Source organism: Emydura macquarii, unplaced genomic scaffold (assembly GCF_026122565.2).
Source record: "Emydura macquarii macquarii isolate MOO-44397 ecotype Brisbane River unplaced genomic scaffold, CSIRO-AGI_Emac_v2 contig_2297, whole genome shotgun sequence".
In the NCBI taxonomy this organism is placed as follows: domain Eukaryota; kingdom Metazoa; phylum Chordata; order Testudines; family Chelidae; genus Emydura; species Emydura macquarii.
This window is the reverse complement of record NW_027132434.1, coordinates 653129-725217: the sequence shown is the minus strand read 5'-3', so window position 1 is coordinate 725217 and position 72089 is coordinate 653129.

Genomic DNA, 72089 nt, shown 5'->3' with positions numbered 1-72089 from the left:
CATCTATTAGATGCAGCTACCTAGTACTCTAGATGCCCTATTTAATAAAAACACAGACAAGAATTAAGTTAGGTGACTCAGTAGGCACAAAAGCAATTTCCATCATAAATAAAATTCTGTCCCTGCACATGCTGAAGCCAGCAGACATGGGATCTGTAAGACCAAAATGGAGAAGGAATTCCAGAAACTAGACCCTCATTCCTCATAATTCCTTGGGCTACCCCTCTCCTCCTAAACCAGAGAGCTGTTAGCTTGAGCACCTTGGCTGTTCAACTGCCACAGCAAAACATAGGATGAGAAACACCTTTAAGGTAATGAATCTTTGGATATTCTGTTTTTTATCAACAATCGATCAAACAGACAAGGATGGTCCTGTGGTCTAGACACTGGACTGGGACTGACACTATCTGAATTCAACTCTGGGCTGCGTCCCAGACTTCTTGTGTGACCTTGAGGAAGTCATTCATAGCCCTATTTTCAGAGCTGTTGAGAACCCACAACTCTCGCTGACTTAAAAGGGAATACCAGGTGCTCAGCACCTCTGAAAATCAGGTCATTAACCAATCTGTGCCTCAGTTTCCCATCTATAAAATGAGGATGATAACACTTCCTTTCTGTCACCCTTGGTTTGTGTGGTCTACTTAAATTGTAAGGTCTTCAGCACAGGAACTGGCTCGTACTAATAATTTGCCTAGCACAATGGAGCCAACCCTACTTAGAGCCTCTAGGCACTAGAACATTACAAATAATAACAATAAAAATCCAATCAAAACTGTTATTGTCCAGACGTCGTTTTATTGCCATCGAGTGAATAAAAACCCCTAGAATGACAGAATCCCTGAATGTGAATTAGTTATCCAGAAACTCCCTTGATTAGCTAGCTGCATGTTTATCCAAATGGTTTTGAAATATTTATGGTAAAATTTTGTAGTGATCACAAAAAAGTGGTAAGTAAGGGATCTTTCAGTTGTATGAGTAATGCTATTTTCTCCTTTCCTTTAAATGCTATGTTAATTTAATCCTTGTGAACAATGCAGGATCGGCAGCTCTTGTCAGCTGATAGTTACCAGCCACATCATTGGTACAGGCATGGGCAATGGCATTGAAAGCTCCCTCACATCATCCCAACCCACCAATATGCCTCAGTCCTGATCTGCAGGTGAGATGGCAGATCAGCCTGCATACCTAGACTGTTCTTGGCCTCTCAACCCAGATGGCCAACAAGGATGCTAATTATGCTGGTGATGTTTATAATGTAGATATATGTCTATTAGGGCAAGACTGAGAACGACAACTCATTTCACACAGGAGAACAAACAGCTATCACATCTTAATGACTTTCTGTAACTACTGACCTGAACCAAACCAGTGATGCAAGCATTAAAGTTGTCTAGCCTATCATTAACTACCCCCTGAAGCTATCCAGTTTCCTGAATGTCATTCTCTCCAGTTTCTCCCTGCTTGGTCTATTTAGATTGGAGCTGAGTGATGATGAACCAGTTTAGCCACTGTTCTATGCAATTTAGGTTATGCACTCTGTGAAATTAAGAAGATGAGAGAACCATGGGTTCAACACAGTTACCACTGAATATTCTTTTAAGAAAAATTTCAATTTCTCCCTGACAGGAGTGTTAACAACAATGCTGGATAGAATGTGTTTGGGATTAATTTTCTGCCCTTTTGATATATTTAGATGTTTTGACTATTCTGTTGTGGGTGGCACTGTAGGATGCTAACAAGGTTTCTTCTTTTGCTTAGAGAGGGAGGTGATATTGTGCCTTGTCACCTTCCTTTCCTCCATCTCCCACCGAAGGCTACAGAAAAGAGAAGAGCTAGTAGAGTGGTGAGAGGTTGGGAGGGGAGAACTCCACTTTTAAAACAAAACCTTGCCAATGTTCTGGGACTAGGAATAGCTTAATTGAAGTTCTTAGGGAAGAACTCTTAGTCTGTCTCTGATGCTCAAGTCTCAGCTCAAACACACTGACAAAAACTGTGTTCAGGATGAAATGGTGACACAGTGATCCCATTCTGAGCATTACCTTCTGGTTTCAGCAGCTCTAATTGGCTCTGGGCTTTGAACCTTTTTGCATAGTCTACTTGCTCAATGTGGCTCGGTATTGACTTATTCTTCAACACAAGTCTAAGGGCAGTAATCTCCTGAGCTGAAGCTCACAATTTTGGAGTAGCTTGTTCTCCAGAGTTTGAATCTTTGAGCAGACTACTTCAGTTCTAGCAATGAGTTCATGAGCTATTCCATTAATGATGCATGTAGCTTAGAGCACTCCATGCAGCATTTTTGCATGTTCCTTAGGAGCTAACGGTTGGTTAAGGCAAATGAGATTTCTTTTCACTCAGCCATCAGAAAATTAAAGCCCCTGAAAGGCTGCTCAAAGTGGAAAATGATGGTTACCATAGAGGGGAGTGAGTGTTCTTTGTTATCGAGGCGGGGCCTATTTGACCTTGGGGATGCTGCTTTTGAACCTTATTTTTACATTTTTCTCACACAAAGGAAATCACTGCAGCTCCTAAGTGATCTTTCAATACAGAGGAACACCCTCATTAGTTTTTTTCACCTTCTCACCTTCTTTCCTTAAACCATACTCTTTACCATCCTAGCTAAGCAGCAGGGAACATTATGATCTGACTGAAAAGCATCTTCCTTTGTTAACATGTTTTTTTCATCATTGAGCACTAGAACAGTAATGAGGATGTAGATCATCTTTTCATCTTAAATATGCCCAGAAAAGTATAAAAGAAAGGAGATTTTCAAAAAATAAATACATAAACAAAAATACTGTGTAGTGAAGGGAAGGGATTGGGAAAACAGGATGACAAAGCTTTTTCCTGATTCGATAAACCATGCTTAGTGTACAGAGGCATCGAAGTCAGGAATATCTCCAAATGACTGTCAGTGCTATGAATGTTTCATTTAATGGATAGGCACATGATCATATCTCAGACTTCAGTGCAACACACATATATGTCATTCATCAGTATGGAAAAAAAAAAAGTACACAGCTAAGGCAACCCTAAAGTAGATTGGTTCTGTTCTTGAAATATACAGATTTGTTTTCTCTCTTGATTTTTGTTCACATGTTCCTTCTTATTATACATAAAAACAACCCTCCATGTCAATTTTTAAATAGGAACAATATATATCTCAATATCTATCTCCGTAGTTTACATATGCAGTGCCAACCAAGGAAAACAGTTATGGTTTTGAATGAGAATTACATTTTCTTACCTCAAGCCACTCATATGGCTGTTTACAGAAGGGACCTTCTTTTCATATGTGTTTGTACAGCACCTAGCACAATGAGCCCTCCGTTGTGATTGGGGGCTACTGTAATATCAATAGTAAACAAGAACAATAATTATTATAAAATAAAAAACATATTACTTATGTGCTAAGTCAATTTGCCCAGAGTAAGGAGCAGTGCCTTGTTGTGCTGCCCCTGGAGCAACCTAGGAGGGAGACAGTGACTCCTCAAGTGTCAATCTGCCTCCCAGTCTTCCTGCTGCTCTGGGGAGGGAGTAAACTGTAACAGGTACAGGTCTAATCCCACTGCAATGTGCCATCCCTGGTGCACTGGCATAGCTATGCAGTTGTGTGCATTGGGTTGGTGTCATCAAGGCTCTGCCCAATATCCACCTCCTTCAACCTCTTCCCACCAGGAATGGGGGTGGGAGCTGTAGCGGCTCTGCGGAGTGTGCTGCCTCCTGCATGCAGGAGGTGTTGGTGTGCACCGGCACAAAGGATTAAGGAACACCTGCTGCTCCCTCTATTCCCTTGTGCCAGCACACAGACTGGACCACAATTTGGCCCTAAAGATTCAGAGTCAAGATATTTCTCTTACTTCAGCTGATGTTTCTCTGCCACATATGTCTTTCTTACAATTGCAGTCATTTACTTTACTTGGATGGTCAAAGCAGGCTAATGCTTTCAGATATACATAACCATTTCTCTTTCTGTTCCCCCCCACCACCACACATTTATTTAGTTAATTTCAGTTCCACTAGTTCTGCATAAAGTGCAGCTCCCTTTAAAATTGTGTGTACGTTTTCATTTAATATGAAGTCACTTTCTTTGCTTGAGTATTTATTAATTCACCTGCTTTGAAATGGAAATTGAATTGCACCTGCAGGCTTGGAAATTTGTCTAGCTTTAGAGCAGCTGAAAGTGTGCTAGGTACTTTGCAAAAGCATGTTAAAAAAATCTGGATTCCTGTCACAAAAAGCTTACAATTTACGGTTCCAGTCCTGAAATTGGATCCAACTGGACAAACCCCTCTACCTTGGCAGCACTCCATTAATTTCAGTGGGGTTCTGCACAGGCACTGGAGTCTGCCCAATCAGTCCTGATTGCAGGATTGGGACCTAACATCAGACTTCCTATAATGAGAGAATGACAGACAATAGGCGGGGAAACAGTTACTATAATAAAATCACACAGTGACTGTTTTGGCATGTGATCATATATTGAGATTCTATTTTAAAAAAAATGAGCTTTGCTGGGTTGCTTTGTTTGTTTTATGAATTCACTTCATGTAGGGGACACTGCAAAATATGTATTTGAAAATAGATTTTATTTTACATTTAGAAAAAGCAACGAGAAAAAACTACATTAAAGGGTCCATGGGAGAGCACAATGCTCTCAAGGCTCCTCTGTAACAGGCTAAAAGCAACTCTGAGAACAAAATGTCAGATGAACTCTGCACCTGAACACAGAGTTTTTAGAAATCAAAGGTGCAGTACACAGAAACAAACAAACAAACACATTATAATCTCATAATTGCCTATATTATACCACAATATTTAGATTTAGCAGTTATGTTATATTAAAAATCAATGGAGTTACATCACAGATGAAGTTGGGCCAAAATGTTTTAGTTATACTTTCAAATGTCCTGTCCCTCTAAATCTGCTGCCCCTTAAGTTACTTTCTACTCCTATGTCTCGGCTTTAGCTCACAGGGTCATGTAATCTTCTCACTCAATAGCGATTTCAGCCATCTTGGATAAATGTAATGTTGGTTTAAATTTGTCTCCATTTTTAATGTTTCGTTCCCTCACAGTCACTTTTAAAAGTCATTTTTGCTAAAACCTTTCTGGGCACATCTCATGTTCTATTGAATAATAAAATAAGGAAGCAGAAGGCTTTTATTTACTTCAGTTTTTGCTACAATTTCCTTCCACAGTTCTTGTTTTCTACAATGTAGCTGAGAAGCCTAAAAAGCTGCAGAAAAGTCCCTAAAGTGCTTCAGCATCAAAATGACTCTGTATTAGACTTCTCTGTTTTGTAAGATCCTGTGTCAGGAAATTGTTAATTGGTCAGTCATTGTTAGGATTTAAAAGGTTTGACCATTAGGGTGTTTCATGGTATTAAGATATTTCATGACCCAGTCTCAGCCAATTGGACCATATCTGGCAACCTATTGGTATAAAAAAATTTAGACTACATGAGGATGTGGGGTGGAACCAAAGTTCTATTGCCACAATTTTGGGGTGACTTCTCCTATTACCACTGATGGAGTCATGAATGAATTAGACAGGTCCGCCCTAACAAGTGACAAAATAAATGCTTTATAGAACTCCCACACTGTTATATTTTCTTTATGCACTTAAGAGGCCTAGTCTGCATTCCTGGCGCAGGTGAGGCTTCCACTGAACTCAATAAACAGACAATGAACCATCCTAGCAACGAGTGCAGGAGCAGACCCTATCAGGTTTGAGCTTAGTTCTTTGTATAACTCTGCAGACCCTCTGCATCCCCACCCCCTTTTGAAATCTTTATTCCCGTGGAAACAATTATGACATTGGTCTGAGCAAGCTGAGTAACATCCACAAGTTCCATATAGAAGTAGAAAATTGCAATGGCAAAGGGTCTGATTATCATTCTCAGGCATCCTCTCATGTAAGATGAGGTCCTTTCTGTAAAGGGTGATATATGATAAACCTGAGTTCTGATAGAAATTTATGGCCATGCAGCTAAAGCACTGGGCTAGGGTTAAAAATATAGAGTAAATCCTTATCTCTTGTATAAGCTCTGTGTATCTTAGTTTCCTCATCTTTAAAATGTGGATAATCCTTCTCTCCTTTGCAGAGGTGCTGCAGAGACAAATGAATTTATGTTTATAAAGTACTCTGAGATCCGTGGGTGGAAAGTACCATAGAAGAGCAAAGTATTGTTCTTTATCAGTATTGTGATTTCCTTTCTGTAAGCCTCTTGTGCACTGTGAGGAATCCTAGTCAAGGCCAAATTCATTTAGAGCATGTTCTTTGAATACACACATTTTGCAAATAAAAGTAACTAGAAAATAAATACTTTGATATAAAAATTTCTATGTTCATTATATTAGAAAAAAAGACCTTCGATATTCATCTTCAGTATTCTTCTGCATTATTCACTTCCTGATCCGTTCATTTTAGCTGCATGTAGAGATAGTATGAGGTTTAGGATTAAACAGGAAACTTCACCTGCAGTGGCTGTGGCAAAATCACCTGCAATAATAGGAGCTGTGCCATGCAGACAGGCAGATCATTTGGAGTCATTGTATTTTGCAGAGACACAGATTTTTTTAGAAAAACACTACTTTCTTGTATTATTGTGGGTTGTAAATGCTGGAAAACCTGGCTCAGGCTGGAGGCAGGGAGGTATTATTTTCCTGAAATGTGACATTTTAAAATAAGATTCCTCTCCCTAACAGCTCCAACTTCAAACAATCTGCCCATTGATTTGGCATAGTTTAGGCTGAAGCAGATGAAAGTCTACAAATTTGAGGCTTGTAAATTATCCAAAACTCTATTCTGAATATATGGGCACTTAATATAAAAAAATACATGCAAAAACAACATAAAGATTTTTGAGTACTACATTTTCCCCTTTCTTGTGCATATTGCAATGAGAGGTGGTGAAATGATACATTAGTACCCACCCCAGGGGTCATAATAGGATATGTCCACCAATGGTGTTAGCTTTGATTCCTCTTTCGACTTGTAGTCCCGCAAATCTCTGTGATGTCCAGTATGCTTCAAATGACCTTGCAATTGCTAGCCATCAAGTGTCCACCCTTCCTTCATTCAAATAAATCCCCCCAAACTCTTGCAGAATTGCCTATGGAAATATTAGTGTTTTATTATTATTTATTACTTATACTGCAGTAGCACCTGGAAGTCCCAACCCTATTGCACTAGGCATGGAATAAATTTGTAACAAAAGACGGTTCCCACGCCAAAGAGTTTATAGTCTAAAATGAGAAGCAACAGGTGGATTTTATAAACAGATGGGGGGAAGCACAATGAGATGATTATAGTAAGCATGATAAGCAGCTGTCACAGCACACCAGCTGCCTAACATTTCGTTTTATACTTAAAAAAAAAAGTCGAGCCACGTAGACAAGCGTATGTCTAATGGGAGTAACTGCGTCATATTTCTGTAACTTGGGTCCTCCTTCAGCCTTTCTCACTTCCTGATGGATGCCATGCCCTCAGGACTTGTCTGTCATCTCCATTATTTAGGGATAGATCATGCCTTCAAGTGACTGTTCTGTGCAGAGCATTTTGCAAAGCTGCATTGACATGGGGGGGGAGGGGAATCAAGCTCTGGGACATAATCTCTTCCCAAGTTCCATGGTGCATATCAGAAACTGCCCAGGTTGCACTGTTCTTGGGGATAATGCAGTCTCGTCCCCTCATGACAGCGAGTCAGCTCCCTGGAACAGTGTCAAGGTGAGACAGGGCCACAGTCCTGCTGCCTGTGGAGTGTTTTATGCCCTTTGCATCCCCAAACTGCGGGTCTTTCTTTGCTGTATAGACATACCCTTTGTGTTTTCTGTGTAGTACCTCACAGTCTTGGCGGAGCGGGAGGGGGTTGAGATTGGTAAAGTCCTTTGGGATTTGGTGAGAAGACAAAAGTTTTTTCAAACAATTAACAAAATCATACAACGCACTGGACTTGGTGGTGATGCAGGACTTCAACTGCTCAGACTTCTGTAGGGAAAATAACACAGCAGGGCACAGATTATCCAAGGAGTTCATGGAATGCATTAGAGACAGATTTTTATTAATGTATTTAATTTAATTTAATTAAAGTAATGGGAGAAAGCAACTAGGTGGGAGGCTGTTATAGATTTGATTCCGATAAACAGGGGCTGGTTGAGAATTGGAAGCTGGAAGAAGCTTGCATGAAAGTGACCATGAAATGATAGGGTTCATGATTCTAAGGAATGGTAGGAGGGATAATAGCAGAATAAAGACAACACACTTCAAGAAGATAGACTTTAGCAAACTCAGAGAATTGGTAGGTAAGACCCCATGGGAAGCAAGTCTAAGGGAAAAAAGAATTCAGGAGAGTTGGCAGTTTTTAAACAGTGATTACTAAGGGCACAAAAGCAAAGTATACCAGTGCATAGGGAAGATAGGAAGTATGGTAAGACATCACCCTGGCTTAACCAGGAAATCTTCAATGACTTGAAACTAAAAAAAAAAATTCATACAAAACCTGGAAACTAGATCAAATGACTAAGGTTAAATATACATATATAATAAAACCAACACAAGCATGTAGGGACAAAATTAGACAGGCCAATGCATAAAATGACATTAAACTAGCTGGGGGATGTAAAGGTTAACAAGAAAATAGTTTACAAATGCATTAGAAGCAAGAGGATGACCAAGGACCAGGTACGCCCGTTACTCAGTGAGGAAGGAAAGATAATAACAATAACAATAACAGAAAACCCTGCAATAGCCAATATGTTGAATGCCTTTTTTGTTTCAGTTTTCACCAAAAAGGTTAGCCATGATCAGACAACGAACATCAGTGTCAATGCGGTAGGAGCTGAAGCTGAAATAGGGAAAAAACAAGTTAAGAATTATTTAGACAAGTTAGGTGTCTTCATATTGGCAAAGCCTGATGAAATACATCCTGGAATACTTAAGGAACTGGCTGAGAAGATCTCTGAGCCATTAGCAGCTATCTTTGAGAACTTGTGGAGGATGGGAGAGATTCCAGATGACTGGAAAAGGGCAAATACAGTACCTATCTATACAATGGGGAATAAGGACAACCCAGGGAATTATAGATCAGTCAGTGTAACTTTAGTACCCAGAAAGATAATGGAGCAAATAATCAAACAATCAATTTGTAAGCACCTAGAAGATAATAAGGAGATAATAATAGTCAAAATAGATTTGTCAAGAACAAATCAAGTCAAACCAACCTAACATTCTTCTTTGACAGGATCACAAGATTTGTGGTTGGATGGAAGCTGTAGATGTGGTCTATCTCTACTTTAGTAAGGCTTATGATACTGTCTCACATGACCTTGTCATCAGCAAACTAGGCAATTATAGCCTAGACGAGACTACTAGAAGGTGGGTGCACAACTGGTTGGAAAACTGTACTCAGAGAGTAGTTATCAATGGTTCACAGTCAGTACAGAAGGGCATATTGAGTGGAGTCCCACAGGGAATCTGTCATGGGTCTGGTTCTATTCAATATTTTCATAAATGGTTTAGATAATGGCATAGAAAGTACACTTACAAAGTTTGCGGCCGATACCAATCTGTAAGGGGTTGCAAGCGCTTTGGAGGACAGGATTAGAATTCAAAATGATCTTGATAAACTTGAGAAATGGTCTGAAATAAATAGAATGAAATTCAATAAGGACAAATGCTAAATACTGCACTTAGGAAGAAATAATTAATTGCACAACTACAAAATGGGAAATGACAGCCTAGGGAGGAGTACAGCAGAAAAGGATCTGGGGATTATAGTGGATCACAAACTAAATATGACAAAAACAACTATTGATGAATAGGCCTAATCTACCCTAACTGAATTGACTTTGTTAACACTTGCCCTCCCCAGTGTTATGTTTCTCACCCTTGGATGTATATATATACCTCCTATCTGTGGTTTCCACTTCATGCATCTGATGAAGTGGGTTGCAGCCCATGAAAGCTTATGCCTGCAGAAATTTGTTAGTCTTTAAGGTCCTACAAGACTCTCGTTGTTTTTGCTGTATACAGACTAACATGGCTACCCGTCTGGAACTAAATATTAGTTAACAATGTAATACTGTTGCAAAATGAGCAAAAATCATTCTGGAATGTATTGCCAGGAGTGTTGCAAGTAAGACATGAGAAGTAATTCCCCATCTCAGCACTGATAAGGCCTCAACTGGAGTATTGTGTCCAATTCTGGGCACCACACTTTTGGAAAGATGTGATTAAATTGGAGAAAGTTCAGAGGAGAGCAACAAAAATTAGTAAAGGTCTAGAAAACATTAGGAAAGATTGGAAAAACTGGGCTTGTTTAGTCTGAAGAAGAGAAGACTGAGGGGGGACATGGTACTAGTCTTCTAATACGTAAAGGTTTGTTATAAAGTTTGTTCTCTCATCCACTGAGGACAGGATAAAAAGTAATGGGCTTAAATTGCAGCAATGGAGATTTAAATTAGACATTAAGAAAACCTTCCAACATAAGGGTAGTTAAGCACAGGAACAAATTATCTAGGAAGATTGTGGAATCTCCATCAATGAAGGTTTTTAAGAACAGGTTAGCCAAACTCCTGTCAGGGATAGTCTAGATAATTCTCGGTCCTGCCTCAGTGCAGGGGACTGGTCTAGATGACCTATCAAAGTCCCTTCCAGTCTTACTATTCTATGATTCGATGATACTTTGGGGAGCAATAAAGAGAGGCTGTGTGCATTAAGATGGAAAATTCAGATGTGTTACACCTTTAAAACAATATATGATCCCACTGGATCATCATACACAGTGACCACAAATACCAGAATACCTTATTTTTAACTATCAAACTATATATATTGGGTGGACAGACTCCAGCCTTCTTTATAATCATATTCAGTTCAAAGAAAAAATATGGCACTATATAATTCTTGTTTGGACAAACAGCATACTGATGGCAATCTTTCAACAGAGAGTCCATGTGCTGCCAGTTATGTAACTAACACTAGACACAGTGCAGTCAAAACCTCCTTGGTCATGATCAGGAAGTTATTGCAATCGGAGGAAAGTGCAAAGCTTACTGTACTGCTGAAACATCATACTTACTACTGAGAACATGAATGTATGAAGTCACTTATAAAACAAAATGTTCTGTGATTTCCATACAGTGCCTTCTCCAAATGTGAGACTGTTGTAGCCTACAGCTGTGGATCACTGAAAAAAGAAAAGAAACAGAAAATGAGAAGTTAGTAATGGTAGCATCACTGTACCAGTACTATTAGTCACCAGCCATGGAGGAGAGGGGTGTCTTCTTAAGGCCATTAGAAAAAAGTCTTTCTCTAAACATAACCCAGCGTCAAAAGTTTGTACCAAAGGCACAAAGCAGGAAAGATGAGAGATTGATGGTGCTCCAGGGGCAGAGTTAAGATTATTTAGATGAATTTAACTGTGCAGTTGTACGTTTTTTTGGAAGGTGGCAACTTAACATTGATTTTCCAGTCTCTTCAATGTTTATGGGTTTTGATGAGAGTACAATGTTATCTAACTTTCTTTTGGTAAAAAGTGAGTGATGGATTCCTTCAATGCTGGATAGATTCCTTCAATGTATTCCTTCTATGCAGGTTAACAAAGTTTTGCCTAGGAATAATACATGTACAGCACATTCCGTACTGAACAACAGCAATACGTTATGTTCATCTGATGTATCACAAAGTGTACACATAACACATAATCAATCACATAAGGACATGGGTAAATACGGTTTCTAAATATCCATCACAACAGGAAATAATGAAGATCGCAGACTGCAAGAGCATTAATGATTTGCAAATGTCAGCCACGATTTATTTGTATTAACTACTTTCAAATCAGGAATAAATGGATTTTTTATTTGCTAAATTAAACAAGACACTTAAAAGGAATAAAAAGGAGAGGGGAGGATTTGAAAAATTTAATTGCACACTACAGAATCCAGGCACTTTATACAAAGGTTTACGACTTAATCTGAACTTTCTGGCAAGTGGAGACAAAAGATCTTGAATTGTTTTTGAAGCACTTCTAGAGTTTGAAAATGATGTAAGAGGGATAAAGTTTTTCTCAAAAATTGTGTTATAAATGCACCCTTATATTTCAATATCAGAGGAGCCTTAAAAAAATTGCTTCCCCAAATCATCCTCATTATTATAATTTGGAGGTTAGGAGAAAAAAAGCCACCCTTCCAAACTTCAACCAATGGAAATAGAAGCTGACCTTCTCTGCTGAAGACCAGGCACTCAACACTTACATGTTTTAGTAACCGAGAATTTGTTAAGGATGCCAGATACCAGATGAAAGCAATTTAGTTAACAAAATAAAGTATAGGGACTTTTTATTTTGTATTTAAAGCTTGGCTTTGCGTTCTGGTTATTTGGAATGGATGCATTCTTGAAAACTATATTCTCTTATAGAGTGTTAGGTCTTTTACACTGAAGCACAGCCCCTTTGTAATCAGTTCAATGGCTTTTCCTTGGTTGCTCTTTTCCACTCCTTTTGTGCATATTTACATTAAAATCTTCCTTCCCATGGCTTGAAATAATTCCAACACTGGTTTGTCCTAACCATGGCCACTCATGGTGAATACTCTTCCTGGACAAGGCCCATCATTTGAGGCATTTATAACAAGGCTGGACAAAATACTAGAGAATGCGTTGTAGGAAACAATTCTGCACCAGCCTAGGAATGAATTGGATGACCTAACAGATCTTTTCTATCTTTCTATGTTTATCATAGAAGAATGCAAAATAATGAGCCACATATACAAAAATTTGCCAGCAAATCATTTTGGCCAGCTAGAATTTGTACGGATATTGCAACTTTGTGCATCTGAAAAAGAAATGTTTTCCCCCCAAAGGATATAACAAGCATGAAATGATGTTTGACAATCTGTGTATCCGTCCATGAAAATTTGTGCTATCTGTTATACAAGAAACCAGGTATTTTCTGCATTGCTAGTTTTCCAGGGTATCATCAAAGGCTGTGAAGTGAGCAATTTTAGTCACACATCCCTTCAGACCTTCATTTCACTCTCTTTATATAGAAGTCATTAGCATGTCTCTAAATGCCCATTCTTTTTTCTTTTCACTCTCCTTCCCCCTCTCCAAAATATATTAAAGTGGGTGTTCAGTGTATTGCAGTATTCAAGCTTAATACTCCCCCCCCAAAAAATACAATCAACATGTATATATAAGTATTTAGGAAAAACCTGTCTGACATGCTTAACTAGACTCTTTTAGCTTGTCTGTCTTCAAACAGCATCTAAATTACAAATAATAAGACAATCTAGGGCAAAATATTGCCCTCTTTGGTGGGAGCTATGCAGGGACAGTTGATAGCGCTGTCTGTGCATATATGCCAACAGCTAATCTGATAGTGGGGGGCAAGATGATTCAAGGCAGGCATGGAAGTAGAGACATTAAGAGCTGCTAGTGCATATTACACATTGCCCCCTTGAAGCTGTGGTGTAAGAGTGGGTGCAATAGCAGAGGCTTTCTCTTAACGCTTCCTTCAGTACTAGCTAAAATTCCTTGCTGTACAGATATCACAGGGATGGGTGTGACATAAATATCCAGATAGATACTACAGTCTTGCTCTGTTACTGTATGGATACATGGAAGGATGACAGAAAGGCTCTGGTCAGGGCAGGGTTTGGGTCCTGATTCAGAAAAGTGCTTAAGTAGAGCAGGTCACAAAGTCTCTCAGCAAATATCTTTCCATTGGTAAATGCCAGTTCATCGATTTTGAAATGTTCTGTGAGATCAGTTGATTTCAATGAATTTTTGTTTAAAACAACAACAAAATCAAAACAAGCCATTTCAGTGAGGTCATGATAGGAATGGAAAGTTTTGATTTTTTTGTTTCAGAATAAGTTTTCATTTCAAAACTTACTTTATATTAATATTTTATGCCAAATACAATACCAATTACAAACGACCAGTTAGAATACTAATTACCAATGAACAAACCAAGTACCAATTAGCATATCAATTTAAATACTAATTACTAACTACCATTTAAAATCACCCCAAAGACCATTTAGAATACCAATTAACAATTACAATACCAATGACCAAAGTAATTATGAGTTAGGATATCAATCAACAAAGATTTTATATGATAATTTAAAAATCATTGTTAAACCCTAATTTTAAAACTTTAAAATAAAATACAATTTAAAAACATAAAATAAAATTTAGCAGCATAAGAAAACCAAAATAGAAATGTAATATTTCAGTTGACACAAAACCTTTCCTCCCCGACCCTCAGAAATTTCATTTCTTGAAATTTCCCATCTCTTTGTTCCATTTCAGAATGAAAAAAATAATAAAAATTTGGAATTTCCCCCAGATGCACACAGATATTTAGACATTGGTTTCAATGGAAGTTGAGAGCCTAAATACCTTTCTGCACCTGGGCCTAAGTGCTGAATAGGGATGGATTTAAGCAGGTGTTTTGTGTTTGGTTAATTCGGGCCTTAGGATCCCAAAATAACATTTTTTGCTCGGATTCTGGTACGCTTTCTAACATTAAGTAGTATCTTACTGTGTGAGGCATCATTATCATCATGGGGTTGAGCTAGTTGCCTTATTTATATGGCACACTCTAGAGCTGCTTAAATTGATAGATTATCATGTCACACAAAACTCATGCATAACTTACTCCCATAGTTGTATTATACCATGAGGAAAGCAATTATGGAAAATATTTCTCATTATATATAATCTATGAGTTGTTATATTCAAACCCTGATGCATAATACATAATTTACCATCCATCACGGTTACATTAAAATTACATGTGTTGGACTTGTCAAATCATCATAGAGAGATACTATTAGTTTGTGTGTCATATACTTATCTCAAAGGTCCAAAGTGTTATAGCTAATGTTTGCTTGCATGTCTGATTGCTCCCTTAGGATATTCAGGACAGAACCTGAGCTTTGTAAGGAACCTACTCTTAATTCAAATCTCAGGAGGTCCCTTAGCAGATGGTAATATGAATGATTAGAGACATCCATAGCATAATTTATGAAATTACAGAAAATTTAGCTTTTCTGACTCATTTTAGTTTTCTAAACTTGCACTGCCGAGTGAAGTCGGCTTACTTTAAGTCGACTTTCTGCAGCCGATTTTTAGAAGTTGCAGCAGCATGTCTACACTATGCTGTTTGCGCAGGTCTCCTGCATTTATGCTGAGCACTCTTAATTCGAATTGCAAAGCAGTGCAATGTGGGTAGCTATCCCACACTGCAACTAACCGCGGTGGCTGTTGGGACGAGTGTCATTATCCCATGATGCAACGCTGCTTTCCCCTCTTTTCTCCCCCCCCCCCGCCCCCCCCCAACAAACAGGAAAAGTATTTTCGAGCCGTTTTTTTACTTCCCATGCTCGCCATTGCTGCAGAGCCAGCTCAACCCTGCACTATTATTGTGAGCGTTACAAATACATCGCGGCTTATCATCGAGTATTTTCAAAGTAGAGCAAGAAGCCGAAGCACACGCAACAGCGATGCCACCGAGGCTGCCCTGCTACAAGCCATCGAGCAGAACAATTCCCGATTGCTGCAGGCTGTAACGAATCATCTGCATTCCATGGAGTGAAGGTTCTGGTGCAGGGAAACAAGCACAGACTGGTGGGACTGCATCGTTATACAGCTGTGGGATGATGATCAGTGGCTGCAAAACTTTCGTTTGCGAAAGGCAACTTTCCTGGAACTGTGCTTGGAGCTGGCACCGTCCCTGAAGTGCGTGAATACTCGCTTGAGACAAGCTCTGACGATGGAGAAGAGAGTCGCCATCGCTCTGTGGAAGCTGGCAACCCCAGACTGTTACCACTTGGTTGGGAATCAATTCGGAGTCTGTAAATCTACAGTGGGCACCGCCATGATTCAAGTATGCAGGGCCATCAATAGACTTCTTCTATGAAGGATAGTGACTTTGGGAAATGTGCAGGACATAGTGGAGGGGTTTGCCACGATGGGCTTCCCAAACTGCAGGGGGGCCATTGATGGGATGCACATCTCTATTTTAGCGCCTGCCCACCTAGCAACCGAGTACATAAACCACAAGGGGTACTTTTCCATGGTCCTGCAGGGCCTTGTGGATCACTGGGGTCGTTTCACCAACATCAGTGTGGAGTGGTCTGGGAATGTGCATGACGCGCGCATATTTCGTAATTCTAATATGCAGGCGGACACTTTCTTCCCAGACCAAAAAATTCAAATTGGGGGTGTGGAAATGCGCACCTGGCTTTCTGATATAATTGACGCAGCTCCTTGATCTTCGGGCGGCACTGCTGAGTGTCCCTCTTGTGTCCCTTCTCCAGCATGCCCTGGAATATCTTCCAATAAATATACCGATTCCTTTTGCTGGCTCTGAGCTGAGCCAAAATGGACTCCTTGTCCCACAGCCCGATGAGATCTAAGACCTCTGGTCGACTCCATGCTGGAGCACATTTGGGCTTTGCAGTATGCATGTGGAGAACAGTGACAAAGCTCTCTCCATGCTGGCTGCACAGGAAATGAAAATTCAAATCTTCTCAGGTCTCAAGGGGAGGGGACATTTCCTGGTAGCGTGACCACAGAGAAGCACAGAGCCACTGTCCAGAGCGGTCAAAACGGGGCATTGTGGGATACCTCCCGGAGGCCAATAAATTCGATTTAAGTGAAGTTGTGTTTACACTGACACTAAATCGAATTAACAAATTCGATTTAGGCGCTTCGGCACTTGCAGAGGTGGTCTTATTAAGTTGATTTTCGAGGCGACTTAATTCGAATTAACAGTGGTGCCAGTGTAGACGCAGGTGTACATAGATCAACGTAAGTGACTTTACGTCGACCTAAGTTGCCAGTGTAGACCAGGCATGACTGATGATGTGCCAATTGTCTCAGATTTGGTTCTGGACTTAACTGAAACCCAAAAAGAGTCTGTTTGGGCTCCGGAAAATGTTTTTTTAAAGCAACCTCTAGCTAAAGAGGGAAAGGACATTTCTGTGGAAAATGGATTTTTGCCTAAAACTGCTCCTGAAGGAATAAAACTTCCTAGTAGCTTTTGCAAGCAGTTCACAAAAGGTGAAAGGCATGAAACCGAATTGATTAAGTTAACTCAGGATGAATCCCTGACTGTAGCAAAAAGCAACAGTTTTAGATGTTGAAAGACTTGGGTCAGTTTCTAACTGCCAAAGCTTTTCACATGTGGATGGATTTGCTGACTTTGTTTTAGAAAAATCTGGGGTGAATACCTTGGAAAAGGTTCCAGATAAAGTGAAAATTATTAGGAAGTTTAAACAGCCCTGTAACCAAGTGGCTGTGCTTGGTCAGTATATTGGGGAGACAATGATGTTGAAACATGACCATCTCCATGCTGAGTCAAATAAACAGATAGTGTCTCAGGCTCAGAGAGAAGACTGGGCAGCTGGAGCTACACAGCAGGACAGACGTGCAGTTGATCTCTTGGGAAAACAGGAGGTTGCAGGCAAACTCGCACCTCTGAATGCTTTGGCTATATCTTGTAGTCTCTCAGTGAACTCAGGTACATCTGATGCTATGTGAAGTCAGTGACTGGCAATGGGAGAACATCAGAACCCAGTTTATGAGATGCTAGTGAAAATAATTGATATCTCCTTAAAACAGAGTCCAGCCTTGAAATGGGTAATGGTTAAAAATTTAAAAATTAGTGAACTAGCTAAAGTGTGTGGTAGTGCAAGTTACCTGCCTGACAGAGGGGAGAAAGATCTACCCATAGCTGTTAGCATGGAGGACATAGTTGGCAAGATCACATACAAGGAGCAGAGATTATGCATCAAAAGCAAATTCAACCCACTATTAAGATAACTGAACCCTTACAAATGTTTGTAAAAATTGAATAACATTGTTACCTCCATAGTGAACCGTACCAAAAAAAAAAAAAAAAGCCTGTTTTAACTAAACATGATTTTGCTGTTAATATTAAAGCCAATATTAAGTCTTGTAGTTAATTTGTTGCTAATGCCAGAAACTGTAAATGTACCATGTGCCTGATATTATGTAAAACCCTTGAAACATGTTAAAAATTGTATTAATACAAAAGCAAAAATGAAAAGTTCCAGTGATGCATTCAGCAGAGTCTATGGACACCCTTTTCTGCATCAATTTTGCGTGGGGGGTGTGATGGTGGCTGGATTAGGGGGGCCCTTAAGGTGTATTCAGGAGCTCTAATTACTCCCTTCTACACCAATCTTGTGTTGGGGGTGTCACGCTGGCTGGATTGGGGCGGGGGGGGCATTTATTAAATTTTTTAACATCAATACATCAGAATCATAATAATTCATGTGAGATATGCCATGTCAGGTACCGTTAGAAAGGCTATAGTGTGCTAAGTAAAATGATAATGTTTATGTTCATGAGTTATGTGGGTAATGGAAGCTATGGATATGTTTGATATATCTGTATTTCAAATTGTGCTGTGTCTGGGCGACACCCCAAACAGGATGGCTGCAGCACTAGCCTGCTTAATGGCCCAGTAAGAAATTCACAGGTACAGAGGGCCCAGGGGGAGAAGCCAGGGATATACCTGATGAGTCACCAGGATTTACTCATGTGACCCTGGACTCCATCTTATTCCTGTAAAATTCCACAAGCAGCATGGCAAAGCCCAAAGGACATAAAAGGCAGCTGCACCACATCCATTTTGTCTTCAGTGGTCTTCAGTCTTCAGCCTACCTCTGGATCAACTCATCTACAACTAAACTGAAGCTGTAAAACAAAGGATTAAAACCCATCCGGGTACTGGAAGTATACCAGAGGGACTATACAAGCCTGCAAACTCCACAAGTCTATTAGAAACCTGATATATATGGACTTTCAAATCTATTATATGTGTCTGATTGCTTTAATCCTTTAACATTTCTCTTATAGTTTGTTTCTTTCTTTTTTTTTTTTTTTTTTTTTATAATATACCTTTAGTTTTAGTTACTAAAGGATTGGCTGGCAGTGTGGTATTTTGGGTAAGATCTAAACTTATGTTGATCTGGTACTGTGGCTGACACTTTGGGGTCAGGAGAAACCTTTTTGGTAAAGAGCATAGAGTTTAAATAACTGGTCTCTTTACTGGACCTAGTGGCTGATTGGGAGTCAGAGACTGAAATGCAGTGAAGGGGGCTGTGTATATTTTATTTTGGCTCCTTGATAACCAGTGTGGGGAATCAGAAGCACTGTTTGTGGCTGGTTGGGAAGTCAGACTTCAGTGTCACCCACCTGTGTTGGGAGAATCCGCTCTCCTTTTGCAGCCTGCCCTGACCTTAGCATTTTCAGGTGGCTACCCGAGGCACGGACGGGTCACATTTTCAGTACTTAGTAGTTAACCCTAACCCCTTTCTAATCCCAGATGCTATTCTCCTGCTCCCAAAAAGTCCCTCTTTGTTATACTGGTATTTCTGGATGTATCATTTCTTTGCTAGGGTTTGTGTAGATTAACTTTATTGTTTCTTGTGTACTGGGTTTTATAGTCCTTGCCAACAGTGCTTGCATTATTCATTTCCCAAAAGGGCAGCACCCTCTGTGTCTTGGGCATGGTGAGGAATCAAGCTGGGTAAAGGCACAAACCATCACAAAAACAAACAGGACCCAGCGCATATGAAGAGAGGGGAGAAGCCTTGCCAATAGCAAGCAATGGGAAGGAGGCTATGTAGGTATTCTTCTTTTACAGACAAGGAAACAAAGGAAAAGAGAATAAATGTCTAGTTGAGTGGCACACAGCAAGTGTATGGCAGACTCAGGAATAGAACTAAAGCCTTCCTAAGCCCTGTTCTCTTACCCAAAAAGGCATCTTTCTTCTCGTGAGGGAAGAATCCTACTCAGAGTCTGACCATGCTTCCTTGTGCGACACAAATTTCCACTGAAGTCACTGGGAGTGTTGGGAAGGCGAGGAAAGCAGATAAGTCTGTTTGCATTCAATAGTCTAAAAAAATGCAGATCACAGGAATGAAAAATCATGAGTAAAAAGCTACATCAAAGCAAAAGTGTGGGTGAAAACATGACCATATTTGCTATGACTAGCAAAATGCATGGAGAGAAAAAGTCCACCCACCCTCTGATTCCTCACTGTAGAGCATTGTTCAAAAAGTAATTATTAGAACTGGTATTTTTGGTTAAAACCCAAAGTGAAATGTTTTTTGTTTTTAAAATCCACTTTTTTGTATGCTTTTGGTTTTTTTAAAAAAATCAACAATTAAAAAAACCCTCACTTTTTCTTGGAAAAATACCATTTTCCAAATAGCTCTTGTAGCAATACACTGGGCCAAAAATCTTTGCAGTGTCCAGTATGCTTTCAGCACAGACATAGTTGAAGCAACAACAAAATCAGTTGCAGCTTCCTTTCTCACTGGCTGATTCAAGGCTGGCCATGGTATTGATCACAGTAACTTCACTGCTGCTGTAATCTAAGACCCTGTCTACACTTACCTCCGAGATTCGGCGGCAGTCGATGGGAGTTATGCAAGCTACGCAAAAAACTTGCATAACTCCCATTGACTTCTCTGCTCCTCTTCTGCGCGCCGTCATCACTGCACTGTGCCAATGGGAACCACATTCCTGTCAATGCAGCACTACGCCACTTGTGAAGGTGGTCTTAGTACATCGATTTCTGGATTGACTGAGCAGGTCTTCACTGACCACTCAGTCGATCAAGAGAAATCGATCTGACGGCGGCGAATTTGCCGCCGTCTGTGTAGCCGTAGCCTGAGACTGCTATCTATGGCCCCAAAGGGGCAGTTCTTCACCTGGGCATAGCCAGGTTGCAGCGTTCACTGGCCATATGCCCTCTTCACCCATCAAAGTTCCCCTACTGAGGACTACATGATGGGTAGTGGTGTAGGAGGAGGCTATGGGTCTAACTCAACGGGGCACTCCCCCACATCAGGGGGAGAAGCTAGGGAAATCCAGCAGCTTTCCAGCTCCTTTAGCACTGGGTCTGGCTGGAAGAGATGGAACAGGGAAAAGAATCTGGCACACTGTGTTAAATAAGTTACAGTGTCTTTGTGTCGCTGGTACATCAATGAAAAAATGCTGTCTTGAATGAGCAGATCATCAAAAGGACGGATTTGGCCTCTAGCAACAATACCATTTATCCATTCTCCATAGACACACAAGTCTCCAGCCTTACTTTTAAACATCGTGTCAAATTAATCCATAGTGAAACATTTCTGACTGCAGTGGAGTTACACTAGGGATGGACGTGGCCCTGACTCTTTACATGGCAAAGCAGATTGTTACATTGTACAATGTTCGGAATTAACAGGGCAGTGTTCTCCAGCTGCTGAAGCTGGTGATGATGCTTCATTCCCTAATGCCTCTAGCTTATGACAGTTTAGTAACTGCAGAGCAGAGTTAGTCAGCTCTAGAAATCATGATTATCATAGAATCCTAGACTCATAGAAGATTAGGGTTGGAAGGGACCTCAGGAGGTCATCTAGTCCAACCCCCTGCTCACAGCAGGACTAACCTTAGCTAAATCATCCCGGCCAGGACTTTATCAAGCCACAGCTTAAAAACCTCTAAAGATGGAGATTCCACCACCTCCCTAGGTAGCCCATTCCAGTGCTTCACCACCCTCCTAGTGAAAAACGTTTTCCTAATATCCAACCTAGACCTCCCCCACTGCAACTTGAGACCATTGCTCCTTGTTCTGTCATCTACTCACCATTGAAAACAGCCTAGTTTCATCCTCCCTGGAACCCCCTTTCAGGTAGTTAAAGGCTGCTATCAAATCTCCCCTCATTCTTCTCTATTGCAGACTAAAGAAGTCTAGTTCCCTCAGCCTCTCCTCATACGTCTTGTGCTCCAGCACCCTAATCACTTTTGCTGACCTCCGCTAGACTCTCTCCAACTTGTCCACATCCTTTTTGTAGTGGGGGGGGGAGGGGGAAGCCCAAAACTGGACACAATACTCCAAATGCGGCCTCACCAATGCCGAATGGAGGGAAATAATCACTTCCCTCGATCTGCTGGCAATGCTCCTACTAATGCAGCCCAATATGCTATTAGCCTTCTTCGCAACCAGGCACACTGCTGACTCTTATCCAGCTTCTTGTCACTGTAACCCCCAGGTTCTTTTCTGCAGAACTGCTGCCTAGTCCGTTGGTCCCCAGTCTGTAGCTGTGCATGGGATTCTTCCGTCCTAAGTACAGGACTCTGCACTTGTCCTTGTTGAACCTCATTGGATTTCTTTTGGCCCAATCCTCCAATTTGTCTAGGTCACTCTGTATCCTATCCCTACCTTCCACGATATCTACCACTCCTCTAGCTTAGTGTCATCTGCAAACTTGCTGAGGGTGCAATCTACCCCATCCTCCAGATCATTAATGAAGATGTTGAACAAAACCGGCCCCGGGACTGACCCCTGGGGTACTCCGGTTGTTACCGGCTGCCAGTTAGACATCGAGCCATTGATCGCTACCTATTGAGCCCTATGATCTAGCCAGCTCTCTATCCATTTTATAGTCCAACCCATACTTCTTTAACTTGCTGATAAGAATACTGTGGGAGACTGTATCAAAAGCTTTGCTAAAGTCAAGGTATATCTTGTCCACTGCTTTCCCCACATCCACAGAGCCAGTCACTTCTTCATAGATGGCAAGCAGGTTGGTCAGGTATGACTTGCCCTTGGTGAATCCATGTTGACTGTTCCTGATCACCTTCCTCTCTTCCAAATGCCTTAGAATATATTCCTTGAGGACCTGCTCCATGATTTTTCCAGGGATTGAGGGGAGGCTGGGATTGTGCAGAGACTGTTTGGACATCCATATGTTCAGTTTCACTTTCACCTTTTCTAGATATATTTAGGGAATTATGGACTCTATTATTATGATTAGACTGATAATGGTTAGATCTGTTCTGGTCTGTTTTCTTATTACCTCATCTATGAAAGATTGAGGTTCTTTGTCATGTTTGACATTAAGATTCTGTGTAAACTCTTTCTGAGAGCCACATCCAAGAGTCTTTCCTTGTGCCTATGCTGAATTTTCAGTTACACTAATTGATTCCAGTGCAACACGCCTTGTTGGAGTGCAACAGGGTCAAGTTTCTTCCTTCTCAGAAAGAGCTGTGCAGTTACTTTTTTTTATGGCCGTATAGCATCTTTCTCAGTGTCTATACATAGATAATAAATTCCCAGATTAGTTATCTGATTTATAAACTCTTTAAACAAGCTAATGTTTTGCTGTTTGTAGAGGTTATCCACTGTAGGAAGTAGGTATGCTTTACTAATATCAACATTCATTATATCATCTCAGTAGTTTAGGAGATGTGTAGTTTAATTCGATAACTTGACTAGAGGGAATGAGACTAATGCTACTGTGAATGCACCAGCTCCTTAACCCATCCCTAGTAGGGCACACTGCCCCTAAGTTAGTGTCCAAACTCATCCCAGTCTTGGAGTTTGGCTGACCCAAAAAGTCCCCACCATAATATACACCTAACTGTAAACTCCTCCCTGAGAATGGCTGTCCTTCAAGTTTCCCTCCAGGTATTCCTAGTCCTAGCTCCTTCTCCCTGATAGCCTATTCCACTGCATTTACTTCCAGGGAGGATTTAATTAACTGAATTCACAACAGCTTTAAGCAGGTTTCTAACTCGTGCTAAAAAGATGGGTCATGAGAAAAGTTTGGTCACTGTTATACACAGACATTATTTCAATTTTCTCCCAGAATGCATTAGGAAAGGAAAGAAAGAAAGAAAAGCCAGCAAAGCAAGAACATCAGCTACCTGTATTATATATGGAATAAATAACCAGTTAGCATTCACATGTGATGCAAAAGCAATGTCTCAGATGGAGAGAACACATAGAGCCTATAATCATGTGAAGTACTGAACACTTCCTGGGACGCGTGGAGAGCTCTTATCTCCCTATGAAGACACCTCCCAGGGAGTGCTCAGCAACTCACAGGATCAGGTGCAGGGTGCCTGGTGGGGAATGGTGAAATAAGGAGGTTGGCCTCTGAATCCAATTCAGGATACTTTACAGCTTCTCAACCTCAGTTGCCATCAGTGGGAGATGACGGCACTTGGTACTCAGGATCTCCATGACTAGGCCCCACATTAGCAAGCTGCTTCTCTCCTACATTTTGACTTGGTCTTCCTGGCTGAAGGCCTTTTAGAAAAACAAATGTCATTAATTGTTTTAATTTTTTACAGGGACTGTGCCAAGGTCAACAGGCCTAAAGATTTCACATGTGTCCTACCCTAAAAAATATAAATTTGTGCTGGATCTGTTTTCACATGTCTCTGTTACAAAGGAAAAAAATACCACTTTCCAAAACGAGGGCCGCAATAGTTTAAAAATCCCAGCTGGGTGACCTGCTCACAACCAATTTTGCAGATGCAAGCATGCTGATGACAGAGTTTTGCATGCCAGCTGTGCCCTCTCTTGCCTCTTAGTGTCAGCTCTCTTATTGCGAGTTGGCAGAGGATATAAACTGGTAAGGATCCTTCACTAGCACATTTCAGAGTGTAAGATACTAATCTCTTTCAGACCTCTGCTGGCTCACAAGAATGGAGCCAAGCCAGAAGAAAATGGGGACAGTGCAGCATACATAGCCACCACATCTATGGTCTCATCATGTGCATAACCATGATATGAACAAACTCAATATTCCACATTTGTTATTTTTCACCAATCTCCTGAGCTGGGTTTTTAAGACCATTGCTTCCCTCAATCTGGAAGTGAATGGTTTTTCTTATATTTCTGGAGAACATACCTTAAAAAAAATATTTTTTAAGAAGAATCAAATTTTGATCCTGTCAGCCTTGAAAGTGTTCCTTTAATATATTTCCACCTACACATGCTGTATACATACATACAAATAAGTAAATATAGTACACACACACACACACTCTATACCGGGCCCAGTAAGCCTAACATTGAACTATAAAGGATCAGAAGAAGGATGTGTAATCCACTGAAGTCCTTATATTCAAAGCAGGGGATATCAACCCCATCAACCTGCTTTTCTTTGTTTTAATCACAAAAACCTTGTCAGAGACTGTGTCCCTGTATTCACTCCTTTTTCCAAAAAACTGGATAGTTACGTGGAAGGATGGACAGATAATTACAAACATTGACTAGCTGTAAAGTGAAGAGAAATAAAACGTTACCCCAGGGAAAAAATTGTTTCTGAAATTGTCGTAGATTGCCTGAAGGAAAAGATTGAGGACAAAATACACAATCAAAAGGAACTATTTTCATCCAAAGGCAATTTAATTTTCTGCTATTGCCCATAGAGACACCTAAGGTTTGTTTTATTATTAGTATCTGTATCACAGTAGTTCCCAAAGGACCCAGTCAGATTGGGATCCATTGTGCAAGGCACCGTACAAAATTTGTTAATTCTGTTGATTGTCTTTTTACATAAATCATCTAGAATGGTCTTGAGAGATGAGGGCAAATCCTGAGGTCTTATTCCTTGAGTGGGATAGCCTTTGAGGAGGGGAAGAAGAGCTGTATCTACCTGCATGGCATCCAACTCTCTTCTTCTCACTGTCCCCTCATTTTCATAAAGAATCATTGATGCTGCAAATTCTCCTTAGGAAGGGTACAGGTACCAACCACCACTCTAGCTGGAATATATAATGGACTCAGAATGGACATCTCTGCTATTCCTGCTGCCTCTACTCTGACTCCACATCTGAAGACCATGAGGGGAGCTGGAAACAACAACAAAAATGTTCTTAGCCAGCTGGAGTATCTCTTTCTGTTAGCAGTTCTCATCTTCTCCCAAAGCCGGTACTTTGGAGACCCCGAGGGCTGGTATTTCTTAGCAGCAGCTTCTTGCTCCTGTCACCTGCACTTTAGACACTGAGTCAGACATTCACATTATATTGGCATGTTCAATATCACTCTAAGACTAATACAAATTGTTTGTATATGTTTTTTGTAAATGGACTGAGTTCCCATCTCTCCTCAACAACACCCCGATTCTGAGTTGGTTTCCAAACCTCCAACTTTCTGTGGTTTGGTTTTATTGGGAACTTAGACACCATAACATCCTCCATAAACTTGGCTATCCCTTGAATTTACCTCCAGGATCTCGTCTGACCTAGTTCCCTAGTTCCTTTTCCCTGGAGTGTCACACGCACCCTTTATATTCCAAATAGAGTTAACAAGCCACACTTGTAAAAAAAAAAGTCAGTAGAACGTCAGCGGCTGAAGGCAAGGTTTTAACACATTGTCAGAATGGGTCAACAGAACAACCCTGCCACTCTGCTATAGGGCATGTGCAAAACACACACACGCACTGTTTAAAGAGTCCTTGAATTTTATCTCTAATGTGAGTGATTAAAAGTCAGTTATAACAACTTATTTTCTCCTTTTTCCTCTAACCAAAGAGAAACAGACCATGCACTACAAAAGCAGTAATGTCCTTCCACCATATCGAATGGACACATACTCACCCACTCTATGTCACCACACTAGATAACTATTTAGTCTACAATGTAGACTGGGCTTATTAGACATAAGAAAAATAATATTACAGTACACACTTAGGGACTGCAAAACATAATGCTGTGATGTTAGCAGACACCTGCAATTGGTCTCAGATACCACTGTGGTGAGCATGGTATATATACCTAGAAAGAGAGACAGACATCATTCAAGCAAATATGGAATCATTAGTATGTGCATGTGAGAACATTAACTGGATTATTGGATATATGAGAGTACTCTTGTGAAATTTCATTTCTCTTGTGTCCTCGTCACTTATCTGCCTTATCTGATGGAATAAGTAAGTACCTGGTGCAGTCTATGGTGTGTCAATCAGTACCTCAATGTTCCACTTTGCCATTTTGTAACTGTCTCCTTGTTTAAAGGGCCACTGCTGTTTTGGGCTGTTACTGAACCTGATATTTTGAAATCTTGTTAATTATTGTTTTTATCCATTTGTATTGCAGAGGTGGCCACAGGCCCAATCAGGCCCAATCAGGATCAGGGCCCCATTGTGCTGGGCATTATGCAAACAGAACATAATTTCTAAAAAATATTTTCATGTGCAGAGTCATTCTAACAAACTTTTGGATAAAAAATAAAATTGTCAGAAATGGCCAGAAATAAACAGGTATTATGCACTGAACTGAGGTTTCCTAAGACATCTGAAAATGCATATTAATTTCATAGTAAGAGGAGGGACTACAGAGCAGGGACTACAAAAATACAAAAACTCTTTGTCAGATAAAAGGACCACAAAAGCTTGCTTTCTCGCTGTGTAGAAAGAGTAATGTCAAAAGTCTGATTTGAACTGACGAAAGCAGGGAAAATCAGAGTTAAGACTTCGATTCTCTGAATGTGTGCAATACATCACATATCGATCTGTAAACTGCCACAATACCCAGCTGCAACTGGGTGAATTAAGTCAATGTGGAAGGTTTAATTCTTAATTTTTTTGCCCTGTCGGAATCTTAGGTCCAAATTTTCAAAAGCAGAATCAGCAGTTGCTGTTACAGAAACATGGGCAATGACGAAACCTAGTTTCCATGCAGAAACCATGTATTTACATATACAAATAAACAGTGACACCTGCCATAGCTTTATTTATACATCATGGTTAATTTGGACCAGCACAATAGATATATTGCACTTTGTGGATGCACTATTTGAACATGCATTTGAAAATTTGCCTTTTAATGTTCCTTCATTTTTGGATGCTTTTATTCCCCTTACTCCTCCATTCTACCACTTTGCCTACTTCGCGACACTTGTTCACTAAAGATGTGACTTTATACCACAACTACAGCTCATTTTTCTTCATATTATTGCTGGTGTTCAATATTCTAGTTTAATGGTGTTACATTTCAAAGTTTGATTTAATTTCAGATAAGCTAAAAAAACATGCCAGTAAAGGCTTGATTCCACTCCCTTTTTAAGTCCATTTCAATAATCCTAATGAAGCAGAACTCATGATAAATCTTGAAATTAGATGATTTAATATTTGTTAATCATTTTACTTTTGGAATAGATCTAGTAGTTAATAATGCTGAACTTTGTATTAAAATATTAGCTGATTTAACAAGAATAAAATTAGGGCCATATGCTTAGAATTTGGTAAGTTGGCCACTTCACAAATATTAAAAGAAAACTGTGTGTAAGTGACTATCCCAAATAGTACTACGTTGATTATAGCTGAGTAAAAATCAGAATTTCCATTCCATTGAATATTCTGACATTTGTTTTCATCCTGAAATGGAAGAACTGTTTAAAAAAAAAAAAAAGAAATATTGAAGTGTTGAAACATTGTGTTTCAACATTCTCAAGTCAAAGTGTTTCATTGTGGTGCACTGAACCATAGAGAAACATTTTGTATGGAGTCATTAAACAGCATCTCTCTTACATGTCTGCAGTACCTCCCATGAAGAATCACAGGATTCAGACAGAGGAGAGATTGTGGTGCATAATGGGAGGTGTAGTCCATGCAAAGAGGTTGACCAGGCCTACCGATCGACAGCATTTCTGGGCCCCAGAGCAGAACAGTCAATGACCCACCCCCACCCCTAAAAACGGATGGCTGAGGTCCAAGCGGGCTTCCTCCAGAAGTTTTTACTTTATTTATTATGTGCTATACAGGTTCCTGGGAGGCTGAGGAGGTGGAATCTGTTACTCAGCTTCCTGATTCCCTTAGACTCTTGAGGCAGATTACTGATGAACCGGGGAAGATGAGTAGCAGGGAACCTGCATGGTGCATAATAAATAAGATCAACTCAGCGAGGGGCAGAAAGCACGAGCAGCGGAAGCCTCGGAGGAAAGGGGTTGTGGAGGAGAGGAGGATAAATATCTATCCTCCCATCCGCCCGGTCTCTTTTAAATCACCAGACCCCCTGGGCAATTGCTCTCCTTGTCTGTCCCTCCTCCATATCGGGGGACCTGAGGTTGACACATAGGAAGGAATAGGGGCATGAAGAACCTGAAATACAACTTTCATTAGGCACCACAGCACCTCAAGCAAACACAGTTTAATGATGAACTTTCACAAAACTAAATGTTTCAGTTCAGTTCAACAAAATGATGTTCGAATTTGGGTCGAACCAATTCCAGATTATATATGTTGTTTCAGTTTTCCCAATGCAATATTGAAAAGTGTCAGCAAAATAACAATTTTCCTATGGAAAATTTCAATTCTGTGGAAACTGCATTTTCCATCAAAAAATTATTTTCACCAGACGATTCCTAACCAGCTCCATTCATGACATTATCACAAGTCTCATGATTTAAGTCAGGGTTTTAAAAACCCATTCCTGACCTCTTAAAAAGGGATTTTCTCATGATTTTTGCACTTACTAAAAATGTCCACCCAATATTCTCCCATTGTTTCCAGTAAGATTGAAGCCTTAGATGGGTGTTGGATTGGGATTCAGAAGGTGGACAAAGACCAGAAGAAAACAAACTGGAGACTGAACAGGTGGTGTTCCCTCCCTCCTGCAAATAAAATCTCTACATGCTGTATAAGGTCAAATTCACACCTTTCCTAGGGCTTGACTTTCTCAGTAACTCAAGCTATAAAAAACACACACACATCTTAACCTCCTTCTCCCTTTTGTCCCCCAAGACAGGCTGTTCCTAGGGTTTCCGTCAGGATCTGTTAGACAACTGATTTTTCCTGTACATATGTAAATATAGATTAAATAGTTACCTAGTTATAGGTATATGCAAGATATATGGATGGGATGGATGAACAGATAGAAGACATATACGCACCCCCCCACACAAGCATATGCAGATGCCTATGTAGATAGAGTGAATCCTGGCCTCACTAACGTCTATGGCAAAACTCCTATTGACTTTAGTGGAGCCAGAATGTATGTCTTTTTGTATATGCAGGTACTGTATAAATGTAACCTTCGATAACAGTAGGGCTGGTCAGAAAATTTCCAATGTAATGTTTTTCCGTTGGAAAATGCAAATTTGTGAAAAGCAAAATGTTTTGGAGAAGTATATCAATTTCTATGAAAAAATTAAAAACAAAGCATTTTGATAAGGTCAAAACATTCCATTTTGAAATTTTCATAGTGGAATGTTTTGATTTTTATTTTCAAAGCAACTTTTTGTTTAGAAATTTTGTTTTATATTATACATTTTTTAAAATATTAAAAAAAAATGCAAAATCAGAACAAACATAGTAATTTTATCACAGTGAATTGTTTCCATTGACCTGGAACATGTTTTCCCCCTGGAATTATGGTTTAGTGGGAAATTTTTTGTTTTTGTTCCATTTCAGAGCAGAAATATTTTCAAAACTGCAGAATTTCTTGCAAAATGGAAAATCTAGTTCCCGCACAGTTCTAGTTAACAGCCATCCCCAGGACCAGCAAAAACAAGTTATTTAGGAGATGGAGGTCTTGCAAGAAGCCTTAGGAACAGGCAAGACTTTAGATAGACTATGACTGATTTCAGTGGGATTTGGATTGGGCTCTTACACTGTAAGCATCTTGGGAATGGAACTGAACATATTGCCAGTGCCTAACAAATGAAAAATAGTAATATACAGATATACATAGAAGATAAAAATTACTTGAAATGCTTTTTTAAACTGGCAAAATAAAGCTCTGCATTTCCTTTTTGATCCACTTGCAAATGCAAGACTATTAGAAAACTTTGCTCTACTTTAGAGAACTTTTGGATTTAACAAAAAAAAAAAAAATAATTTACTGCTAAATGTACTGCATGGTGGTTGGTAACAGGCTTGCATTTGTAGCTGACTGAAGAAATAGTATGCCACGAATCTCTCATTTTCATTTTGATATGTGCATTTTCCATTTAAAAATCTATGGAAAACATATGCTATTCATAACACAATAGTATTATTTTATTTCATTTTGTAACATTTTCATGGTGAAAAAATCATTATTGTTAAGTTCTCAGTGTCCCATTTCAGATAGACAATTTTATTGTTGAGTTGATAGTTATAGCATTATGTCTTTTGCAGAGATGTTGAGAAAACTGTCACATTGCAGATGAATTTCAAACTCGCTAGCACCAGCAATGCCAGGCCCAGAATATACTGTAAGCGATGCCATTATCTACTACAGAATCAATCATTTGTTAAGAAAGATTCAGATCTGAGACAACGAAAACCACGATTCATTTGTGGAAATTAAATAGTCACTGAAGACTCCACAAAGAAACAGCTCAAATTATTCTCCCAGTTCCCAAGTAGAAGCTGGCAAATTATACTCCTGATTCACAAAGAGAAAAAAAATCAATCTGCAGGAAATGTGCTAATTTACATAGCAGAAATAGTGAAAATTCAGGGAGAACACTTTTCAACATAAAAAGGCAGGCAGAGGACATGGATTTGCACCAGGCAGTTAATGGAGGAAGAATTTTGCAGACTGAAAGCTGAGATAAAGGAAAATGGCATTTAGAAAGATGATGCAGGCCACCAGCACTTTGTCTACATGATAGGCTGAGAGCTATCTCTGAGAAAGCTCCAATAGGGAAGATGGTTTAAGGATTCTTTTATGTTTGATAATGGCATCCAAAGTGGACTGCAAACCTGCAAAGTCACTTCTTTCTGTCCAGAATTGTATTTGCCAGAAGGCATAAATGCTGAGCCATTTTCAGTTCTCATAGTAATTGGTATAGACAGATTCTGAAAGTTTCCTTTTATTAATATTAGTGCCTTTGAACTGTGATGTTTGGCTCTAATATTTCAACCTGTTCATTCTATTTATTTTCTGTTTATGGTGTCTAGGGAATGGATAAAGTGGACAGGCAATTGAAGCAAACACCACGAGTATAGTCAAACAGATACAGTCTCTTACCGTGCTTCAGATAGGCATTAAGTAATAAACGTCTCATGCTTGTTCTTCTACGAAAGATGCTAACAGATGTCCCAATCCTGCAGAGTGAGGAGACCTCTTGCAAGGTGCAGAGTGTCCTTGGCTCTCACTAAACTCCCACCTACCTTGTATATATGGCCCAAAACATTCAGCTAGGCATGTCACTGAAGCTGTACAAATAGTAAATGAGAAATCACGCAAACATTTTGGGCCTAATTCCACCACCCTTATGCACACTGGGCCTGATTCAAAGCCCACTGAAGTGAAAGAAAGACTCCCATTGGATTAGGTCCTTTGAGTATCACAGTAACCTGCCAGGTGTAGAGCACTCTGGCCTCAATCCACAAAGCACTTAGGTCTGTGCTTAACTTTAACATATTACATGATTTTCTGAATTGGGGCCCGAGGGTTCAGCGCCTCACAGAAGTGGGCCTTGACTGATTACAATCAGCAGGATTGCCATCTAATAAGGTATACTAAACGGAGGAAGGCTGACAGAATTGGGTCCTTTATCATTTTGGGTAGATGGCTGGGCTTTAGAATGTTCTGATCTATTAGAATATTTGGGGCTCAGGGCTAGCGTGTGTGTATATACAGCTTACACATTCAAGGAGTTTCTGCCATATAATCCAGATTGGGGAAAACAGGTGAATTGGAAGGTCATCACTCTCTCATTAAGATATTTTTCCTTTAAAAAACAAAGAAAAACTAGGCAATTTTCCTAACGACAGTATACAAAGTCGAGGGAGATGGAAGAGGAAGGGGAGAGACAGGGGAAGACATAACAGAGCATACAGATAGACCTATGAAAAGCTGGGGGGGACGGACTTCAAGGTATGGGGAAGCAATTGCCCTTCTTGCCCCATAGCAAACGATGCCCCTGCATACTTTGGGGCTATTGTAGAAAGCTATTTCTGCTCCTATAGGGAAAACTGAGTCATGCAGGCCCAGGCTCAAATACAGTACACTTTAAATTCAAAGATGCAGTGTAGACATGCTCTGAGATACCAGTAACATTACCAGACAAGCATGCACTGGAGCGTCCTTATCTAGCTCTATTGGAATATCCAGTGAAACACAATTGAGACTTCCTAATGCTGATCACAGTTCTTCGGGATTCCAGACCACAGCAACAAATTCAATAGTCACATCCTTGTAAGGAAACTAAAAATACATTTCCAGGAAAATAATACATTCTTTCTAATCTGAGTCAAACCTAAAATTAATCAGCTATAATTATCAAACATAATTTAATTAAAACTATTGGCTCACCATCTGGTTATTTGTATAAATTTGGGAATCTACCATTTCATATTAAATTCCTCTATTCAACAAATTATGTTAGATAATACATTTCTCCAGGATAACGACTATGTAATTAATCTTTGTTCAAATTATATTTCCTGCCATTTGACAGAAATATGATTTGTATAATAACAAGACAGTTGACCAACTCATTTTTTCTTCAAAATGGGCATCTTTCATCAAAGTCTTTTTAGATTTAAAATTAATGTTAACAGCTTCAATAAAAAATAGTTACTTAGCAGAAGCATTTTTAACAAGGAAGGATCCTTTAACAAGCTGACCATTAAAATTATAATTTAAAAATCCTTTTGAAATGTAAATATACATATATATATAGATATAGATATATATAATGACAAATCAAGTATAAAAATTAATGTGACTTGAAAAGAGAGCTAACTGTGGGCTTCTATGATTCAACATCATTCATCTCTCTCAACAGATATAGAGATCATCTATATAACAGCATAGAACTGATGCTAAAACAGTAAAAAAGGATACCATGAAAAGGATATGAACAGGGACATCAATATTACAAACGAATGACAGTTGTGAATTCCATAGTGGTTTCTCAAAAAAACACCTCCCCGGTTTTTGAGAGAGTAGAGCTTTAGCAAAACCATTGTACAAACTTGATTGTCTTAGGAGAACAATGTACACAGTAAGACTGCAAAGGAGGGCTGTTAGAAGGAAGAAAATCAGCAGCAGTAGTTCTGAGGCAGCAGAAGTGTTATGGTGGTGTAGATAAGACATCAGACTAGGGCTACTTCTACAAAATGCGATTCCCAGCTTGCTTAGACATACCTGCACTAGCTCTGCTTGAGCTAGCATGCTAAAAATAGCAGCACAGGCAAGGTAGCATGGGCTGCAGCTTGGACTAGCCACCTGAGTATGTATACAGAGGATCGGGTGTGTTAGTACTCTGACAGCTAGCCTGAGCTGCCACCTGTGCTACCCCAGCAATGCTGATATTTTTAGCATGCTATATCTGCTCAAGCTAGTGTGGGTACATCTACATGAGCTGGTAATCACACCTCTCAGCTCAGATATAGATGTACCCACTCTTTGGGTGGTGCAAGAGAGTGGAAGGACCGTACAGGACAAGCAGGTAAAAGGAAAGAAGTTTTGGAAATGTAACAGTCTAAAACTTTAAAAGGCTTATTTTCAAAAACATTTTTCATCCACAATTTTGTGTGCACAATCACTAGTGGATGCAAACAATAGAATTTAGCCATTTAGCTCCTGAATTTGTAACTATAAAGGCCTTACCAGGGAATTACTGTAGTGCACTAGCTCAGATACCAGAGATAAATTGAAAACTGTATTAAACTTTCAAGTGACAAATCCATCATCGAGCAAAGGACCTTATATTAGTGTCACAGTTACCAGCCTAATTGTACCTGTGATCCCTCCTGCTCTTGACAAGCACATCCCCACCGAGGTCACAGACCTCTATCAGTCATCAGCTCCAGGTGGAATTACGTGATCCTCCCATTCTCAGACCAGACTGTAGGCCGCAGTCCCCTTATACTAACCATGATTACTCAGCAGGTCTGACCTAGGCTCAGATCTTGCAGCTCTGTTCCCTGTGAAAGCAATGACAGTGATTAATACAGTGATCAGACAGCCTCCTTAAAGCTAAGTATTTATTTAGAACAAAAGCCTTTCAGATTATCAGTGAACAAAAGCCTAAAACAGACTATCAGAGAATCATAGAAATGTAGGACAAGAAGGGACCTTGAGGGGTCAGGTCATCTAGGTCTCCCCATGATGAGGCAGACTGGAGAATACCATCCTAGACCATCCCTGACAGGTGTTGGTCTCATCTGTTCTTAAAAACCTCCAATGATGGAGATTCCACAACCTCCTTTGGAAGCCTGTTCCTGAGCTTAAATATCATTGTAATTAGAAAGCTTTTCCTAATATCTAACCAAAACCTCCTTTGTTGGAGATTAGACCCATTGTTTCTTGTCCTACTTTCAGTGGATATGATGAACAATTGATCACTGTCCTCTTTATAACAGTCCTGAACATATTTAAAGACTGGTATCAGGTTTCCCCTCAGTCATCTTTTCTCAAGACCATATATTGTTTTTTAACTTTTCCTCATGGGGCAGGTTTTCTAAACCTTTTATCACTTTTGTTACTCTCCCCTGGACTCTCTCCAATTTGTCCACATCTTTCTTAAACTGTAACGCTCAGAAAGGGAGACAGTATACCACATGAGGCCTCACTAGTGCCAGGACAGTTATCTCCCATATCTTCCTTGCAACGCATCTTTTAATACACCCCAAAATGAGATTAGTTTTTTTTAGCCACTGCATCATATTGTTGACTTGTATTCAATTTGTGATCCACTATAATCCCCAAATCCTTTTTAGCAGTTCTACTGCCTACCAGTTATTGCCCATTTTCTAATTGTGCATTTGAATTTTCCTTTCTAAGTAAAGTACTTTACACTTGTCTTTACTGAATTTCATCGTGCTGATTTCAGACCAATTCTCCAAATTATCAAGATCTTTTTGAATTCTAATCCTGTCCTCCAAGGGGCTTACAATCCTTCCCATCTTGGTGTCATCCATAAATGATCTAAGCATAGTCTCCACTTTGTTATCCAAATCATTAATGAAAATATTGAATTGTGACGGACCGAGGACAGAACCCTGCAACATCCTAGTAGATATATCACCCCAGTTTGACAGCAGACTATTGATAACTACTTTTTTATTACAGTTTTTCAACCAGTTATGCACCCGTCGTATAATAATTTAATCTAGACCATATTCCCCTAATTTGCTTATGGGAATACTATGTGGGACTGTGTCAAAAGCCTTACTAAAATCAAGATATATTTCATCTACTGCTTCCTTCCATCCACTAAGCCAGTAAACCTGTCAAAAAGGGAAATTAGGTTGGTTCAGCATGATTTGTTCTTGATAAATTCATGTTGGCTATTATTTATAACTCTATTATCCTTTAGGTGTTTACAGACTGATTGTATAATAATTTGTTCCAGTATATTTCCAGGTATCGAAATTAGACCGACTGGTCTACAGTTACCGCAGATCTCTTTGTTCCTTTTTTTAAAGACGGGTATGAAGTTTGCCCACCTCAATTTCGTTGGGACGTCATCCTCCATGAGTTCTCAGACACAATTACTAACAGTTCTGAAGTTGTTTCAGCTAATTCCTTAAGTACACTAGGGTAAATTTTGGCAGGCCCTGCTGACTTGAATACATCCAATGTATCTAATCTTTAATCTGTCCTTTTCCTACTCTGGTTTGTGTTCCTTCCCCTTCCTGGCTAATATTAATTGAATTAAGCATCTGGTCACAATTAACATTTTTAAGTGAAGACTAAAGCAAAATAAGTATTAAACAGCTCAGCCTTCTTGATGTCATCAGTTGTTAGTTCTCCTTTACCACTAAGTAGTGGACATAACCTTTCCTTCATCTTTCTCTTGCTCCTAACATATTTAAAGAATCTCATCTCATTGCCTTTTATGTCCCTTGCTAGGTGTAACTCATTTATGCCTTAGTCTTTCTGACTTAGTACCTATGTGTTTGCACTATTCTTTTGTATTCATCCATAGCCAGATTTGTCCATTTTTCCACTTTTTATAGGATTTCTTTTTGATTTTCAGGTCATTTCCTATCTTTCCCTCACATTTGGATAGCTTGCTGTTGGGCCTTTAATATTGTTTCTTTGAGGAACTGCCAGATCTCCCAGTCTCCTTTCTCCCTTTGATTTTTCTTGACATGTGACTTTACATGCCAGTTCTCTTGTTAACGTCTCCTTTTTTCAATTCCATTATCCTTATTCTGCTGCTCTCACTTCTTCCTTTCCTTAAATTTGTCATTCTCCTGTCACTTTGGGTTTCACTTTCACCCAAATAGTTTTCTACCTTTACATTCACAATTAATTCCTCTCTTTACTCAGAATCAAGACTAAAATGGCTGCCCCGCCACATACCTCCGATCTCCCTGGTCACCTCCTCCAAATTCTGAAACAAGTTTTCCCCAATATATTTCAAGAATTTATTGGAGATTTTGTTTTTTGCCATATTACTTTTCCAATAGTTGTCTGGTTAGTTAAAGATTCCCGTTACTAACAGCCTTCAGTTTTGGTGGTTCATAGTAAACCTGATATCATCCCTGTTTTTTCTCCTTTTTTCTTCACCCAGAGGCTTTTAACTGGTCTGCTTCTTTCCTCCTTCTGGACCTCGAAACAAGTGTATATATTCTTGATCCACAATGCAATACTTCCTCCCTTTCTTCCCTGCCTGTCCTTCCTGAACTAGCTATACCTATACTCCTCTATACCAATATTCCAATCATGAGAGTTATCTCACCAAGTTTCAGTGATGTTAGTTAAGTCACATTTTAGCTTATGTACTAAGACTTCCAATATGCCTTGCATTTGTGTATAAACATCTAAGAGGTTGAGCAGATTCCCTCATCTTTTCTCTCCCTCTTGTTGCTCCTATGATCCTATTGTAAGTTTCCATTCCCCTCCCCCCACCAACTTGTAACCCTCTGTTAAAGTCATAGATTAATACACAGCCGCTTCTCATCTGTCACAATGGCTGCTTAGTATTTGGCAATAAATTGGATCAGTGAAAGCACAAGATTCATTCTAGAATCCTGTTAGACTATGTTATTCAGAGAACATAAAACCACTAAGGGACTGCATCTGTAGCTGAAGATGCAGAGTAGAAGAATGTGCCAAAGTGATACATTTCCAGGTTTTATGCAAATAATACAAAATGGTAAATGGATAGATTTAGTTAAATTAGGGATGATAATAATAGCAGTTTAATTTGGGGTCTGACTCAGATTTTGATTTCATAGTGGCAAGATGACAGCCTCGAGAAGGTGCTTGCAAATGCCTGACTCACAGGGTGATGATCAACGGTGTAATGCCTGTGCTAGTCTCTGCCTATGCTAATACTACGTGTTTATGAAACCATGATTATACAGTGTCAGTTGCTGGTCTAACTCCACCCCCTGAGATGTGAGCAAGAAATGGTAGTTTCACTGGACAGAAGGAGTAAATGAGTAGGTGGAGAATGGAGCAGACTAATCTGGTGGGTACAAAATGGCAACCAGCCATCTCTGTTAAGCCCTCTTTTCCCTAAGACCACACATTATACAACTTTAGCTTAACTATTTTGCTTCATAAATCCAGAGACTGATTACTAAAGTTGAACCAGGAGCGGAACATTCCTCTCTCTCCCTCCCCTCCCCACCTTCCCCCGCATATGGATTTGAATATGTAAACAGATCTCTATTTCACCAGGCACACACCTACAGCTGGGCAGGGAGAGTAATTTCCTTTCACGGAGGATTTCCAGATTTCAGAATCTGGTTTCATTCCAATTTGGAATTAAAAACAAAAACTTTGAAAGTCTCCATGAAATGGAATTACTGTACTTCATACAGCTCTATTAGGAGTCCTGGCTCCAGAGCAGCTCTCCTGGAGGGCTGTCCCAAAGCCAGAGAGCCTGGAAGCCCTGGGAACCCTGACTGAGGAAATCTTGGGAGTCCAGGCTACCAAGAAGTCACAAGTCTGGGAGCCAGGACTCCCAGGACTTTGAGGCTCCCACTGAGGAACTGGGCAGATGAGCTGGCAGAAAATCAGGGAATTTTGAAACCCAGCCTGGTTTCTGGTAGAAATTTCATCCAAATCAAACCAGCTTTGCAAAATGTTTTGATTTTGATGAATTAGCAAATTCAAACAAAAAAGTTTCATTCCAGTTTTTTGTGACCAACTTTACTTGCAGTCTTTTCATTTCTGCTCTCCACACTCAGGTGTTCAAGATTTTGCATACATATACTCTGAAAAGCAAATGTTGAATCAATTCTGAATATTTGAGCGAAGATAGTCTTCAAGTGATATATCTGATTGTAAATTTTACAGTTTGTGCTGTACTGGTTAATTACAACCAGGGATCAAAAATAATACTGTATGAATTATGTCGCTAAACCAAGCCCTGAGTCTACAAACACTTATGTGTGTGCTTAACTTTATTCACATGGGTAGTCCTATTAACTTAGTTGCCTGCCCACAATAGTTAAGGAAAGTAAGTACATGCATAGATGCTTGCAAGAGCAGGATAACAGTGTGAATGGCAATTTTATAAATATTCATTATGAACAGTTTATGAATGATCTAGACCAGGAATGATCTAGACCAGGAATTAAACACTGAGAAATCTGTAGGTATTTTTCAGCACCAAATACATATGAAAATTTTGCAATCAGAAACAAAGACAAAATTCCTCAGATAAATAGATTATGAATTATTAACTCAGTTCTAATAATTACAATCACTGAGAGAATAATTTATTCAAGGAATTATTTTTGTCCATGGGAATATTATGATTTCCTTGAATCTATTATTCATATGTATTTAACATATATCTTGTCTAATCTCTAACTCTATGGATTGAAAGCAAATATTCAAAGTTCAAGCTGCATTACTTAGGTGTTATTGGTCAGATAAGTCATGAAATATTGTTCTTGTTTCATGACATGAACATTCCACTAGAACAGCTGGCATGAATGCTTGTGTGTGCAAATTTACATTTTGTTTTTCATGAATACATGTGCATCTGACTTTGAAAAACCATTTTCCACAAACTTTTTTTTTTTAAATTGGTAAAGGCTGATCGCTCAAACATTCATAGAAAATGAACATAAAAGGAATGTGAACAAATTAATTTACAAATGTAAGCCTTGACACTGCAAAGATGATTTATGCATAAGTTCAACTTTAAACATGGTGGGCTTCTTCCATTAAATACAGTGGGGACTATTAATGCACTTAAAGTTAAGCATGCGCATAAGTCTTTGTAAGATCAGGGCCTTAAATATCATTTGCTGACAACATTTTGCATTATTTATCCAGCTGTAATAACTACTGCTCGGACTCTACTTCTGGAAAGACTGTGCCTATCCTGACTTTGGTTGTTTTATTTCCTTCAAAAGCCTTTAGAGATGTTGTGCAGAGAAATATTATCAGGCATTTTCCCCCGCTATAAATACAACAACAAAGAAAACAGTGAACATCCACAAGACACATATACTCTGCAGGGGAAAACATGTAACGAAAACAGCCACTAGATCAATTTTTAGGCAGGGCTACAGAAGCGTTTCATGGACTTTGATATTTGCCATAACAATATGACTTATTTCACTAATAAATTCTTCTTCAGTTTCAGCTTTTATGTTTCAAAATAGTTTTAACACTTTTTCATAAGTAGTTAACAAAATCTCTCCCAACAGGTCTTCACTAAATCCTGACGGTTTTTAATTACAATCCATGAATGGGAGAATATATTTAAGATCGTATAATTCCCCCAGTCCATGGCAGAACTCCGATTTATGTCAATGGGAAGTTTGCCCAAAGATTAAGGTTAGAATCTGTAGTTTATTTCAGTAGTTTATTCTCACATTCAGCATTGTTCACCGGAAAATAGTCTCACATTTAGGGCCACTGTTGTTGCTGCCCTTTGTATCTCTTACTTCTCCACGCCCCTTTCTTTGTTTCTCCTCTTCTTCCCTGTCTCAAGATGACATCACTGCATCACGTTCATATTTGCAAGGTTTTCTTCACCACCATGAGGGCTAGAAATCTACTTTTAGGCTTCTCTGCTTTGGTGCTGCAGAATCTGAATGTGTCATAGGGGCCACATAAATTCATCATATGAACTGGATCAGGTCCTTTGGCTGCACCTTAAACACCCTAAGGTAAGATATCGGTTTTGAAGCTGAGGAGAAAACATCTTCAAATTATGCCATAAATTAGGATATCGCACATCTCCCTAAACAAATTCTAATGACAAACTAGAAACATCTGAACCCAGAATTTTCCACTGGTACAACTTCGCCGGTGATAATAGTGAAGGAGGTTACAAGGTAGACAGGGCGTAGATATGGAGAATTACAGGTCTGAATTTTCTACAGTGTAGATATACCCTGAATGGATACCTTTCTCTGTGCTTAAGTTTTTATATTGCTATAACCAGTACTGTGTCTATTAGTTTGACCTCTTATAACAGCTGCATAAAAAACCATCCCTATTGCATACTTGTGAATGCAGCAATGGGCCTGAATCTGCTTTCTTACACCTGTGTAAACCAAGAGTCATTTCCAGTCTGTGTGCCAGAGTATGGCTCTCCAGCAACATACAGGGCCTGTAAAAAGGGTGGAGCAGCTCCCTTGGGAATTCCCCCACTGCAGAGGCATCATAGGATTGAGTTATGGCACTCTTTGCTGGATCTCTTCATAGTCCCCAGTGCAAAATGGGGGTGGAGTTTGGGTGAGAGGGATTGTAACAGGGGCAGGAGGGGGAATGGCTGAAGTTGTAAAACTGCCCCCAGCACTACCCTGACTTATGCCAGGGGTGACATTGGCCCGTGGAGCAGACCTAAATCTGGGAAGTGTAAAGCTGTCTTAAAGCCACCTTTGCCTCCACATCCATCTTCAACTCCATCTGGGCTGTGCCGTCTGTGAGGGACGGTGCAGAATCTGCCCCAGCGAGGTTAGGTGTAAAACCAGCATAGGTGAGATCAGAATCTAGTTGTGTAGCTGTAAATGTTTGTTTCTTACCAAAAACTAGAAAAACAACCTTTCTATCTTAAAATCCCATCAAGATAACAACACACTGGCTTCAGAACTTTCTTTCATGCTAAGTCTGAATGCAGGTCCCCGGGGTCATCAAGAGTTCATACAGTTCCCTTTGCAGAAGCAGATGACTTTGAGATAAACCTGGCCAAACACGTCAATGGCATTATGATATCATTGTGGCACTGAACAAAACAAAAACAAAAAACCCAGAAAACTTTGCCAAATGAACCAAATGAACTAGTCTGTGACCATAACTAGACAATTCTCTTCTCTGGCTTGGCTCTCGGGATATACTGTAACACCATCTGTATGCCTACGGAGATACACAAATGCCCAGTTTTTCCATAATAGGCATTTTGCATAAACCAATTTGTCAGTCCAGAAACGATACCAATATCACAGCATTCTGGTCATTCAAGCCTTATGCAGCTTCTACAATTTCTCTAGGCCTCCATTTGGATAAACTCTTGCCTTGTTGGAGGGCTATACAGCACTGTGTAATTTATAACACTATATGATTATTACCGAAACCACTAAAATAATCAGAATAACTAAGGGCTGGACTGTAACTTATAACCTGCCCTGAGGAGCTGCAGCACCTCTGCAGTAGACCAGAGAACTAACTATGACTCCAAGTCACAATCCATCCCCTATTTCACCACTTTTCATGGAGTAGCCTACTCATCCTTGTGCACCTGCCCAGCTGCTCTCCATAGAGTCAAAGAGTTTAAGGCCACAAGGGACCTTCAGATCATCTAGTCTGACTTCCTGTAGCTCACAGGCCATTGAATTTTGTCCAGTTACCCCTGTATGGATTCCAATAACTTGTGTTTGACTAAAGCATCCCTCTTACAGAGAAGCACCCAGTCTTGATCTGAAGACATCAAGAGATGGAGCATCCACGGTTTCTATTGGTAAGTTTTTCCCATGGTTAATCATCCTCATTGTTTAAAAAAAAATGCTTATTTCTGATTTGAATTTGTCTGGCTTCTGTTTCCAGCCATTAGTTCTTGTTCTGCCTTTCTCCTCTAGGTTAAGGATCCCATTAACACCTGGTATTTTCTTGCTGCGTCAGTGCTTATACACTGCAATCACGTCATCTATCAATGTAAGAAGATTGAACTGGCGAGCTACAGGGCACAGCCAAGCTCCTCCCATTCCTCACTCACTGGCTCACAGGACGGGTTGTCAGAGTAGCCTGAGCGGCAGTCCAAGCAGAGGAGCACAGGGGCCGGGGTGGGGAGAACTTATCACTCGGAGCAGCTGAGTAATGGCTGTGACAATCTAGTCCTAAACTCTTACTTTTCCAACAAATAAGAACAGTTTTATATTGTTGGCCAAATAGGAGCACTGTCCGCCTACTCATGGCTTACATGAGCCTGAAGGCAGTTGACAGGTTCTCACTTATTCTTTGGGGAACAGCTGGCTGGCTTAAACTAGCTGGATTCCTTTTAACAGGTCGACACAGCAGAATTTACAGCAGCTTCTGGTATATTTTCTGGAAGGAAAATATAGTGCCTAGCTGCCTCTAGTCAGCACGGTGAATAACATCACAATACCACCTTCCATTTATATGGTACTTTTATCCGAGTTTATAGAATGTTATCTAGAGAGACTGTTTTAGAGAGTTTATAGAATGAGTTTATAGAATGCTATATATAGGATCACTTCAGCCCTCACTGAAGTGCAGTCAACTCTGGGTGGTATTGCAGCAACCATTCTGTGTCAGCACCACTACACAACAGTTTTCCTGAAGGGAAGTAATAAATAATGCTTTGCATGTATCCTAAATTTTGAACGTTTTTTACAACAATTAATTAATTCTGTGAAGACCTCTCTGGGGTGGGAAGCCTTACCAGTATGCAGATGGGTAAACCAAGGTGCCACAAGATTAAGTGAGATGCCCAAAGCTGCAGTCAATGTCAGAACCAAGCCTTGCTTAATAGTTGGTTGCTGCCAGCACCAGGCCACTGAAATAAAGAGGAAATGTAGACTGCAGAATTTAATGAATTTAAATGGAATTTTCCCAAAATACTGGGGTTAGCAAGCCCTATTCATGCAAACAGTGTGCAGGATGTATTTGTGGAATATCACTAGATATCCTCGCCCCTCAGGAGGAACTTCAAAGAGGGGCAGGGATGCGCAAGAGGTATGTCTATATTGCAGTAAAACACCCGTAACTGGCCCATGCCAGCTGACTCAGACTGATGGGGCTCAGGCTAAGGGGCTGTTTCATTATGGTGTAAACATACAGGCTTGGGCTGGAGCTTGAGCTCTGGGACCATTCCTCCTCACAGGGGAACATGAACATGTCGAAGGATGCTGATAAATTGGAGAGGGTTCAGAGAAGAGCCACAAGAATTATTTAAGGACTAGAAAGCGTGCCTCATAGTGATAAATATATTGAGCTCTTGGAGTTTATCTTAACAAAGAGAAGGCTAAGGGGTGACTTGATTGCAGTCTATAAGTATCTACCTGGGGCTTTTCAATCTAGCAGAGAAAGGTCTGACACAGTCCAATGGTTGGAAGTTGAAACTAGATAAATTCAGAGTGCAAATAAGGTGTACATTTTTCCCTGTGAGAGTGATTAACCATTGGAACAATTTCTCAAGAGTCGTGGTGGATTCTCCATCACTGACAATTTTAAAATTAAGACTGGATATTTTTCTAAAAGCTATGCCCTAGGAATTAATTTGGGGGAACTTCTATGGCCCGTGTTATACAGGAGATCAGGGTAGATGATCACAATGGTCCCTTATGGCCTTGGAATCTATGAATCAGGATATAACATTTGCTGAAAAATCGAAAAGAGACACCCAGTGCAATTGGTTTCTTACCTGTGTATCTTTAATCGCTGTATGTGGTATGGGCCTTTGCCATTTAACTATTACATATACCTTCCACGGTAGGGAAAAATCTCTCCCCCTACTTACAGCTTCTTTGAGTCTCTGTATGCCTACGGAGATACACATATGCCCAGTTTTTCCATAATAGGCACTTTGCATAAACCAATTTGTCAGTCCAGAAATGATACCAATATCACAGCATTCTGGTCATTCAAGCCTTATGCAGGCTTCTACAATTTCTCTAGGCCTCCATTTGATGACACAATTTTGGAATAAAAGGTGCATTGTATGATAGTCTGATCTCCTTCCTACACAAAGGCAAATCACTTTATAAAAACTTATATATTTTAGGTATTTATATGGCCAGATTACCATAGTATCTGAGGAGCTCACAATTATTAATGCATTTATCCTCACAACACCCCTGTGAAATAAGGATGAGCTATTGTCCCCATTATAAAAATGGGGAACTGAAGGACAGTGACTTACCCAAGGTCACCTGTGGAAATTGAACCCAGCTTGCCTGAGGGGCAATGCTAACACCCTAACTACTGGACTATTCTTCGTATTTCCCTTTCCCTAAGATGACCTGTACTTTGCTTTCTCAGTCAAACTGTACTACAGTTTAGAGTCTGATGAAGCGCTTCTAGAGAAGAATGAAATGGATCAGGCCATTCCATGAGCTTATCAAAACTGAAGGTCTTATGAAGAGTTGAACGTTGGCATTTTCTTTTCCTCTTGTGTTCATGCCGCTTCAAAATGAGTCAGCTTCTGACACTCTGACATATGACAATGGTACAGAATCACAGAAAGAGCCGATTTCTTTTAATACTGAACAAGGAATTGGACTAAAGGAAACAAGATTATTCCTAAAGCTATTCTGCCTATCCATTTGTTTCACCATAGAACCATATCCACCCCCTTCCGCCGGCTTCCTGCTACAGTTTTAAATAAATTGTACCTATATCCTTTCAACCTCAGCTTCCCATCTCTAAAAAAAAAAGGAGTGAGAAAATCTTCAGAAGCCCTGGATGGAGATGACAGAATTCCAGATGTTGTAGGCACTTTCTCCCAGCTGCAGCAAACCTGCATGTGGCAGCTGCCATTTGTACAGTGCTAGACAATAACATCTGGAAAGGTTTTTGCTGCTAATGGCAAACTCATCCAGGAAGTAAATATACAAATACTGTGAGTAAAAACAGTATGCTTTAAATTCAAGATGTGAAATAGCCTTACTGAGTTATGTTTTTTCCTTTTTCAACTATGCCAACAGGGCAGATGATAGAGTATTTATAATGCTTGATCCATTCTGAATCCACTGCTACAAATGGCATAAAGGTACAATGTAAGAATAAGAGTTGCCAAGTTTCTAAATTAAAAATTGTTTTAAAAAGTCACACACTATGTCATACATCAGAAAAAATATAATCTTCCTGGCATATGTCACCATCTAAAGAAACATCATACATTAAGGCAACTTGTAAGAAATAAAGAAAAGTAGAGGTTTATATTACCACTAAAGAAACACAGTTTCCATGTTCATTGTCTTTGGTTTTTGATATATACTTAGCTATATTATACTCCAGGAGCATCTAATTTCCATATAAAGTGTAGCTACTTTCCATTTTGCTATGTAGTGTTCAGACGAGACTTTGATTTGTGTGCCCGAGGGTGTATCAGAGAAACGCATAATTTTCTTTAAGTCCCTTCTGTCATGCACCATCAGTAAATTCCTGTACAGATTACAACATGGATGTTTAGTCAGAGGGCCTGCCATCCCACAAAAAGGAGTGGGTGAAAGTAATAAATGTGTGGACCGAAAAAAAAAAAGAGAGAGAGAGAGAAATTCCATTAAGAAAGGTTATTGAATCAAAGAAAATGTATCAAAAGTAGACGGGTGGAAATGTCTCTTGAATTTTTATGAATTTGTTGGGCACAGAAGTCCTAGTCTGTTTTGGACTGTAATTTGAGGATAATAGTAGAATTGGGACCCTGGTGGCGGATGCTATCAGTGTTTTTAATCTCTAGCATTCTGGAACACTGATTGAGCATCAATTCAATTTATCATCAGCAATAACATAAATTGTTTTATTTTTCACTTAGAAATGTGGCTTTTTGGGGATAGAACTTTCAGACCTCCGGTCTTTCTCCCCTGTGAAGACAAGCTTATGAAGTTCATTTATACAGAGAACATAAATCCTGTCTCCTAGTGTTTTTGCTCTGTAATCTAACATGAAATATGGTTTATAGCTAAGCTAATTCTCAGCATTTAATGTGGGCTGATGAAAGCAGTTCATCACTCTCTCTCGCTCTCTCTTTCTCTTTAGAGCAGCAAAGTTACTTGTAGCACTGTCATTGCTGATGATATGACACATGATATCTCACATATGCCATAACAGTCAAGTATCTTTACACTTTTCTTTAGGGATCCATAGTATTCGAAAACAAGAACTTTCCATTATAAAGTAAAAATCTCTCACTTTTTTGTCATTCTTTCCTCTCCACAGATTTATTTCCTTCTGTTAATGACTCTTTTTTTCAATTTGTGTCTCTACCTGACACAGATAATAGTTTTTTTCCCTGTTCTCCTGTTTTAGTCAGACATTCAGCTTGTTTGCTGCTTGTTATTTGGACTCTGGCAGAATGCAGATACAAGAACTTGCCCGTAATCAGTTCAATAATTCCACTTCACACTTAGTAGTACTGCTGCCACATATAATCTTGACAACTCATTATCCACCAACCAGGGGAAGCTTGGGTCCTGCTTATTAGCGGTCCTGTGAACCTAACCTCCTTCCTTTTCCTTCTACTCTTTTATTGACGGTTGAATCCCTGTGCTGAATCTTGCCCTCATTTGCACTTGTGCAACCTGAATGAAATCAGCATAGCTGCAGGGTTGTAAAAAAGGTGGACTGTGCCCCCCCACCCTTATGTCTACAATTCAGAGGGAATGAGGCATAGATGCCAAATCCTACGTAACTCCCCGAGTGACATTTTTTACAGTGCAAATGAGTGAAGTGAGCAAGCCTGTTGTGATTCTGCTTGTGTATTAGATTTGACACTTATAACACCTTGCGTCTGAGGATCTTAAGATACATCTGCCGGCCTGTGAGACGGCCAGTATTATTACCTCTATGTTATAGATGGGGAAACTGAGGCACAGAGTGGTGAAAAGACTTGCCAAATGTCACACAGTGAGGAGGGATGCCCATGTGCATTAGTCAAAAGATCATCCTTCCTTTTTTTGTACCTATAAAGCTAGATCCTCATCTGCAACTGAGCAGGGCTTGGGGTAGCCGAAGAGGGAGGTGTAAAAGTTCCCTTTGGGGCTCTGTAATGGGGGGTCCACCCCACACAAGGCAGAGCAGGTTAAATTAGGTCAATTAATCTTATAGGCCACACCTGACGGAGAGCCAGGGCTTATTGAAGTCTAATGGAAGATGACGGGAAGGAGCAGGCTGAGCCTGTATAAAGGGATGAAGCTGAGAACAAAAGGGGGCTGCAGGGGAAGTAGTCTACAGTGACTCCTTGGGAGAAGGCAGATTTGTTTGGGGTTATGGCATGCGACAAGAAGTCAAAGAGGGGAAGTAGTCCTCAGTTACTTTCTGGAACGAGGGAGTTTGGGCTGGTAAACCCAGAGGTGTGGGGCAGAAGATGAAGAAGGGAAATAAGAAGGAGTCCAGGGACAGTGACAGGGTCTGGAAGCAAGCAGCCTGGAGTTTCTAGACATAGTGTCCCTGAACTGGAACCAAGAGTTGTGGGTGGGCCTGGGTTCCCCTACCAGCTACTGCGAAAGCAGCACAGGACCTGCTCTTGGACTGGAAGACCGTCTGGAATGGCATGTGGACAGCTGATCCAGCGGGACTCATAACCTGGAAGTGATCTGGCTGGAGGGCTGAGCCACAGCAAGCCCTTGAAAGCAAGGGGGGACATGGTGTGAGCAATCATCGGAAGAAAGGTGTTGAATCTGAATGGGACTAGTGCCCAAATGTGGCCACAAGTACATGCCCCAATGGTGAGTGAACGCCATTACAGGCTCCCTCAATCTTGGGACCATCCAGTCCTTAGGCAAGGCTGTGCTGTAAATTAAAGCCGACCTAAGGCTGCTATATTTTACACTGGCCACCCATGGTCTCAAAGGGCTGTTCCGGTTGCCAGGAATCACTAGGGCACAGAGACGCCCTGGCTATGCCTCCTGAACCAGTGGCCAGGAGTTGGGAGGCTTAACCACTGCTAGGGCAGTGCTCTGGCATCTGCAGATTCTCCCATGCAGGGAGAATTGCCAGGCGTCTGGTTAAGCTGGTTTTAGGGCAACTTCGTGCTGCTGGCACAGTGCAAAGGCCCCCCAGTTTATGGGAGGATCTAGCCTCCACTGTTTCCTTTCTTCCCTTTCTCTAATTTTCCCAATATTTTCCCCTCCTCTCTCCCACCATTCTCTCTCGTTGTCCACAACCTCATCCTTTTCTTTGCCTCCACCCCACGCCTTATTTTCTTTGAATGGTCCAGTCTCTTCCTTTCCTCATTTCTCTCCCTTAGTCCTTTCCCTCCACTGAATTTTTCTGGTACCACTCTGGTCCTGTCTCTTTCCTCACAATTAGTCCAGCCCAGACCCTTTATCTCCGCACATTGATCCCTCAGCAGGTATTTTAAGTTCTACCTTCCCAGATACAGCCATGCCGCTAACATGGAGATGTCCTAGTGCTTGGATGAGACCAGCTCTTGGATTGAAGACCAGCTCTTGGATTGAAGACCAGCTCTTGGATTGAAGACCAGCTGGCTGAGCTGAACCCACGCAAGACAGAGGTGATGGTGGAAGGTGGAGGAAAGTATTCTGAAGTGTTTTCAGTTATGGTGCAGTCTTTGAAGGCTGAAAATTCAAATCCAGAATTGGTCAATTTAATCCATAGTCTAGGACAGTGGTTCTCAACCAGGAGTAGGTGTACTCCCTGGGAGTATGCAGGGGTCTTCCAGGGGTACATCAACTCATCTAGGTATTTGCCTAGTTTTACAACAGGCTACGTAAAAAGCATTAGCGAAGTCAGTACAAACTAAAATTTCACACAAACAATGACTTGTTTATACTGCTGTATATACTATACAATGAAATGTAAGTATTGTATTTATATTCTAATTGTTTTCTTTTATAGTTATACGGTAAAAATGAGAAAGTCAGCAATTTTTCAGTAATAGTGTATTGTGACACTTCTGTATTTTTATGTCTGATTTTGTAAGCAAGTAGTTTTTAAGTCAGGTGAAAGTAGGGGTACGCAAGACAAATCCTGAAAGGGATACAGTAATCTGGAAAGGTTGAGAGCCACTGGTCTAGGAGTAGTCTTGGTTTCTTTGCTGACACTGAGCTCTCACATAGCAACAGCCACAAGTAATGCTTTTTACCATCTCTGGTTGGCTAGGAGACTCCCTCCCATCATGGTGGATGAAGACCTGGTCTCAGTTATTCATGCCTCAGTCACCTCTTGGCTGGACTACAGCAGTGAGATATCCTTGGGCCTGAAACCTTCAGCACTGACAAAACTCCAACTGGTACAAAATGCTGCAGCATGTCTCCTCAGACACACTGGCTACTTACTATGAGCACATCACACCTGTTCTCCCCTCTCTACACTGGCTTCCCATAGAATTCCCAAAGCCTTCCATAACCTGGGCTCAGGATACCTAAGAGACCATCTAACGCTCTGGGATGAAGACTGTGGTCAATAACTTTGCTACTCTGGCACAGTGGAACTCTCAACAAGCGTGAAGCTTGTCTGCACCGGAGACAGAACTTTCTCATGGGGCGGGCTGCAAGTGTGACGTGTTCTCCCCCAGGAATGAAGGGCCACCACAAATCTCACCACTCTCCAGTGCAAGTGCAAGAGGCATTTCTTTGATCTTGCTGCCTCTAACACACACACAGCAACAGGTGTTTTTATCAAACACAGACACAACATCCTATGCAAACAAGACACTCCCCTGCACATGCTTCTCCCTCCGGGGAGAGGATGAGAGAATAAACACCACATGATCAATGTGTAGTCCTGTTGGTCAATGCACTACTGGAAAGTTCACAGACACTATCGTGAGCGTGGTATAAAAACATCTATCTAATAAAATAGGTCCTATCCTTTTACTACATGTGTGCATGCACACACGCACACTCACGCATGATCTTTATGAATGGTGACAGGAAGTGGGAGACTGGTAAATGGTCTAACACAGCAGTTCCCCAAACCTCCTTGACCAGAGCCCTGGTACTGAGACAACTAAATGAAATGAGATGTGAATGGACTCTCTGCAAATAACGCTGTGCACATACACACAGACAGTGGTTGTGGTGAACAGTGAGTGACAGCATGATATGAAATGGAGGTGAGGGAGTTTACACTATGCACTTGAGAGGTACGGGAAACAGTGTATTCTCTCCATGGGATAGGGGAACATGTTCTTTGGTCAGAGTCCTGGCATTCAGGCATGTAAGTGAGCCAGACAGTTTCCTGGCCACAAGCTTCACAACTAAGCGGGGACTTAGACACACAGTTCTTATGGGGATATGGAAAGAGAAAATTGAATGTGAAGTCTACTAGACAGCCTATTGGACTGTCTCATATCTTTTTCTCTCCCTCAGTCAGGAAAGAACAAGGCTATTTCTAAACATGGCAACTACACAGGTAGTCAAATATAGTGCTCCTTGTGCAAAAGAGGACAAGAAAAGTTTCACAGCTTTGCTCTCAGGTGGTTTTGTTGAGACTTAACCATGTGCTTAAAGTTAAGTGTGTGCTCGTGCATTTTGCTTTAGCTCAAGCTGTAGAAATGCTCTTAACTCTCGAGGTCCCTAGTCATGACCAAGATGATTGTTCTTACATAATCTGTTACTGAGACAGTGATTGTCATTTACTAGATATCTGTCCAGTACAAAATAGCACAATGGGGCCTGACCTGCTTGAGGCCTCTAGGTTCTATCACAGAATAATTAACAGTAGAGAAGACAGTATGTCCTAGAACTCAGGAGAGGACTAGACCTCAGCTATCACTTTCTCCAGCATCCCATGACCCCAAGGTGATGTGATCTGCCAGTTCGAAGCAAGGCCAGGTCCCCTGATTTTCAGAATGGATGCTGTGGTCTTCAGCACAAAACAGATTAATCCTTTTTGGAGTGTCAGTTAGGTAAAACCCAGTAGGTGTTCTGCCAACTCCAGGCACCCTGAGATGTCCTACCCTGTTCAGAAGGCCAGCTCTAGGCTCCTCCATTTGAACAACACTACTCTACTCTGCCCCTCACTCTCAACCAGCATAACTCAAGAAAGTAAAGGCAAGATTTAACCCATCCATTCCCAAGGTGTCATCGATATCTACAGCTGAGCTCTCAACAATGCAAGGCATAAACACTTTCAGATAAAATAATTCAGTGCAATTAGAATCAGTTCAGTGCAAGTGTTAGCCTTCCCTTAGGGTTTGGCACACAATATTTCTAGGTTTCAGTACAAGCAATACAGAGCAAACCAATAGGCTTCAACTGATATTTTTTAAAGATGAGAAACAAATACTGTACAAATAACTCTGACTCCGCAGAAGTCAGACAGAGAACCAGTGCTCGCAATTACTGTAATACTTCTCCAAAACAGTCTTCGTGGCAATTCGCCCATTTAGAAGGTAGCTACTCCTTATAGTGAATCAGTGCAACCATTATCTAAACTGTTACAGTTTTTCACTGTCCGCTTTTTAGTTCAGAGAATCTTATGTCGTACTGACAACCCGTACAACATTGATTCACCCCACTAGAGCAGTTGTACTCAGATGCACCAGTGGTTGGTCATTTTGCTCCAGGGGGATTTGTCAAGAGGGGGAAGACAGGTGATATTTGCACTGCAGCACTTCATTGAAGGTCTAGTCAATGGAAAACAGCTTTAAATTACAGCTGAGGCAGAACAGGAACTCTGCTGGATGAAGCTGTCCAGGGAGACACACTGAGTGCATTCTCTGGCTGTCCCGGCCATACCCCTGCCTCAGGGAGTGCACCCACTTTTGGGAGGCTAAATATGCCTGTATGGCATAATCACCTATATTAGCTCAGTCTGAGCTCCCATTTTGTTTAAAGACTTGGATTTCTTGAAAGAAAGAAAGAAAGAAAGAAAGAAAGAACAATTCCAGCCATACCTCTTCCAAGTTTTGCTTTGCTTTCAGGCCAGGGATTGATGTATTTGTGAAAGGGGCAGGAGGAAGCTGGGGAAACCTCTGCCCCAGACACACTGTGTTCCTTAGCTTTAAACATTGAATAATTTCCCAAGTAAGGAATGTATTTATCCCTTCCTCCCTATATTTTCTGATCATGATTTTCATTATTACTTGATAAATATATTGCAAAGTATGCTATTTGCCTTGGTTCACAGCTCTCAGCCATTGTGTAGAGTAGTTTTCTCCCCAATACACATACCATCACCCTTAAGAATTTATAAATAACTCTGAGGTGAGGAACCTGTGTCCTCAATGTTCCCTGATAAATAGATTTGGATTGATCAATAGTCTGCAGGAAAGAGTGGGAGATTGATTAAATACATAGATGACACAAAACTTGGGGGAGGAGGGGTAGCTAATAATCTAGAGGTTACAGCAATGATCTGGATGAATCAGAGGAATTATCAGAAGAGACATGAAATGTAACAAGTGCAATGTAGTCTGCGTCAGTTACAAAGTTACAAATATAGGTACAAAATGGGAAACCAGTGACTGGACAGCAGGAATACAAGAAGAGACCTTTGGGTAATCACTGATGAAAAATTAAATATAAATTTTAATGCATGCCATAATTAAAAAGACAGATGTAGTCGTGGGATGTATAAAAAGGAGAATTACATGGAAAATGCTAGTTCTGTGCTCTACCTCAACAACTATGATCAGCTGAAATGCTCAAGCCCAGCAGTGTGAGGTTAGTACATTGGAAAGATGGGGCCAAGGACTTCCCACTTGAAGTCTCGACTAAAGACTCTCTCCCAACATGGCCCAAAAAAGCCTGAGTTTTTTAACCTTCAAGGTATACTGAAAGGTGAATGTTTATTCAGGCTGTTTCAGAGAGTGTGGGGAGGGATTTGCTTTCTTTTCTGGCTTAGGTGGGAGTTTTGTTATATTTTTTTGACATGCTTTTTTGGGTTTTTTTAATCTAGGGAGACTGGCATACAGTTATACTGAAAAAAATTGTAACACAAATGGAGGTAAAGAAAGGGAGGGAATATTTCCCCTTTAAAAAGGGCCACAACAGAAGAACTGCAGACAGTTATAGGCCCCACTACAGTAGGTGTACCACTCGCAATACTCATTGTAGTCAGTGGTTCATGAGTTGGTTTGAAGAATAATGTCAGAGCAATGATCCAGTATGACTCCACTGATTAAAATTACAGAGATGTTATGCCAGATACTTCTGAGTTTTCAGTGAGGTGTACTAGGACTCAAAATCCAAGAATCACTACACTACACTACAGAAAGCATGAACAGAGACTGCCTTCAAATGGTTTATCATCTTAGCTGTTCTCACTCCAAAGAACTTTGAAGAGAGACTCAAGGAATCGAGGCTGCGATTTCCAAAATGTGATTCTGCATATATGTGCACAAAAGATGCTCCAAAGAGGGGTAGAAGTTGTTTTCTCTAGTTAGCAGCAATAAAACTAAAAATAACTGATTTAACATGAAACAAAAATGATTTGGTTCAAGCCAAATTAGAAGCAATATTTTTAATGGGAAGATTCACTAGGACAATTTAGGAAAGTGTTGTTGGCACCAAAATCACTGGACATATCCAAGTCATAGTTGAACAAGGAACTGCTAAAGTAGGTCTCAAAATATTATAAATATCAGATTTCCAGAAAAATGCCAGGGGTCTATTCTGCTCTTACTAAAGTCAATGACAAAACTCTGTTAATCTTCAATGGGTGGTGGCTCAAGCCCTGCTGCATATCCCTTCTAGCTCTAACAGTTGTAAGATACTCATGTACTCTCTTCCAATGTATTAAAAAGAGCTCAGAATTTGAAGTAACACACACAGACTCATAGACTTTAAGGTCAGAAGGGACTATCATGATCAATTAGTCTGACTTCCTGCACAAAGCAGGCCATGGAACCTCACCTTCCCACTCCTGTAATAGACCCCTAACCTATCACTGAGTTATTGAAATCCTGAAATTATGGTTTAAAGACTTCAAGGTACAGAGAATCCATCATTTACACTAGTTTAAACCTTGCAAGTGACCTCTGCCCCATGCTGGAGAGGAAGGCGAAAAAGCCCTAGAGTCTCTGCCAATCTGACCCAGAAGAAAATTCTTTCCTGACCCCAAATATGGTGATCAGTTGGACACTAGCATGTGGGCAAGACCCACCAGCCAGACACCTGGGAAATAATTCTCTGTAGTAACTCAGAATCCTCCCCATCTAGTCTCTCATCACCAGCCACTGCAGATATTTTCGGCTAGTAGTCTCAGATCAGCTACTTGCCATTACAGGCAGTCTCATCTTACCATCCCCTCCATAAACTTATCAAGCTCAGTCAGGCTGAAGCCAGCTAGATTTTTTTGCCCCCACTGCTCCCCTTGGAAGGCTGTTCCAGAACTTCACTGTTCTGGTGGTTAGAAACATTCATCTAATTTCATGCCTAAACTTCTTGATGGCAGTTTATATCCATTAGTTCTTGTGTCCACATTGGCACTTAACTTAAATAACTCCTTTCCCTCTCCAGTATATATCCCTCTGATATATTTATAGAGAGCAATCATATCTCCTTTCAGCCTTGTTTTGATTAGGCTAAACAAGCCAAGCTCTTTGAGTCTCCTTTCGTAAGGAAGGTTTTCCATTCCTCAGTTCATTCTAGTAGCCCTTCTCTACATTTGTTGCAGTTTGAAATCATCTTTCTTAAACATGGGAGACCAGAATTGCACACAGTATTCCAGATGAGGTCTTCTCTGCATAATGGTACTAACACCTTGTATAATGGTACTAACACTTCCCTATTTCTACTGGAAATACCTCACCGGATGCATCTTAGGACTGCCTTTGCCTTTTTCACAGCCACATCACACCCAGGTCTTTCTTCTCCTCTCTCTCTTTGAACTCTGTCCCCAGCTTACAGCAAAAATTCTTGTTGTTAGTCCCTAAATGCATGACCTTGCACTTTGCAGTATTAAATTTCATCCCATTCCTATTATTTCAGTTTACAAGGTCATCCAGATCATTTTGTATGATATTCCAGTTCTCCTCCATATTGGCAATACCTCCCAAATTTGTGTCATCTGCAAATTTTACTAGCACACTCTCACTTTTTTTGCCAAAGTCAGTAATAAAAAGGTTAAATAAGATTAGTCTCAAGACTGATCCCTGAGGAACTCCGCTACTAACCTCCCTACAGCCTGACAGTTCACCTTTCATTATGACCCATTGTAGTCTTCTCTTTAACCAGCTCCTTATCCACCTTTTAATTCTCATATTAATCCCCATTTTCTCCAATTTAGCTAATAATTTCCCATGTGGAACTGTATCAAATACTTTACTAAAATCCAGGTAGATTAGACCTACTGCATTTCCTTTGTCTAAAAAATCAGTTATTTGCTCAAAGAAAAAGATCAGGTTGGTCTGGCATGATCTACCTTTTGTAAAACCATGTTGTATTTTATCCCAATTACTGTTAACCTCTATGTCCTTAACTACTTTGTCTTTCAAAATTTGTTACAAGACCTTGTATACAACTGAAGTCAAACTAACAGGCCTGTAGTTTTCCGGATCACTTTTTTTCCCCTTTCTCAAAAATAGGAACTATATTAACTGTTCTCCAGTCATATGTGTAAGGGGTCTATTAGCCCCTTACTGAAACTTAGAGGGTCTTTTTGGTTGGCCATCTCCAGAGGAAACAGGACCCTGAAACAGACACAGCCCCCAGGGCCAGTGGAGAGAGGCCAACTCAGGTCAGCCTGATTGACAGAGTGGGCAGGCCAATGAGGGAGCCTGGAGGGTGGGGGGAGCCCAGCCCTCCATGTGAGCTGGAGTTGCCTGGTTGGGCATGCCTGGGCAGAGTGGCCGGAGCTGAGGACAAAGCAGCCAGCAGCTGGAAGGCCAGAAGAGGAGCACAGAAAGCTGAGCTGAGTTGACCTGACCCACAGCAGCAGAACCAGAGGGGCATCCCAGAGAGCCGAGCTGAGCGCAGCTGCACGGAGCAGAGCAAAGCAGGAGCTAGGGCTGGAGCGGTCTGGATTCAGGTGTGGTGAGCAGCTGGGGAGAGCGAAGGGGACCATGGGAGTGTGTGGCTACTGCCAGAGCAAGTGTCTGACTCTCTGCATCCCTGCAGCATAGCCAGGGCCTGGACAGTGGGCCTGTGATGTGTGACACAGACTGTGAACCTTCCTTACACCCCAGAGCTGCTGTTTATGATGCCCCCATGCCATGGGGCAGTGTTGGGTGTTTTCCTTTAACCTTTCTCCTCTTTTCTTATTTTTTATTTGATTTTTGATTGCTCTTTGTGCAATAAATTGTATTGCTTTGCATTGTATGCAATGATTAGTGGGTCGAGGAAGTGCCCAGTGCAGAGTTAGTAGGGACCATGGCAAGATTGGGGGGTGAGGACAAATTGGGGTTGAGCCTGCAGCCAGCAGCTGGAAGGCCAGAGAGAGGAGCAGAGAAAGCTGAGCCAACTCCACCGAGTGTATAAGACCTGACCCACAGCAGAGTTTACAGAACCAGCTATTATGCTTGCCATTTCCTGTGTCATCCCAGAGAGCCGATATACTCACATTAAGCTATCTGAGTTTGACTTCCATACCTTCATTTCTATTAGCCAGATTACCTCTAAGATCCTCAAATTAAAAACAGGCAAAATATTTGTTTAGGTGTTGGGCCATACCTAGATTATGATTCCAGGTGTTTTCTTTTACTACTGGTGAGCAGCTTGGGGCAGTTCTCAATTTATCCCTGCACTTTCTGACCTCCAAGCGGTAGGTTTCCTCCCATCTTCCATTCCTTGGAGGCTTTTTGTTCTCTCTTAATAACCTCTTTGAGATGTGTGGTTGGTCTGCTCCATAAATCTAATGCAGGCTTCAGATAATTTCTGCATCTTTGACTTAAAGTAATTTCAAGTCCTCCAATTCAGATCCTTGAGTTCCCATCCAATCACACAATTTTTTAAAGTTAGTCCCAAGTAGTATTTTTTTGTTTATCCTTCCATTTAGTTTTAACTGAATCATGATCAAAGCAGGGTCTCAACCAGTTCTTTTATGAGGTCCTCACAATTCACCAATACCAAATTTAAAATGGCATCTCCTGTTGTTGGTTCAGCAACTATTTGGTGAAGAAATCCATCAGCTATTACATCCAGGAAAATTTGGGCCCTATTATTATTAGTAGCACTTGTCCTCCAATCTATATCGGGGAAGTTAAAGTTTCCCATAATCACACAATTCCCAGTAGTATTTATTTCATTCAAAACATTAAAGAGGTCTCTCTCCATACCCATATTGGATCCTGGGGGTCTGTAGCATACCCCAAGCTTCCCAAGAGGTATATGTGGTATAGCTTGACTTTAGTGACTTTTGATACTGTCTTGCATGACCTTCTCATCAACAAACAAGGGAAATACAAGCTAGAAAGAGCTACTATAAGGTGAGTGAATAACTGGTTGGAAAACCATTCCCACAGAGTAGTTATCAATGGTTCACAGTCAAGTTGGAAGGGCCTATCGGGGGGGATCCTGCAGGGGTCATTTCTGGGTCTGGTTCTGGTATTATAGACCAGTCATCTTAACTTCAGTACCCAGAAAGATAGAGCAAATAATCAATCAATCAATTTGCAAACACATAGAAGATAAGGTGACAAAAGAACAGTCAGCATGGATTTGTCAAGAACAAATCATGTCAAACCAACCTAATAGCTTTCTATAACAGGGTAGCAAGCCTCGTGGATGATGGGGAAGTGGTAGATGTGGTATATCTTGACTTTAGTAAAGCTTTTGATACTGTCTTACACAACCTTCTCATAAACAAACTAGGAAACATAGCCTAGATGGAGCTACTATAAGGTTGGTGCATAACTGGTTGGAAAACTGTTCTCAGAGAGTAGTTATCAGGGATTCACAATCATGGTGGAAGGGCATATCAAGTGGGGTCCCTTGGCGATTGGTCCTGGGTCTGGTTCTATTCAAATATCTTCATCAATGATTTAGAAAATGACATAGAGAGTACACTTATAAAGTTTGTGGATGATACCAAGTTGGGAGGGGTTGCAAGTGCTATGGAGGATAGGATTAAAATTCAAATGATCTGGACAAACTGGAGAAATGGTCTGAAGTAAATAGGATGAAATTCAATAAGGACAAATGCAGAGTACTCCACTTGGAAAGGAACAATCAGTTGCACACATACAAAATGGGAAATGCCTAGGAAGGAGAACTGCAGAAAGGGGGCTGGGAGTCATATTGGATCACAAGCTAAATATGAGTCAACAATGTAACACTGTTGCAAAAATGTAAACATTGATTAGCAGGAGTATTGTAAGCAAAACTTGAGAAGTAATTCTTCCGCTCTACTCCCCACTGATTAAGCCTCAACTGGAGTATTGGGTCCAGTTTCAGGCGCCACATTTCAGGAACGATGTGGACAAACTGGAGAAAGTCCAGAGAAGAGCAACAAAAATGATTAAAGGTCTAGAAAACATGACCTATGAAAGAAGATTGAAAAAATTGGGTTTGTTTAGTCTGACGAACAGAAGACTGAGAGGTGACATGGTTACAGTTTTCAAGTACATAAAAGGTTGTTACAAGGAGGAGGGTGAAAAATGGTTCTCCTTAATGTCTGACGATAGGACAAGAAGCAATGGGCCCAAACAGACTCTGTCTTATCCATTCCATCACTTCTAATTTCTTTACAGTCTACCTCATCATTAATAGACAATGCTACTCCACCACCTTTGCCTTTATTTCTGTCTTCTCTGAACAGCATACACCCTTCAAAACCTGTACTCGAGTCAGACTGTACTGCTACAGTCTGTACTACTATTCCTCCATCATCTGCTTTGGATTCCCTTCAAAACCCAACCATAGTTTCCACCTACATCTCCAAACCTCAGATCTTCTGTTCCATCAGTGCTATCAGGCAGCACTTCATACAAATGAGGCTTTTTTCAGATACCTGCTCCAGGATCATATATATCCTGCAGCTTCCACACCCCGTAATCTTCATTGTCTCTTCCATTGCTTGGGTTACTACCACTGCTGCCTGTTGTCTGTCATAGCTTTCCCACATGTCAAAGAAAAAACCAAATCAAACAAAAAGCCCCCAAAACCCGCTAACCCAAAGTCTAGATGACTGGGATTCTTGGAACATTACTTTGACCATTGATCCTTTATCTGCAGAGTTTGGGTGTGTGAATTTGTACACACTCATAGAGACAGGACAGGAGTATCTTTAACTGCGATCTCCAATAGAGCCCTGTGGGATAATTCTGCCCATATCCTCTCCTATAATGCTCACTGTGTCAGTGGACCATCCTCTGAAGAGGCTGACAGATGGTATATTGGGAGACAAACTGAAATGAATGGAAAAATAGTACCTGGTTAGAAGATGATGAAATAGATGAGGGATGCAACATGACCATCTGCCCAGGTACCTAAATACCATATTGGCGGCAGTCATTTAAAAAAGTCAATATCCTGTCTGTTTCCTCCCTCACCTATCTTTGTCATCTGCTTTCACATGAATTCTTTAAAGTCCCTAATTGAAGAAAATAGAATATGAGTTGTCTTACCTCAGGAAGAATATCCATGCTGTTAACTGCCTGGCCTCACCTTTGATGTAATGAAACTTGATTATCTAAGTAGCACTATAGCAAAGCTGGATAATGATGGACCCAATGTCCATCTTAATGGCTCATTAATTCACTTTGCCCCCAGCAGTGGAGAGAGTGCTACAAAAAATCCTTATATCTAATAGATGGGAGGTCAGAGTGTTGCACTCACAGTCACCAGCAAACTACAACAGCTGAAGCTGGCCTCATAATAGTAATTATTGCTTCTAGCTGCATGACGTCCCCTCTGAGCATCCAGATATGTATGGGGAATAATTTGAGCAAATGCTTTTGTCCATAAAGCAGATATGATTAATTATTAATATAGCACCATGGTAGTGAGTGCATGGCACGTCAGACATTTACAGAATGACAGGTCCCTGGCCCTAAAAAGCTTCCTTTCTAAGTTTAGACACCACAAGACAGATAGTCACAATAAACAATGGAGGAATTGGTGGAAAGGGATGCAAACGTTAAGAAAATAAGTATCTAATTACATTGGATTGTCACAAACATTATGCATGCTGCATTATAGAGAGGCCAAGAGTTTATGGGGATTTTAAAAAGGGTTAGACAAGGTTGTTATGCTGGAAGATGGGCAGGTCCCAGCAAGTGTATTTTATAACTATGGGCAGTCAGAAACCTCTTTGAATCTGGTGGGCATAATAGTTGCCTTCCATTAAGGCTAAATGAGGCAACAGTTAAATACTTAATTAGTTAGTGGGAGCTGAAACAATAGAGACCCCACCCAAATCATGGACCAGCATAGCAAATCTGGAGCAGGAGCTGAGCCATGTAATCTGAGGGGTTTTCCCTGGAGTCTGAATGCAAACCTAGAGGTTGGGTATTATTTGGTGGCACTGCATGAGGAGCAGCCAGAAACAGCAAGCCATGAAGAAAGCTGGGAGACAACAAATGCAGTGAATTGTAGCATGGCCTTGAGAGAAAAAACAAGGAGAGAGAGAGCTTTTGGGGCAGAGTTCTGGCTTGAAATTGTGAGAAAGGAAATTGTCTCTTGTTGTGTGATTCCTCCTGTGTGCAGGGAAATAGGACTTTGTGTACGTGTGGTGTACAGGATTGCATTGCAGAAATACCTGGCTAACAACAGTTTCTCCTCCTGGTGGAAACAACCTGCAAGGCCCCAAATATAGGCTAACCTCTCAGGCTATCACTATAAATAATGAGAATATTCACATTTACATTAGCTAGGCTAAATACACATTAGAAGGAACTTTCAGGGCATATGCCAAACATTAACTGATGGGGGTTAAGAACAAACTTCTCTGGTGAGTAGATTATTCTATAATTGTCCATTACAGACTTCCTTATATCATACTTTGAAGCATCTGGTACTGGCCACTACCATATTAGGTGATTTGGTCCACTAAGGCAATTCCTATGTTGCTTGTATTTTCATGGTTCTGTATTTAACAGTTTTGTAAACACGTCTTTAGATTTTGTTTGAGGTTGATGATGAACTAACGTTGACATGATTTCCTCTCCTCTCCTCTTTCTCAAACCCCTTCTTCTTTTTGTAGGCTAGATGGGGAAGTGGTAGATGCAGAAGGGTGTATGTGTGCTGATGTAAGTTGGTGAGAAAGGATGAGGTCCACCGGCTGTAACAAATCCAGGAGCCACAGAAAATAAACACAGAGACTGTAATGAGTGCAGTTTAAATACTTATGTGCATGATTTATCCATTTGGGAAGTTGAGGCTAGAGCCCTGGTCCTGTAGTGCTCTGCTATTTGAGCTAAAGAACAACTCTTTTAAGTTATACTTAGGAGGAGACCTTTTATCTTATCTGTATACCAACCACTAGAGGCTAATTTGACTGAGCATGAATCACTCCCGGTTTTGCAAGGGTAGGAAGGAGAAACCTGGAGGAAAGAAATGAGGTAGGTTAAAAGAAAGCTTGAAGGGAGTGGGGCAAACAATATGATCAGTAAATTTACAGTAAAAAAGGGATGATGATGATAGTAAGCAATTAGTATGGCAAGTTTATGGCAAGTAATCAATACGCTCAGTGCTACAGTAATGATGTGTACCATATAAAAACCTAAACAGACATTTAGGGAGAGTGTGGCCTAGGCACCCCCTGGTGTCAACTGGCAGTGGGCACAGGGGATGCATAGGGCTTTACCAGAATCACTTGGGCCAATATATACATAATAGCTCACCAATGGGTGGCATGTAAGATCACTACTGAGAGCCTGTAGCCCACTGGCCATGATAATCATTGCAAAATGTATGTATGGATAGTATTTAAGAGGTTATGTATTTACACTGAATATTATATGTTGAGGTCTTGGAGTTAAGGCAGGTGAGGTGCCTCGGAAATGTTCCTTTTTGGCCAAAGGTAGTAGCCCCCATCTCCCTTTGTCTGGTTATTTGTGTACCGTGTGCCTCACAATGTGTACCTTTTTTCATACTGAGCCCCAGCGCAAAAGACGAGATTGCAAAATCTACAAGAATAAACAAACAGCAGGGGTGTGTGTCCTGTTTATGAATAAAGATAAAGGATTGTTCTGGTATATCTTGGAGTGCAGAGCGACACACCGGGAAGGCAAGCTGACCACCTGTTTGTCTGAAGTAGGGAGGGTCACAGCCAGCCTGGCTATAAAGCTCTGTCAGGATTTTGGGTGAGCAATACTTGATTAGACCCGAGAGTATCTTGTTAACAAAGTCTAGGTTCTAGAATGCGTGTCTGATTTTTATTTTATATGTAACCATTTGTGTCCAATACTTCTAGTTGCCATTACTTGAACCTCTGTGCTTTGTTAAATAAACCTATACTTGATTTCACCATGAATAGATATCTAAGTGCTGTGTGTTAAGTGGCGTAGTGATCGGAGGTGGAACGGGGAAGCGGGAGTGTGCTGTTTCTTTGGAAGCAGTGACTCAGTGGATGCTGTGAGTGCCCAGCGGACCAGGGGCTGGGCACTCCACGGGCTGCTTAGAGGGCTCGAGGGTTGGGGTGTGTCAGTCACTAACCTGTAGAGCAACAGTGGGACCTGTGAGGCCTAAAGGGGAGGGCTTGTGATGCCCATGGCTGGTGGAGTTGGGGAGCTGACCCACGGCGGGGACAGACAAAGCTTCCCCATGCTAAGGGCAGGTGAGAGCGAGGTGCCTCACAGCCCTGCGTGTCCCTGGGAAGCATCACAGAAAGTCAGTCCAGAAAAGAATGAATGTGGCAGTACTGGATACACTACCTATAAGACACATCACAGCATTAACTCCCATGGAGATATTTGTTGGGTCCCAGGCTACTCCGCCACCCCTGCTACTTCCCGTTGTTAGCAAGCACATACCAGCCCCCAAGGGACAGTGCCTTAATCTTGCAAATGGAAGCTGAGGGCTCCAGGAGATCCAAAGGAGCGGAGAGCATACAGCAGAGATATTGCACCTCTTTTCAGGTAATGCTTGCCTTGTCTGCGCGCATTTTCCCTCCCTCACCCCTATGTTTTCTGCTGGTACATTCTCTGGCATATTCTGCTTTCATTAAGCACAAAGCAATTTTGCTTTAAAAAAAAAAAGTGCTTCTTGTTTACAGTGAACTTGAATGAAATCGCACTAGATAAAAGTGGATTTAATTGCCATTTCAGTCAGTGAAAAGGTAAAACTGGCTGGTTTTGCCTCATATGAATTTTTCCATACAGCTTTATGAAGGAGCGTCATTAAATCCTTTCAATCTATGCAAGCAAATTTCACTGCTGGAACAGTGGGAGTTAGTTGACATAATATAACGTCAAATTGTTTGATGAATTACAGTATCAAAAAAGGATACCTTTTTGTGCCTTATCAAAACTTCTCAACAAACATAACTGATCCACGTGCATTGTTTGAGCAAGCCATAGCAGCACTTTATGCTACATTATATACTTCCTTCAAAACGAGGTAGGGAAAAAAATTGCATCTCTTGTTAAAAGGCATTTTAAGAAAGAAAAAAGAGAAACTTTTATTTTTTTTTATTTTTATTTTATTTTTTTTAAAGAAAGTTATCTGGTACGTGGGGTTTTTTCTTAGTATGAGAATTTAGTACTAAAATTTTAACCAATTAGAAACCATCCCATCAGAGATCACAGATGGCAGGATGTGTTGCTTTGATGTCACGCATACAGATACCATGCAATGGGCTCTGTGCCAGCTCTGCCTGTCCTCAACAAAAATAAAATGAGAGCATTTATGGGTTGAACCACCACATACTGAAGTCAATAGGAGGCTCTCCACTGACTTCAGTGGGCTTTGGATCAGGCCCCTCGTGGATGGAGGCGTGAGGGCCTGACCCTGCCAAGTGAATTGCAGCATCTGCACCCATTAAGTTCAGCTAGAGCTGAGGGCACTCAGTACCTCCCAGCAGGCACCCACCACCTTGCAGGTACAGCCTCTTTGCGTATGACGAGAGATTGAACAGACTCTTCAGAGAAGAGACGCATATGAGGGAACACGATAAAAGTACACAGAATAGAAAACAATGTAGATCTGGGAAGTCTATTTCCTCTCACAAAGGGACTGAAAGCTGAAAGACAATAAATTTTAAATTGATACCAGGAAATATCACATCACATAACACTTAATTAGCCCGTAAGATATTGAGGTCAAGCATTTAGCAGGATTCAGAAAAGAGTGGATATTTATATAGATAATAAATAATAATGATCCTACGTTTCTTCTTTTTAAAAACAAGTATTAAACTAAGTAGCATAGACACTGGACTGAATCATTTGCATGACCTGAGTGCCACTAATATAGATTGATGAACCCGCAAGCCTTGTAGTACATTTCTCCTCGACTTTGGCTTTTCCTTTTCATAATAATGGCAATTTTCCTTATTCATTTACAAAGCTAGAATACATCAGGATAATACAAGACTCCATCACAGCAATATTTTTAACTGAACCTCATCAGCTTCAGGAAGTCAATGGGGGTTTTGCTTAACTAAGCAAGGCAGAATTGGCCTAAAACCCTTTTCTCCACAATAGTTGCATATTCTCTTGTAAAAGGTTTTTCTTAGGTAAATTTCTGTCTCCTCCTTTCCTGTATTCCATCTACAGTTTCTGAAACATTGGCCTGAAGTTACACAAGTAAAAGCTGAGGCTAGAAATTCAGGAAAAGTTAATAGAAATAATTAGACAGTGATATGGAGCTCTAGAGGAAGTAATAGTGGTCCCAAAACAGAAAATATTCATGACCAGGCTAGAGAAGACATTGGTAGGAATATCTAATAAGGAATTCTGCAAATGCAGGAGGTCAGAGTGGATGACCATGGTGATCTTTTCTTTCTGTGATTCTACAGCAATGCCTAATGATACAAGTCTTTTAAAAAAGGTGGGGGAAAAAGATCTTTTGAGTTTGCCTGCTAGGCAGACATTACTTCAGCTGAGCTAAGCACTCTGTAAATGTAACTGACAAATACTGTTATCTCAGATGCTGAGTTTTTTGCCTTTTATATTTAATGAACATCTGTGGCATCCAAACTTTGTCCAGCAGAAGGTCATACTGGGAACAGAAACCAGTAAGACCCAGCCCCCTTCAGATTTAAAAAGGATCTGAGGTCTGTACAGACTAAATCCCAGCATGCAGTGCTTAGTTGATCCATGTGGTCTAACACAGTCTGAATGAGCCATGTCTTTGTATTAAATATGAGGGTGGCTGTAGGTCATATTGCAGAACTCCATGAATTAGGCTGCACTTTGGCCAACATTGCTCCAGAAGTTGTTCTCTAGTGAACAGTTATTCTTAAAAACCTGACTCTACAAAATTCTGTATCTTCTTACATATGAATACTTTATAACCTCCATCCATGTGGCAAATGAAAGGGCATGTCGTTTAAATTGTTTATAGTTACACATTTTTACCACAGTGCATTTCTTAAATGACTGTGGGTATTAAACTCTGGAAAGGCTGGAATGTATCGCAGTTAATTTGAGAATGTCAGAAGAAAATTAACAAATAGACGTTAAAAATGGTTTAGTCACAGGATGAGCTGAGAAACTCATTTGTTATGCACATGCCATACTGCAGTTGTGAATGGCAAGTATTTAGGGGTTGTAAGACCTAGAATGCCACTGAATGTTTGAACTGTTCAGCAACATTAATGAATGGTTCACAAGTCAAGTGAATGCTAAAAGCTTGCTTAAGAAAAACAAGAAGTTGGGATCATATAGAAAGATTCTATTATGGGTAGGGTGAAACCTCATTGAAACTGGGGGACCTAACCTCCAGCCTTCATTAAGAGAATCGTAAGCCACCATTAAGCTCCTTTACGGAACAAGGTAGCAGAGATAATAGAAATTTCCATGCAAAGCACAAACATATATGTCTCTGCTCACAACATAGGTGAAGGAAAGATAAGAAGAATGGTAAGAGACCAATGTGGCTCCATCAGGAGCAATTTAGTGACCTGAAAATCAAAAAGGAATCCTACAAAAAACTGTATGTATTGCTTTAGATGTTGATACTGAAACACTAGGCAGTGGGTAAATACAATAAACTTTACATATTATTTGTATTTCAATTATTTTATGAATTTGTATTTTAAGACCCACCTCTCTTTAAAGACTTCTTTGAGTCAGTCCCTTGAGTGAGTGCTACCGTTTCACTATTTTTTCATTCAAAATTTTCCCTCTATCTATTTCATTGTCTCTCCTGAGTGGACTGGAAATCTGATCACATTCAATTTCAAGCCACACTTTCAAATCCTTGATGGATTTTTTTAAATTAGGCTAAAGGAATTTGCCCACCCCTTGTAATTTGAAGTGATAAGTAAGTGACTCTTCTGATCTTCACATGCTATTATGAGACCTACTTATATCCTCAGTGGAATCATTCCATTAAAAAACGTGATTTACATTTAAAAGTAATTCTCTGTTTGCCAGTAGTGTGGTGCTGTGAATATTTCTCTCCTGTGTGGAACAGGACCTTTGCTGTATCCGCCACCAGTCTCTGAAATTCACAAGAGTGCAAAATGACCGATGCTTGCTTTCATTCTTATTCTAGTATCAGATCACATATACGGGTAAGCTCCTTTAAAACAATGCTGATCAAGCTGTGATTGTTTTAAAAGTCCAGACCCCATCTCTGAGGATCCAACACATATTTACATTAAGTGGGGAATGGAAGCTGCAGTAGAGAGCGTTTACATTTCAGTGGCTGCAGTCAAAGAGCTGTAACTGTCATTTTCCAAATGGCAACAACACGTTGCTTAGTCTTGGCCAGGACCTAGGGAGACCCTGTATGGTGACAGTAGGCAACACTGGCTGTATTAGTCAGTTCTTTAGCACCAGGAAGAATTACAGGGTCTATCTGTATTCAACAGCCTCATTAAAAAAAATTGATTTATATTCATTATTCCAGAATCCTATCTCTTCTCTACAGGGGAAACAATATACAAACCTTTGGATCCCTCAATCTGTAGAGCTTCTACTTTTAAACGGATAAAGAATTGAGTACTTATGTATATATTTAAGAGAACTGCTTTGAGTTATTACTTATCAACACAGTGTGCCTGCTCTATAGCACCCCCTTCTGGCCAGACATGGCACTATAGGTGCTTCCCGCTTCAGTTTCTCCTCATGTCATCAATAAGTTCATTAAGAGTATGTCTACACTGCAGCGTGAAATCGATTTAATTTCAGTCAGCTTTCATCCAACAAATTTACAAAGTCAGAGGAGCATGATCACACCATTCACACTGCATCGGAGGTTTGCGTCCCCACTAGCCACGCTTGAATCAATACGCAAAGCAATGCGCCATAGATAGCGATCCCACAGTGCAACTACCTGCAGTGACATTTGGGAAGGATGTAGTCCTCCCATAATGCAACGTGCTCCCTCCTTCCTCCCTCTTGTCCAAAACAAACAGACGAACATTTTTTCGCACCATTTTTCCAGTCCAATCTCTGCCGTGTGTACTCTGTTGCCAGAGAGACATGAAGCCTGCTCAGCTGTGCACAATCGTAAGCATCACAAACACCTCACAACTTATCCTTCAGTATTTTCAGACCAGAGTCGCAGCATAGAAAATTGCGATGTTACTGAAGCCGCCATGCTATAAGCCATAGAACAAAACAATTCCTGTTTACTGCAGGCTGCCATGCGCCACTTCTGGTCCTGGGAAACAAGCACTGAGTGGTAGGATTGGCTCATTATGAAGGTGTGGGATGATGAGCAGTGGCTGCAAAACTTTCGTATGCAAAAGGCCATTTTCATGGAATTTTGCGCAGAGCTGTCCCCAGTCCTGAAACGCATGAATATTCACCTGAGACCTGCTCTGCGAGTGGAGAATCGAGTGGCCATCGCTCTGTGGAGGCTAACAACACCAGACTGCTACCAGTCAGTTGGGAATCAATTCGGAGTCGGTAAATCCACTGTGGGAGCTGTTGTGATACAAATGTGCAGGGCCATTCTTCTGCTAAGAAGAGTAGTGACTTTGGGAAACATGCAGGACATAGTGGATTGATTTGCCGCAGTGGGGTTCCCAAACTGTGGCGGGGCAATAGATGGCACACATATCCCTATCTTAGCACTGGATCATCTTGCCACAGAGTACATAAACCGAAAGGGATACTTCTCAGTGGTGTTGCAGGCCCTTGTGGATCACAGGGTTGTTTCACCGACATCAATGTGGGGTGATCTGGAAAGGTGCATGACGTGCATCTTTAGGAACTCAGGTCTGTTCAAAAAGATGCAGGCGGGCACTTTCTTTCCTGACAAAAAAATAACTATTGGTGATGTTGAAATGCCCATACTGATCCTGGGGGATCCAGTCTACCCCTTGCTTCCCTGGTTAATGAAGCCCTACACCAGGCACCTGGACAGCGAGAAGGAATGTTTCAATAATAGGCTCTGCAAGTGCAGAATAGTGGTAAAATGTGCATTTGGCCACTTAAAGGCCCCATGGCGCAGTTTGCTCACTGAGTTAGACCTCAGTGAACACAACATCCCAACTGTTATCTCTGCCTGCTGTGTTCTCCATAATGTGTGTGCAAAAAATGGGGAAAAGTTCACACTGGGTTGTGGAGGCTGATAGGCTGACCACAAATTTTGAGCAGCCAGATACCAGTGCAATGCTGAGAGCCAACCATGGAGCGCTGAGCCTCAGGGAAGCATTCATAACCCATTTTTGCAATGAACCGCAGTAATGTACGTCTCTGTCACTGCTGTCCCTTCCCTTCCCAACCCCCACCCTCATTCCCATCATTCCCCTCCCCTTCTTCCCAGGCTGACAATCCCCGAGCTCTCAATGAGTAAAGAGTAATATTTTTTAAAGCAGTAAAGCTTTATTGATGATCTGTTACAGTGGGGGGAAATAAAGATAATTGAAAATTCTCATAAGGCTGTTAGGGGATCCAGAGCAAAGTGTGACTGTGCAAACAGCAAAGCACGCAAGTTCCCAGTTCTTAAAGGAGCTGTCACCTCTTTCTGCTCCCCTCCACTGGCACGGAGTGGAACACGTACCGCACCCTGCTAAACCTCCTCCTGGAGCGCTTGGAGTTGGGGGCTGGAAAACAGCTTGTCAGCTGAGCGTTTTGCAGGGGCTGCAGAAGAGAGTATGTCCTGCCGCTGCTCTTCCTGGAGCTCTACCAGATGCCTCAGCATGTCAGACTGATACCTCGTAATATACAACATCTTCTCTTGTGTTGCATGCTCCTGCTTCTAGGCTGATTTTCTGTTTTCCATGTCCATGTTCATTTTTTCTGACAATGACATCCTCCAGGCTCTGTGTCAGCAGTCGTGGAAGCATTCATCATCTTATTGAACATGTCATCCCAAGGTTTTATTTTTTCCGCCTTCAAATCTGGGAAAGGCACTCTGCAGGAGTATAAGCCGGGGTGAAGGCCGAGCTGTCCACTGTAAGGCAAGGAAAGCACAAAGTTTCCATTGTTAGCTGGTCCCATGGATGAAAAGCTATGTTATAATGTAAAAAGAACTCCCCCTCATATTCACAAAGCAACGCCAGACCCACATACCACTCTGCCTATTGCATGGGTCAGAGTGGCATTCCAGCTATGGTAAGTAAGGGGCCCTTGCATCCATTATAGGGAAGTCTCTGTAGCACTAAATTCCCCAATCCACACTGAACCAAGGAGCAGGGTCATTGGGCTCCCCTTTACCATCCCAAAGACCAGTTTGGGAGGAGGTGGTCCAAAAGGATTGGAGGAGGGTGTGGTTGAAGTGTTGCTGGAGAAAACACAGAGGCATCCTTTCCCAGATCCCTACACCCAGGACAACAATGTCATGGCTAGAACCATCCATGGCAGGGGAATAACACGCAGTGACTGTATTGGTAGGGTACTGTAAACTTGTGCCATCTTCCCTAGATGACCATGTGTTATATCAGTCTCCTAAGGGTAACACAGGCGGAAATGGAAGATTTGCTGCAAGTATCGGGTACAGGCCTGGCTCTTATGCTGCTATGTTATGTTCCCCAGTGATGCCTGCTCATTTAATAGTAGAGTGGCAGGGAAAAGTGTCCTACCATGGTGCAAGAAATAAGGCTGCCCTCCCCAGAAACCTTTTGCAAAGGATTACAGAATACCTACATGAAAGTTTCCTGGAGATATCCACGGAGGATTCTTGGAATATCGCTGTGCACATAAATAGTCTGTTGCGGGGGTGACCCTCTGCTTAAGTGGACCGCCACCCAGGAAGCCCATCCTCACAAATACACAGACTCCTTTTTCAATAGAAAATAAGAAGCTGGACTGAGGCTATAACCACAGAAATGTGATTTGCTACACACATGCACCAGATGTGCCTTCCCTGGCATCTCAGTCAGTCACACTGTCCTGCATCCGGTTGGGCTGCTCTGGGGTAACAAACAGATCCTGGCTCTCAGGGAAAATGTATATGCCTCTCACCTGCCCCCTTGTTCTCCTCATCCTCATCCACAGAGTCTTCCTCATTCATCCTGGACTGGGATTCTATAGAAATATCTATGCTGCATGGTGGCACAGTGGTGGGATCACCGCCAAGAATCGCATGCAGCTCCTCATAAAAGTGGCATATCTTTGGTGATGAGCCAGAATGACTGTTCGCCTCCCTAGTTTTCTGATATACCTGCCTCAGCCCTTTGATTTTAACGTGGCACTGCTGCGTGTCCCTGTTGTGGCCCTTCTCCACCATGTCACATGATATCTTCTCATAGATATTCAAATTTCTCTTGCTGGCTCGGAGCTGAGCCAGAACAGATTGTTCGCCCCACAAACTGATGAGATCCAAGACCTCAGGTCGACTCCATGCTGGAGCACGTTTGGGGCGTGCAGTCGCCATGAGCAGTTCAGCTACAAAGCTCTCTCCACACTGACCAAACAGGAAATGGGAATTTAAAATTTCCCAGGGCTTCAGGGGAGGAGCTGTTTCCTGTGCTCATGGCCACGGTGCAGCAGAGTGCAAATGTCCAGAGCGGTCACAACAGAGCTTCATGGGATACCTTCCAGAGGCCTATGACATCAATTTATGTTGCGCTCTGCCTACACTGATGCTCATTTGACCCATACAATTCGACTTCAGCTCTACATCACTTGTGGAGTTGGTTTTATTGAGTCGAATTTTATGGCGATGTAGGTCGGTAAAACTGACATGCCAGTGGAGACGCATAGTTTATGTGGTCGACGGAAGCTGCATTCCATTGACCTACATTGTCAGTGTAGACCAGGCCTAAGAATTTATGTAGGAAGCAATGTCCCTTCTGAGAGGTCTA